Source organism: Vicia villosa, linkage group LG2 (assembly GCF_029867415.1).
Source record: "Vicia villosa cultivar HV-30 ecotype Madison, WI linkage group LG2, Vvil1.0, whole genome shotgun sequence".
Lineage (NCBI taxonomy): Eukaryota > Viridiplantae > Streptophyta > Magnoliopsida > Fabales > Fabaceae > Vicia > Vicia villosa.
This window is the reverse complement of record NC_081181.1, coordinates 179347486-179419574: the sequence shown is the minus strand read 5'-3', so window position 1 is coordinate 179419574 and position 72089 is coordinate 179347486. Positions and strand designations below refer to the sequence as shown.

The following is a 72089-nucleotide window of genomic DNA, read 5'->3' as shown; positions in this document are numbered from 1 at the left end:
AATCAGTGAGATGAACTTACTTCGGAAGTAACTTTTGTTAAGTTAATAGGCTTAATAACTTTTTTGTAAACATTAAAGTTCATCAATCCAACTGTTGAATATGGTAATATTTTCTTAAAGATCATGCACTCCAAATTTTAAATTAATTGAATGCTCATGCCTATGTAATCTTACCACCACCTTTTGTATTTTAAAAAATAAATTCTATGTTAAGTTAAAATTATATGATGAAAGATCAAATAATTTTTAAACTTCATAAAAAATTGTAGACTTAATCTACTCAATAGAATTATTAGTTTGGTAGTAAAAATGCTGAAATTTTGTCTACAAAGCATTATTCAATTTATCTATGAAAATAGTTGCTCTACTTATAATAAATTATAAGATTTGTTAATTTTTGGAGAAATTGCACCTACTCTGCATGAAATATACTTAAGTGACATATATATAATGATGTTACGATGTTACGCAATTAGTTTATACACTAATAATAGATAATTATTAATTGCTTGCATGCTCTGAAAAGTCCAACACCATAGGGTACACCCCTCCCTGAAATACTGCTAGGGGGCAAACAATAATATAGATATATTTTTATTATTTTATAAATATATTACCTGCGGATTTACCTGCAGATATTTTCTGCAGAATTTCCTGCAGATTTTTCCTGCGGATTTAGCTGCGGAATTATAGGAAAATCCGCAGGTAACGTGTTTCCTGCAGAAATTTAGCTAAAATCCGCAGGTAAATTCGAGTATTTCTAGTAGTGAATAATGAGGTATCATTTTTGATATCAGAGCACTAAGATTCAATTTAATTAAATTTTTAAAAACAAAAATTTATTTTAAAACTAGAAAATGAGTATAGTTAATGAAAGATTACGAATTATAGAATTTAATAGTTTAATTAAAAGAACAAGAGGTAACATAAAAATATTATATGATAGACTAGATTATTATTTAATAATAGGAGTTGATTTTGAAATTGAAAGAATTACAAAACACCTTTTAGAATATGAAAATAAATTAGATTTTTATAAATCAAGGTTAAAAGAATTAAATGAATATAAAAATATCCGTCACTGAGATTTACGACTAAAGAATTAGAGACCAAAGTTAAAATTTGGTCGGTAAAAACTGTCACTATCATGACTTATTTTAGCTGTGAAATAAGTCTTGAATGAATTAGATTAACTCATATAATTTTTTGTTTGAAGAATCGCGATCCACAAAATTTATTAAGTCAATATTTAAGAGACTTTTATACATCTATAAATAACGACGTTTATTTTCTTTACTATTTGTGGTATTTCTTGCATGTATTAATTCTACAAGAATCAAGTCACACTGATTGTGGCTAAATGAAGAACATTTCAAAATTAATTAAAGAATATCAAAATAATTATCTTTTTCACTGTAAATAAAAATTAAAAATTTATCTTTTGATACTATAAAAAACTATGGTGCTCCATTTTAATACCATGTTATCGTCGTCATAAACGACCATCATAATTAAATGAATAATAAAGACAGACATATTTTCTTTAAAAAATTCATTCCAACAAATATATATTTCGTATATAATTTTTATAATATTATAATTATTTTTTATTGAAAAAAATAGAAAAAAATTAAAGTTAACTAATTAAATTTGTGACAAATAGTTTCCACATATATAAATTATACTCTTTATTACTCATCTTAGCGATACATTTAAAAATAATAATGTTTAAACAATAAAGTAGAGTAAAATATAATTGATTTATTATAATTATTATTTTTATGTTGACAATAATATAAAATATAAAATTTTATTAGTTTTTACTTACATATATTTGCCCTATAATTTTAATAATAATTAATTATTATTTTCAGTGGTGGATTCAGAAATTTTTGTTGGTGGGGGCAAAAAATAGTGCAAGTATTTTGACTAAAAAAATATTACAAATTTTAAAAATAATTATAATAACATATAAATTCAAATTATATAAAAATTTATATAAATTATATTTATCTCTTATGAATTTCATTGTTCCAAAATTTTTTAATGATTTTTTACTATTAATATTATCAAATATGATACTATAAATATGACACTTTATTATACATAAAATTATATAACCGTTCAATCGCTTATCCTTCATATATGAGTGCATATTTTATTCTCTTTAAAATTTATGGTCGAATTTTTTTTTATTATCTAACAAAACTAACTACACATCTAACACTTTTTAAATAAAATGTCAAATTAAAGACAAACTATTTTTATAAAGAGTGGAAGAATTTATAATAAGAATTTAAAAAACAACAATTGAAATAGTTGAAGTTAAAAGATAAAATTATGAGGTCTAGCTAAGTGTAAATTAATGTGATGACACTACTAAAATTTTATGGCACTAATAGAAATACTCGAGTTTCTTGCGGATTTTAGATAAATTTCCGCAGGAAACACTTTACCTGCGGATTTTCCTGCGGTTTTATGTCCCCAGCTAAAACCTTTGTGGGTAATATTTTCGGCAGGAAGTTCCGCAGGTAATTCCGCAGCTAAATCCGCATGAAATATTCGCAAGTAAATCCTCAGGTAAATTATTTAAAAATTAAAAAAAAATTATACTGTCTCTAGATATGTATTGCTTCTACTAAATACTAAACAAGGCCAGTATAAAACATATCGTTACGAACTTCATTAGTTTATAAAAAACTTCATACCATTCAGTCATTCACCCTTTGGTGAAAATTCTTCTTCTATAACTTATCTTTTGAGGCAAGATATTGCAATTCTGAGCTGAAACAATACAATTTGGCCAAATACCCAGGAAGATACTTAAATATCAAGAACTTAAGTTCCATGTGAAAACGCATAAAACAAAGTGGAAGATTTAATCCTGCTTTATCACAAATATAACAAAATGGCAAAGCTTATCTTTCAATATCTTCCCCAATTCAAAAATTTAATCTCATCATCATTAGCACTAACACTACCATTTGATTCAGAGTTTGTCGGTATCAACTCTAAAGGCCTAAAAATCTACATTTTTCTAAAAAGACCCTATGCACCTTAGAGCCAACATCATTTGACAACGAATCATAAGCATTCAAAAAATGCTCTAATATATGAATTTTCAAATCAACATTATAAAATTAACCATTAATAAGAATCTAAAAAGGGTATACCTCAAATATAGCATGTAAAAACTGTTTTTTCATCAGAGAGGAACTATTGATGTTGAAACAGTTGAGATTCCAACGATTAGTGACAAAACGTTTGAGATTCAATCGATTGATGCTGAACCATTTGAGGAGTTTCTTGCGATTGATGCTAAAATTGTTGTGCTTCGAACAATTCATGATGAAATGTTTGAGTCATTCAACGATTTATGATGAAACCACTGAGATTGAACGATTTAGGGATTTAGTGAAGAAAAGATTTTGAAACAATTAACCATAACAAAATATAAACATCAACAAACATTTCAATTGAAATTGATAATTATTTTGATATACTACTACATCCACTTTAGGCTTGCAGTTGCAATTATTAAGACATGGAAAAAGCTGACCTGATGTTCGCTTCAAAGGTAAAGCTGTCATGACCCATGAAATATTCTTTAGTTTGACCTTTCGATCTTGAAAATTTTGACAAAGTATTAAGTTATAGAGTTTTGACAATCATGTGACGTTTGAGGAAACACTTTAAAAATACTGGAAATACTGGAATTTCCCGCGGACTTACCTGTGGAATTTAGCTAAATTTCCGCAGGAAACACTTTACCTGCGGATTTTCCTGCGGTTTATTGTCCCCAGCTAAAACCTTCGTGGGTAATATTTTCAGCAGGAAGTTCCGCAGGTAATTTCGCAGGTAAATCCGCAGGAAAATTCCGCAGGTAAATCCGCAGGAAAATTATTTAAAAAATTAAAAAAAAGATTATACCGTCTCGTCTCTAGATATGTATTGCTTCTACTAAATACTAAACAATATATACAATCACTAAAGTTATGCAACAACGGTTTTCTCCAAAAACACAAATCTACCATGGAACCATCCTTATGACTATCTTGATTGGTGCCTATTCTTTTCGGAACAGCTTTTTGGTTTTTCGAGCTCTTCTTCAGAGTAGAAGATGGAACTGCTTCAATAAACTGGTTTTTCTGTAGCACATTGTCAACCCTAAGCACTTTGTCCCTGTGCTTTTCAATCTTCTTCTTTACCGCAAGATCTAGCCATGAAAAATTCATATCAATCAACATTCAATGTCATCAAGAATACAAGTTCAGGTTAAAAAAAATGAATGTTATATCAAAACAGCACACACCAACCAGCAAAACAATTAGATTCTAGAAACACGAATAATTATAGTTTTCCATCTTCCACATAAACTAAAATTTAACACCTTTTCTTCTACATTCAAGGATCATTAAGAATACAAATTCGGGTTAAAAAAAGACCAAACATTCCAGTTACCTTCAACAATTAGTACTCTTTCGTTGGCAGCCATATGTGCGATGATCTTGTAAATTACTTCAATCTGCAGAAAAATTAAATGTTACCAAAAATCTATCTAACTAATTAACACTTTTTATTAATTTGATTCAATAACATAGTTGAAAAAATTAATATTGGAGAGTATTTAGCAGTGAGGTAAATGGTGTACATCTTCGGGAGCATGGCAACATTCAGCTACTTCTTCAATTGTCAATATGGCTCAATAGGCTCATTGCAGCTGAAAATACAAAACAAGCAAATTGCAATTAGTAGCGAACCGGACAGTATCTTTAAAAAGAATACCTAACTACAGCGGATTAGTTCAATCTCTTCTCTCAAACTAATATTCTCTTCGATTTGTCATTTACAAGTAGATCCCTTTTTCTTAACTAACGGGATCCAAAAACCTACCATCTCCCTGCGAAGTTGACTTAATCCTGCCCCCTAGAGAGAGACAGAGAGAAACTCAAAACAGACCCTAAGTTCATTAGGAATAACTACCTACTACCTCAACCACTAAAAACTATATACCGCACAAACAAAGGTAACTGACAAGTAACAAAGATATGAGAAATGAACTCGGAGCCAAAGGCCACCTCGAACCCTCTAAGAATAGTCTTAACTCCACATCTAACTAAACCCAAATCTAATAAGCATATAATGCAGAAAATTAGAAAATTCCAACTAACTGAACCATACACTTTGTCAAAATCCACCTTAAGAATGAGACAAGCTCTCTTAGTTCTCTTTGCCATGTCGACCACCTCAGTGACACCCATCACTCCCTCAACCAGCAACCTTCCCATAAGAAAAGCTGGTTGATTTAGGGATATAAACTTATCCATCACTGTCTAATGACCAACATTGTATCTATATATTTATAACCTAAGTATAACACAATCATCAATAAGCTTAGAAATTTAAAATTTGAAAGAATCTAGCATCAATTAATTACATAAAAGTGAATATTAAATATCTAAATGAGTCAAAGTGAAACAATGGCAATGTCTTTAAAACAAAATATAACAAGTGTATAGACACATATGAGAACTATACCTTTGAATTCCTCTGAAGCTAATATCATTAACATTTGGTGCTTGACATTTTCATTTATGAATGAAGCACTCTTGATTGACATTGTGTCCTAACCTTTGAATTCCTCAAAATATATTCAGCAAATTGAAGACCACATTCTGTGTATGTAAATTGTTTAATCAAACATGTTCTAAGCTGTGTTGAAAGACATTCCGGAGTAGATGTTTGTTCCCTCCAATTATACACAATTTCGTCTCCATTCCCATTGTCTTGTGATTCACATACTTTTTATAAGATAAAACAGATAAACAAAAAATGAAGTAAAAACAAAAGGAGATTGGTAGACAGTACAAAACCTCGATAATGGTAAGATTTCGAAGGTTGGGAAAATAATCCAGCCTTTCTAGCAACCACACCCACTCCTCCTTAAGATCTCTATGCTTAAGGATTACCTCCATGTATATTACATTGTAAAGAATAGGATAGCTGCAGCAATGCGAGTCCTGTTGTGATTCACCAAAGTTAGATATCAACCTTAATTTCTTTTATCATAGAAAAACATAATAAATGAAGAAATCTAGGAAGCATCGACACTGACACGGCAACATAAACTTAATAGCGTAATCTCAAGTGTCAGTAAAGATGTCCGTGCTAAGTAGAAAGAAATAATCTCTAATGACACCAACAATGTTCTTACTAGTTCTCCACTCAGAACCTGGCCGTTTGGCCAATGAATCAAATTCCTAGTGTCAGGATTAAGTATATTGAGTCGTTAACATCAACTAAATCAAATTCCTCTCTCACCGCTAACTTCGCCACATAAGCTGAAACAAGAGAAACAATATTTCAATTTTCAACAAATAAAAAAATTAATCCAAGAAACGAAAATGTTGAGAGCGGAAGAAGAAGACTGACGAATTCGGTTGGGACATTTCATCGAATACCTTGCGAGCGAGGACAAATTCTGCATTTTTCTTCCAAAAGCTAAACTAAACATTCAGATTTAAAACATAATCAAAAGAAAAACTTGCAACTATTCTCAATTTCAAAACATCATGTATCAGTATATTTCAACTACAACCAACTCCATTCAACAGAAAATCCCAAACGTTATTCGAAATTACGAAAAGAGAAGTAACAGTAGAAAACTAACCTTCCCAAGGCAGTAGCAAGAGTTTGAAGGTGAGTGCCAATGGTTGTAGTCACAACCGGGAAGCATAATCGTTTCCTTCTTCTCATTGCTTCCGCTTTTGTTGGAAGAGAAATCTTCCTTGGCTGCCGCGCGAATTTGGATAGGGTTCCGGGTACGGATTTGGGTACGGATGGAGAGGTTGTTGAAATTGAGAGATGAGGTTTTGGAGGAGATGGTGAAGGAAGAGAGTGTTGCCATTGGAAATGGGTTACCGAATTTGAGAGAAGAACGAAATTGTGACAATGCCATTGAAAATAACGATAAGGCTCAACGTTCAATTGGTTTGTGGAGATGAAGAGTGAACAATTGATGTATCATATTATACGATGTAACAATTGAAATTTTTTTTATACTTATTAAAATTTGTATACCATTTATTTTGTAACATATCTATTAATCTCTAAAATAAATATATATCAAAATTTGTATACCATTTATTTTGTTAAAAACTAAGATTAAAATTAAAAATTAATTAAAATAAATTATAAAAATAATTAATAACATAGATAAAATAAGGATTAAAAATTAAAATTAAACTAAACAAAAAACACCATAAAAATAACTACTAAAATAGAAGAAATATATTATTATAATACAAATTGAAGAATTATATTAATTTAAAAAAATTATTATTATTTTTAGAAAATATTTAAATCAATTTTCACATATATATAGTTGGCCGGATATATAGTTTTCATTGGTTGACAGTGTAAAAATAATTGACAGTGTCAACCATGTTTGGGTTATTGAGATAATATTTTTGAAATATGAGTTACTTATGTAATTTTTTTAAAAAATTGATTATTATAAAAAAAATATTTGATACCCATTCTCAAAAATTTTAATACCTTTTATTAATTTTATTTTTAAAATTTTTTATACCTTTTATTTCGTCAAAAATTAAGATAAAAAATTTAAAAATGACACAATTCACATTAAAACATTAATTAATATAATAATATTAAATAACTAACCATTAAATATAATGATTCATTTTTTTAAAAAAATAGACAAAAATTACTATTACTTTAAGAAAATAGTTAATTTTGCAGCAAAATCCACAGGAAAGTTTTCTGCGGAATTACCTGCGGATTCTGTGTAATAGTTTGGTTTTTATAAAATAGATATTCGCAGCAAAATCCGCAGGAAATATTCCTGCGGATTTTGCATTATAGTTTCGTTTTTAGTTTGAAATATATGAACCGCAGAAAAATCCGCAGGTATTCCTGCGGAATTTTCTGCCAATTCTAGATCGACAGTAAAATTTAGTTTGTTTAAGAAAGTCCCAGGAAATTCCGCAGGTAAACCTGCAGAAATTTTTCCGCAGCAAATTCCGCAGGTAATACGTGTATTTCTAGTAGTAGTCTTCGTATTGTGCATTGCAGCATAGTTAATCACGTTAATAGATGATATTATAATTCTTATTTTGCAAGATAAATATTAGAAAGAAAACAATATGAATGTTTATGTCATTTATTAGACATGTGATTTGATACACATTTTTATACAACCATATCTTAGAAGAAATTGCATTATTTATGATAAATAAGTTCCTCTTTTGTTTGTTGGAAATTACATCAAACTTATGAAGAATTTCAAATATATTTTGATAAACAAGGTTCAATTAACTCGATCGAATTCTTCTTGTTCTTCATTTTTCACTCGAGTGATTCAACAAACCTTAGTTGTAAAATAATTCTACGCAGTAATTTAATAGAAGAAGAAAAGAAAGATGAATTGGAAAGAGAAAGATTAAGGTTTTAACAAAATAGAGGAAGAAGATGAATATCTGCATAGTTTCTCTCTGCTCAGATACTATGAATATTCTCTACAATTGCAATGTTCAAATGATGCAATGTTGAACTTGGCTGCTCCCCAAGTAAAACCCAATTATACAAAAGTCTAAAATACAGAATTATGTTAATTACAAAATTAGGCCTAAATCAAAATTCTATCGAGACAACTCTTTCGACAATTCGACACAAACACAATAAACTATTTTGATACGACCTTATTTTTTTTCAAGCAACATGCTTCAAACACAAAAAAATTACAATCTCGCAATTGTTTTCCTAACACTGCCAAGAATAATACTTGATTTTGAGCCACCCTGGTTTGTAGATCAAAATGTGGCTATAACATAAAGTCGTAAACATCTTAAAACTTTGAACCCTCTCCATACATTATTGACTCAATAGAGAGTAGCATATATTTTGATTTCTCTCCATTGATAGCGGTAATTACGTTGAATATTGATTCATATTCACATGAGCACAAAAGCTAACAAGCGATTATTCTTCAATAAATAAAGAAAATTTCTTTACCAACCTCCTAACCTTCTTACCCACCTCTGGCAAAATTACCAAAATACTCCTTATTTCGGAAATACATTTCCGAAAACGTACTTTTATTGGAAAAAAAGATGTTTTCGGAAATACACTTCCGAAAACACGAAAAAAAGTGTTTTCGGAGATGCATTTCCGAAAACACCCATTTTTGGGAGAGGGAGGTGTTTCGGAGATGCATATCCGAAATATTCCAAGACCAAATTGGTCTTGGAATGTTTCGGATATACACTTCCGAAATAATTTAATAATTATTAAAAAATTAAAATCAAGGTGAATCAATACAATTAATAGGTATAAAATGAAAGTGAATCAATAAAATGAAGGTAAATCGATAAAATTAAGGTGAATCAAAATTTCCTAAACAATTTTAAAGTTAAAAATTATTTTATTAAAATTATTTTAATTATGAATCAAAATATATAAATATATAATCATAATTATTAATTTTGTAAGTGAAATATATAAATATATAATATATAGTTGTATTTTATTGTGAAAAAAAATATATAATTGTAACATTTATGTGCTTATTATTCATTATTTATGCACATTTTGAGCATTAGTTTTTATTCTATTTAAAATTGAAACAATTTTATTATTTACTTTAATTAATTGTTCATTATTTATGCACGTATTTTTTATAAAAATAAAATTTATTTATGTGTTAGAAAAAGTTGGAGAGATTTATTTAATTTTATAAAAATTAATTATGATTTGATAAGATAAAAATTATATATTATCAAAAGTAGAAAAAACTATTTTAAGTAAGAATCATGAATCACTAACTTGTTGTTTCTAACCAGTGAATTAAAATAATATCAAAGGTTATAAATGAGTGTAATTATAAGTGTAATATATTGGTGTAATTTGAGCCCTCCTCTATATAAATATATAAATATATAAATATATAAATATATAATAATTATTATAAATTAAAACACTCATTTCTTTAATTTTTATAATTATTATATAAATATATAATATATGATAAATTTTATAAATATATGATAATTATTATAATTATTATATAAATATATAAATTAAAACACTCATTTTTTTTAATTTTTTTTATAAATATATAACAATTATTATAAATATATAAATAAAAAATTATAACTTATTTTGTAAGTGAAATTATTTTAATTTTTTTAATTAAAATTATTTTAAATTTTAAAATATGAATTAGGATAGAAATATATAATAACTATTATTCATAACTCATAAATTATATCAAAATATATAATTATTATTATTCATTATTCATAAATTATATCAAATTTATGATATGTGAATTAATTAATATCCTAAAATTAATTTTTGGGATTTTTTTAGATTTTTTTTGTTGTTTCGGAGATGCATCTCTGAATTAGTCAAAATCCCAATTTTTGGGATTTTTTTGGAAATGCACTTCCGAAGTCTGGAAAAATTTTGAAAAAAAAAAATATTTCGGAAATACATTTCCGAAGCGGGGTAAAATGGGTTTTTCGCTGGAGGTGACCCCATAGGGAGGTGGGTAAAGAAAAAATCTAAATAAATCATTTATTCACAGTAAAATTTTGACACTCCAACTATTAAAAAAAATAAATACCAATCATTTAAAAATAGGTGTGTACATGTCACGAGACTCTAACAAAATTTACCGTATTTAAAAATAATGATATTATTTTTTGAAAAAAATATATAACATATATATAAAAAAGGGGACATAAAAATATAAAGAATAACGAAATACTGATGATAAACAAAAGGAATACTGAGACATCAACAAACAGAAAAATCATACCAAAAAAAAGAAACAAAAAGAAACACCTAGGGATGTCAATGGGGCGGGGCGGGGACGGGGGATACATTCCCATCACAATCCCCGCCTTCAAATTTATTCCCCATCCCCGCTTCGGGTCCCCGCTACGGGGAAATTTTGTCCCCCATCCCCGTCCCCGCGGGTCCCCACGGATCCCCAAAGTTTATAAACATAATTTTTTATTTTTTATTTTAAAACAAATTAATAGAAAAAGCTTCAAAAATTAACCACAAAAAATTTTGAAATTATTCCTTTATGAAAAATATATTATTTTAACAATATTTAATCTATAATATTGAGTGCCATGACCATCAAAATTTCAACTAAAAAAATTGAAATAATCATTTAGATCTTACTCTTTTACTAACAATACATATATATATTTTAAATTTGTGTATAAGATTAATTATATGAAATGACAAATAAACTTACATACAAAATTAAAATTGTATATTAATTAAGTACATTATGCTATTTTAGGCGGGGCGGGGATTGCACGGGACGGGGAATATTTACGCCACCCCCGTCTCCGAAGTGCCTTCGGGGAGATTTTGTTCCCCATCCCCGTCCCCGCGAGGGGAAAATTCCCCGTCTTTGGGGCCCCAAACGGAGAATCCCCACGGGGATCCCCGCTAACGGAGGCAAGTTGACACCCCTAGAAACACCCAACTATAAAACAAAAAGAAACAATAACGTTGCTAGAACTCCCTTATGCAAGAGCAGAGAAGTCGAACATCTACTTCCATCAAAGCACCAAGAACATCCTAGAGGGGGAGGATGCTGATACTCAAATTGTTATTGGTTCAAATACAAGATATGATTATCAAGTAAGACCGAAAAAACACATGAGTTATCCACGAACCTTAAGTTAAGAGAATGCTCCAGTTTTTGACATCCTTCAAATTCATCAATGTGCCTGAGAACATAAATACATAATATCATTTCGAGATTTCTAAATCGACCAAATCACAGCATATCAAATCAAAAGATAACCTTCTCTAATCCTAAACATACTATCACTAGCAAAGAACAACTGAAAAAGGGTCAACAAATTCTTAAATAACACCATAATCCAATTCAACCACCATGCATTTCTAAAAATAATTTATGTTTTTCAATGGTACTTCAAATAGAATAGAAGTATAATAATAAATAAATTATAAATGTAATACTTGTTAAATTTTGAAAATAATTTTATTAAAATATAAAAGAAGATAAAAAAAACTGATGTTATAATTAAGGAGAAAGTAAGATGACATAATTAAACAACTTAAATAACCCATGATGCATTTTACTTTATTATTGAGTCTAAATGGTGATGAAGCATTCTTTTTTCCTGCCTTATTATTATGACTAACATTAAAGTCTCAACAAACTAATAAATATTAGTATTTATTTTCTTTCAAGAGAACGTGTCAAGTTCCCCATTAGAAAAAAAGGTCTATAAATACACTTGGAAAGTGGCTATAATCCATATTCCAACAATATTATTCCTCCTTCCTAGTAGTACCATATTTCCAATTGTCTTGTTGTGCTTCATCCATCATCACTCATGGCCTTTAACATTAGCTTGAGATGTTTGGTAACAATTGGCCTTGTATTTTTTGTTGCTGTTCAAGGAACTCTTGGTAAGTAAATTCATTTCTCAACTTTATATATTTTTAAGAAAATGAATTCTGATATTAATTAATTAATTAATAATATTGCAGGAGTCATAGAATGTGAGAATTTGAATGAAGACAAATGTGCATTTGCAGTATCATATGCTGGAAAACGTTGTGTGCTTGAGAAGCATGTGAAGAGAAATGGTTTAGAAAAATATACATGTAAGACATCAGAGATTGAAGCTGATAAATTGAAAGATCATATTGAAAGTGATGAATGTATTAAATCTTGTGGTTTGGAGAGAAAATCATTTGGAATTTCATCTGATTCTCTTGTTGAATCAAGTTTCACACAGAATCTTTGTTCTCCTGAGTGTTACAAAACTTGTCCGAATATTGTTGATCTATACTTCAACCTTGCTGCTGGTGAAGGTGTGTTTCTTCCAAACTTATGTCAAGCTCAAGCTGGTCGTAGACAAATGGCTGAGATCAAAAGCTCTGGCATTGTTGCACCTCCACCTTTTCATTCTCTTCAATTGTTTGCCACTTCTCCACAATCTTCTCCTCAAGACAATAAACTCACGGCTTCTGCACCAGCACTCTCACCATTCTAATAAATATGATATATCTATTTGGATGCTTCTTAATATTAATGAATTAAATCATGTCTTGTTTGTAATAAGGAAGTTGCTCACCAACAATAAATCTAGCTATATACAATAAAGTGTGTATAATGTATTTGAGCTTATACAATAAGGATGATATTGATATTTTTGTTATGGAATATATTATTAATATATTTTGTTGTGTTCAAAATAATTTATGTCACTTTCTATCTAAAATAATGTTCGATTGTTATATAATCAAAGTCAAAGAATGATTTAAATATAATATCAACTTTATTAGTTTTATATAAAAGTTGTATTTATAATATCTATTTTGTGCGTATAAAATTATATGAATATTTAATGTGTCTTCTAAATTTTTATTTTTATTTTGGTCATGTGAAAAATAATTTTTAAATCAAACGCAAGATAAATGAGTTGTATTTTCAAGAAACACCACTCATGTCATTACATATTTTTTGTTTAGTCAAATAATAGAATGTGACAATTATTTTTTGGTGAATAAAAGAAATGTTATGATTTTATTAAAAACATGTTAAGACTAATGTAGTGGTAGTCTTACTTTTGACTAATGGAACTTACTTAACACATAGGCAATGTACTTGTTTAAAATATTTCGCTTTTACAGATAACATGTTTAAGGACAAGGTATATGGTAAATTGGATTGAGTTCTCACCCATATTTGATAAAGTCCGCCCCAATTCTCAATTTGTCCATAAGAACAAGATTGAGCTAAGACAGTAAACAGGTTAAATCAATTAAATCAAGATTAAATCGATCTGGAACCAACACAGAGGGATATTTCAATTAGGAAGTATTAGACAATGCGTTCAAAATGGATTAATAATCATAATGAATCAAGACCAAACAAGAGAGAAATGGTTTTGATAGTTGATAAGTGGTCTTTATGGATCTTAAATATGGAGTAGGTCAGGATTGCTATATATATATATATATATCAGGGATACCATCACATAAGAAAAAGTAGACACATTTCATTTCATATGAGTGTTGTTGAGCAATCAAAAATAAGTATTTGTTTTTATCGTATTCACAGGGATTGGTGCGATATCAATGTCGTTCAATAGTTACTATGATTTTAAGCGGAAGTTTGCAAGATGCTTGATTATGAAAACTTACAAAATGTAAAACAGATTAATGATAGATAATGTTTAAGAGAGATGAGAGCTTGTCATGATTGAATTTCATCCACCGATAGAATTTTTAATTTATCAATCAATTATACACAATCTAAACATTCATCAATATCATCACATATTGCTCACAACAGAGTTTATGTCTAAACTTCTGATGAGGTTTCGACCTTATTGTTTAATCGACAATCTCTCATTAAGCAATAAGGAAGCATTAAGAATCGATACTTTCTGTGAATGTTAAACTAAATTTATGTCTAAAATTGAGAATCTAACAGATGTTCATCTTAGATCAAAATTTGAATTGTATTTCTCAATATCAATTTAAATCTGTAAATTATCAGTAAAACAAAGATAACATCGATATAGATTCATAAATAGATTGTATGCAATGCAATGGTCAATAAAAATACACACTTTTACGATGAACTTATATCCAATACCAACAAGAAAGGGACTTAACTACTCATGGTAGTTTGATACAAAGAGCATAATGAAGATAAACATGCATCAATCGTGATTTCCCACGATTAATGTCAACCCAACTACTGATCTTCAAGATGCACCCTCTCCTATTGTTTTCTAATTTTCTCTCTCTCTCCAAAATGTAATGTCTTGGTGTGTTGGGTCTCTCTTGGATGGGTTTTTGGGGTCTATGACACAAAATGATAGCTGAAATCTATTTATAGAAAAGCAAAAAATAGCAGACCACGCTAAACACAAATTTTTGCGCTAAGCGCGCTCGTCCCTGCCAACAGCATCTCTAAGTGTGGTTTGAGCGGGCTTAACCCAACCTGCAACACAACTTTTTTTCCAAAATTGCATGTTGAAGCTTTTCTTTGCTTGTCTATGCCCAAAACTCCTCCAATGCATACAAACCTAAAAATGAGGTGTAAATGATTAAACTACATAATATGTAAACATAAGTTGAGGTTTTTACTTGTGAATCCAATAAATCAAGCTAATAAGTGCCATTTTATCATGCATAAATTCACCACAATTTGGCCTTTATCATCTTTACAATTAATCGCTACAAGATAGAAGTTAAACAACATCTGCGATGATTCCTCGAGCAGTGCTTCCCCCACAATGTTTTTCTCTTTTTCTATCTTGTTCTGATGTGTAGTCTTAAACTAACTTTCTTTGAGAACCAACTCAAATCTAGCGACGAGATCCCTTTGAACTAAATGGCACACATATTTATAGGTTATGCTTAGTGCGTCTACTTTCTTCTCTATTAAGTAAAGTCAACTCATATGTAACTTAGCACGTATACTTTTTTCTCTATTAAGAAAAGCCACTCATTTGTAACCTGTCTTTGTCACCTTAGTTCGCTAAGCGCATAGCCCATGCTCTCATAACACAAACTCTTCCTTCACCTTGAAGTAAGTTAGCTCTGAAGTCATGAAACTCCTTACCTCGTTAAGCGGGTTTTGGAAACACGCTAAGTCAAGCTAGTTAACTAACCTTGAAGTTACTTTGCCATGAAGTCTTCTTTGTCGCCTTTGCACGTTAAGCGAGACTCTATTTTTAATTTAGCAAGTCTTGCTTGTGGGAAGGTTCTTTGGCAAGGTTTTTTGCGGTGATTTAGTTTTTTTAGTCCTTTTGTCTATTTTTAGTCAATGTGCAGTTAAAATATCTAAATTGGTGTTTTATTACTTTTCCATGAATTAATCAGTATTTTCATTGATAACTTGTAAAATAAGTAATAAATGCCTATGTATTTAACTTAATTTTGGCATTTACCACTTTATCTTAATAACTTTGACATATAAAGCAATCATCATTTTTTGTTACTCTGCATTCACATGAGTTGTCTTACACCTTGAGAGAAACACACAACACACAAGATTGAAGCCTCAACCGCTAAGCAAGTCTATGGGGGTTATCACTTTTTGTTACTTATAAGTTATAACCAAATCACCACCCGTAACATGTAAAAACATTATAAATGAAATAATAGTTTAAGTTAGGTTGAAATTTCAAAGGAGGATTCTAAAACAATCAAAGGAGAGAACTCATACTTTTATAAAGCCATCCATTTTCCTCCCTGCCTAACTAATTAATAATGGTCATGAAAGGTTTGCAAATGCTCAATCACAATCCGTTAATAGCGGAAGGTCAACAAAATTTATAAAATTTTCTTAGTATTTCACTCTTTTTTCGTTAATTCGTTTGGAAATAAAAGGAATCTAATTGCTCAAACTATTAACTATATATGTCCCATGTGTCGACAACCTAACTTATTTTAAATCGGGTGTTTTATTTTGACAAATAAAAAAGTTTATTCATATCATTAAAGACAAAACTTATGTCATGTTTTATAAAACCTGTCTAACTTATTAACACTTTAAGAATACAAGTGTAAATAAAACATTTAAATTTAAAATAATTGAATTTTTATTTTGATTGAATAAAAATCAGACCAAAGCAAAACGCCTGGATACGAGATTGTAAAATATTTCTTAATTTATTATTTTTTTTAATACAATCTTTCTTAATTTCTTAATGTACATAGTTTCGCATTAAACTAGTGATGATTTTTGTTCATGTAAGTTTATTTTGTCTGAGTCCCTATATTTTACTTTCGCGTTCGTTTTAGTTCTTAAAATTAAAATTGGCAGGAAACCTGCAAATTTTCCTGCAGATTTTGGATTTAGCAATTAAACCGCAAGTAAAAAATAAGATATTGGGACTTAGACAAAAAAAATTACATGACGAAAAATCAAAAATTCGCTAATTTACCGGTTTAATTAAATTCGTCAATTAAATATATGGATATGAATAGGAAAAGGGGACAACTTCTCTACTCATCACAAAAAGTTGGGTAATGTACCTTCAACCAATCACATGATTCCATATAATTCAACATATTTAATTATTTATTAAAATACTACAAATTGTTGTTTTCAAAACTTTTTACAAAGGAGACAACCTTACCCAACTTTTTGAGTTGAATAAATAAGAATTCACCTTATGAAAAACATATTTGTTTGATGTTTCATGAAAGTATCAGATTTTACATACCATGCGATTTCCATTGCAGTAATTTTGCCGTAATTCATTTTGTTTGGTGAATGTTAATTCAATTGTTTTTTCATAGTAATCACTGATTTTGACTTAAAAATATATGAATTATCTATCCTTCATTTATATTGCATAAAAATAGTATTTTTTATTAAGATTCTAGTCATTTTTTGGTATCAATTTTGGAATGTTTTGACACCTAAATATACTTTAGAGGTGTTATTTAATACGATATTTTTCATTAACGAAGAAAGAAAGAAAAAAATGAGACCTGCCATTCAACATGGCCAAGAGGACTGCTTTGTGAATCTATCAATTTTGACTTGTTATGCTATGTTAGTGTATTTAGCTCTTACATGTATTGTTCTGACCATTTCATCTCAGTTTAATTTATTGATTGCTTACCAAACATGTTAGGATTATAGAATAAATGGAAATTAAAATATTTAAAGTAGTTATAGGTTGTTATAGTAATTAGTTATTTGTCTAGTTTTTAGGTGGTTGTTTATGTGGTTAGTTTGTTCTGTGGTTGTTAAGTTTGATTGTTAAATATTTACTATTCACTTACTTCTTTTTCATTGTTATATAGGATGGATCTACGTAGATAATCTATCTTTTAATTTTTAGTTTTCATAAGATAGATATTTTATGTGACTTTTGTGTTTTTACATACAAGTATAAAAAATTATTGGCAATTAATAGTCATTTGTTCAAGAGACAATATTGTGGTCGTCTTTTGTTCACTTCATCGGAAAATTGATCAAATTATGAAGAAAATTGTAACTTACTCCAGGAGTAAGTTATTATAACTTACTCCAAATCTAGACCATTGATTCTTTTCAATCTAGTGGTTAAAAATAATAAGTAATTAAATGTGGAGAGAGAAAACTAGATTTGGAGTGGAGTAAATATAACTCTCCTTTTATATATATATATATATATATATATATATATATATATATATATATATATATATATATATATATATATATATATAAATTGTTACAAAAGTAATTTCATATTTTAGGTGGTTTTATATGGATTTTTTTTCCTTCTGAATTAGTGCTTTTGGGCTTCATCGAATGGCAAATGGCAATAGAAAAAGGGCTACATGGATTATCTCAATGTAAGTGTGATGTAAGTTATAATTCTATATTTAATTTTATGATAAATACTCACTAATTATGTCATTCATTTGTAGACAAGTCAACAACATAACTCTAATAATTGTAGATACTATGTAATGAAAAATGTGTTGGATATAATATATATATATATATATATATATATATATATATATATATATATATATATATATATATATATATATATATATATATATATATATATATATATATATATATATATATATGAGTTTCTTGACTTTGGTGTTGTCTGCTGATGTTAATTGGTTTTATAATTTATTGTCAACAAATATGATTTTGGTGTTGTCTACTGATGCTACAACTCATCTTCTTGTGGATTGCATTTTGATATTTCAAGTGTGGGAAAGGACTTATAAATGATTGGATATTTTTGTATGTTTTCACTTGTTTTGTTGTTGTAGTAGTCCACCATGTGTAAACTTTCTTATAATTTTGTACACTTGTGTGTATCTTAGATTAGTACTTTTGTAACTCAATGGTTCATTTTGAAGAATATATATATATATATATATATATATATATATATATATATATATATATATATATATATATATATATATATATATATATTTATATATATATATGTGTGTGTGTGTGTGTGTGTCATGTTGAAAAAATATGAAAAATAGCGACCTAAAAGTGGTCTGTGTGATGTTGGAAAAATATGGAAAATTAGGTACCAAAAAAAAATTACAGGAAATCCACCTCGATTTCGCTAAAAATAGTCTAATTTTTTAAGAAAGATAGCAAATATTTTACATCAGACGCGCCTTGCAACCGGTGTAAAAACCTATATTTTACATCGGGCCATTCAGGCAACTGATGTTAAAACCTATATTTTACATCGGGTCATTAAGGCAACCGATGTTAAATATTGCAATTATTTTTAAAAAAATAGAATTAACCTCCTATTTCACATTAGATATAACAGTCAATCGATGTGGTAGGTGTATTTTTCACATCGGGCTGCTGCCTGATGTAAAATGTCTTTGATTTACTACATCACTTGACTTTACATCGAACGCAAATCCGATGTAAAATGTGTTTTTCGCCCTAGGTAAAAAGACTTTCCTACACTAATGGAGGTAGTGAAGAGAATGGCAAAGGAAAAAGTGATACAATTAAGAAGGATGGTGTAATAAGTAATGTGTAGAGTGTGTTTTGGTTTCTTAACCTATATCCAATTTGGAACCTATATACTTGGAGAAATTAACATGCCACCCCCCAAATTAAACATGTCATCCCCCCCCCCCCCCCCAAATTTTATTTTATTTTTACCCCTGATGGTATCAAAAACTATCATTACATCACACCTAGTTCAACAACTACATTTCATAACAAAATACACATTGATCATAAAGGATACAACAAGACAAAACATCTTCAATATTTCATGAAAGTTCTCTGTTTTCAACTTGATCTTCAAGTTCTTATTCTTCTTCCTTGAATCTTCATATAAGGACTTCATATATCCCATAGATGCCATGGCTTCCAACTCTGTGTTCGTAATGGCTACATCTTCAGTTCCGGACTTTTCTACAACATCTTCATCCCATATGAACAGATCACGCGTATAAGCACTTCTTCAATAAGGACATCTCCAAAACAACCTACCTTTATTTGGTTCATTCTTGCATTGATACAAGACCATACAAACCTGGCACCCACAAAACTTCCTAACTCACGATTTTACCTAAGCAAAAGATATGATGTTATCAAGCCGCATGATGAGGAAGATGAACTACCTATATGAACGAGGGAAAAAAACGAACAAACTGCCATGTACCTTGAAGATAGGATTTTCACGATGGAGGAAGAAGATGAATAAAGGGGAAAGAAATTAGATCAAATGAAGTAAGCTTCCTCTTTAAATTAGGGCAGTGTACACATTATAATTCATGGAAATATAATGAAGAAATGTTTTAATCCACATGTCTTGCCACATAAGAAGCCGTTAGTGGTATTTGATGTTAAGTATCAAATATTCAGACGGAAAAATTTGAAAGAACGATTTCTTGAAGGAAAAATATTAGAGAGACTAAAAACTAATTCTGAAATATTTAGAGGGGCCAAAAAATTCGTTAACCCAAAAATAAATATTGAAAAAGATAATAATATTTTTATTAATATATTTTTTATTACATATAATATGTGTTTAATGAAACTCCATTAAATATATTTTTCTGTATTTTCAAAATTTATTAATATAAAAAACATTATGTAATTTTTTATTACATGTAAATTTTAGAGATATTTTATGTATTTAATGAGGTATATTAGAGTATATTTTTATTGTTAAATAAGTCTATGGTTCCTGTAAATATGTCAAACTTCGTTCTTAGTCCCTCTAAAATTTTCCTTGAAAAAGTGGTCCTTCTAATATTTTATGTCCACACTTTTGGTCCCTCGTGTCAGTTTCCTTTAACAGCACCTGACGTGGCAATGCCATGTGGCAGTGCCAGCGTGGCCAAATGCTGAAGTGTCATGTCACATGGCTAAGGTCAACCTCATACTTGAACCTAGAAAATTCGTAGCTAATCAGTAGCTAAAATTCTAGCTAATTTGTAGCAAATTCATTGCAAGAATTCTAAATCTGAAAAAAATACAGTATGTTCATGTTGACGCGGAAGACTTATTTGTAAATTTTAGATAGATTCGTTTACGTACATAAATAAGGAAACTCAATTTTGGTTTGTTAACTCAAGGCATATGCATCAAATGAGCATTTCAGCATTTTCTTATTTCTTGAAGGGCACATAATCTTTAAGTCATACATTTCTGGGCAATGATTAGTTATTTTTTATTCTTCAAGTTGCTAAGGAGTTTACTAGAGAATCATTTGAGATCTGACCACATACCGATGACAAAGTTGGTTAAAAAGCAACATGAAGCTGCCATTCCAGAGGCCAATTCCAAAAAACACGTGAAAACCTTCGTTCAAGTGAAAAAATCGAAGGCTAAGGCTAGGTGAAGCAAAGGATTTTGTTCCATTTTTCTTACCTGAATTTTGTATATGTCATACATGACTTAATTAAGAGAGAACATTCTAGAGCCCAGGGTGGAAGTTGAAAGAGCAAAAATAATATGATTTCACTTTTGAAAGTCAAAATCTAGAAATCTGATGCCACCGACAAATCAATTTTGAAGGCCATAAGTATTTTGTTGTAAAGAACTACGCTTTCTACAAAGTGAATAACAATCACATGTTCATTTGAGTTCATGTCAAAGGTAATAATACCAAAAAAAACAATGGCAATGGAAGGATAAAAAAGTTAATAGCAATCACATGTTCATTTGAGTTCATGTCAAAGGTAATAATACCAAAAAAACAATGTCAATGGAAGGATAAAAAAGTGAATAGCAATCACATGTTCATTTGAGTTCATGTCAAAGGTAATAATACCAAAAAAACAATGGCAATGGAAGGATAAAAAAGTGAAAAGATTTTTATTACAATAAGAATCTACCAACAATGATAGAATGATTGTTTTTCTGTCTGAGATGGAAAAAGGGTACTTTTTAGAGTAATGCTAAAATCACAATATAAATAACAATAACATTGACTTTGAGTTTTTGTATCATTTATGCATCTGATTAAGGAGTGCTACTCTATGAATGATATTTGCATGTTACTTTCTTGATAGTATATCATTTATAACTTCAAATATTTTGTTGGCTACTTGTACTTTTCCCCTTTATAATATTGTTGATTTAACTAATTATGCTTACGATACCACTCTTCAAATCAGAAACATTGTTACTTGTTGATTTTTAACCTTGCAATTTTCTTGCATTCACGCATTCAAAATACATGTGTTTGTTGGATTGAATTAACATGAGAAACTCAATCAAGTGCCAAAAGTAACATAGTTAACTCCTCAAACATGTACCAACCGAATATCTATGATGGTAGCATAGAAAATTATAGTGAATTGGAGTGAAGAGAAAGAAGAGGAAACAAGGTATGAAAAATAAAGTCAACAAAATAGTTTTGTTTAAACCAATAATAAGATGCTTGAGATTTAAGCATAACACAAATTTCATTCAAGACCTTCACGATTTCTAAGGTGAGAATTATCTTACAGTACAAAACTAAATGTGTTAGTTCATAAAATAGTACTTTGCATTAAGAAGAGGAAACAAGTTATGAAAAATAAAGTCAACAAAACAATTTTGTTTAAGCCAATAATAGAATGCACGAGATTTGCTAGAAATTAGCTACGACTTTAACTACTAATTAGCTACAAAGTGTTATGGGCTCAAATATGCATTGACTTTAGCCACGTGACATGCTACATCAGCGGCTGTTAACGGACGTTGACATGAGGGACCAAAAAATATTATAAAGACCATTATTTGAAGAAAATTTTTTAGGAACTAAAAATAAAGTTTGACATATTTAGAGAGACTATAAACTTATATAATAAGATAATACAATTGATACACCTTGAGTCTAATTTTCTTAACGCTCCATTAATTTGGATATGCGTATCTAAAAATCCCCTAAAAACGAAATATTAGGTTATTTCGAATATAAATATCCAAAAATCCCTGAAAATGAAATATTGTGTGCATTCGTAGATGCATCTCCGAATTAAGGGGGTATTATGGAAATTTCGCCAAGGACCTCTTGAGGCGACATAAAGGTGCATTAAAAAATAGTTTATTCCTATGCTAGTCTACACCAGCCCACCTTGTAGTATTATACCACAAATAACTATAAATATTGGGATTTCATTATGTGCAAGTATAAAACTAGTTTACTCTAACATTGCATACCTTATTTTCTCTAATTCTAAAATTTATAAATAAAAAACATCACAGTAAACTGATGTAACAGCATACTAAAAATATTGAATTTAAAAAAAAAAAAAATGGGAACAACAATTAAAAAAACGATAACAGCAACTATCTTTATTTTGAAGTTACCAAATAAATGTAAAAGATATTGACGATCTCTTGATGTGGCAGCCACAAGAAAAAGGACAGTTGAATTGCATAGTTGCCACTTGCCACACATCATGACACATAGCTAGCTCAAGATTGTGCAGAAAAGAGAAAGGATAGATAGAACTTAAGTATAAAAGATCTAATAATAATGCTACATGTTTGTACGTAGAGGACATGGTTCCATAGTCTCAACACTGCTATCCAACTTATTTTCCAATAAGCAGCAGCCCCTAGAAAAGGGGTAAGGTTGGAGGGAAACGCACAAGCATCCACTGTCTCTCATATGCTGCTACATGTTTCCACCCAATCTCATCAAGCAACGAGAGCTTTAGTTCATAGAACTTCTTCTTGGCAGTCTCAGCATCATTTTGAATTATGTCATACAGTACCTGAAACAAGGTAGGCCAAAGTTCATATAAGATTGGTAGTTCATCTAACCAAGTTAATATAAGATCAATCAAAATAGAAATACACTTGCATGTTAAACACAGAAGAGTTGCTTCATGATTTTAGCCTCGCTTGAATATAAAGATCCATGTCACTACTAGTAGTGTACATTAATCACACAAGTTATGGTATGTAAAATGATGAAAACTGGATCAAACAACTAAAGTATGAGATGAACTGGTCGGGAATTTGGTTTCTTACAATCCATAATACTGGCTGATCAAACTCAAAGAACATCATTATCTAAAATATTATATTTGTTTAAACCTATTTTAAATAGCTATTCGAAACAATACAAAATTAAGAATGATATGTCTACTGAACTTTGGATGTATTATCATGTGACTTTATAATTAATCCACATTACCTTCAATATATTGGTTTATTAGTTTGTCTCAACAATTGATGTGTTTGGTTTTAAAAACATTGATTATATGAAAACACCTACAAATAATCTCACTAAGGAGCAATCAAAACTACGAGTCTGTACCTGGTGGATACCAGAGTCATATGATACAGTTAGTAATTCAAATTGGTGGATTATCATCCATGCAGCAACCGACATTAAAAAAAAGAAATACCTTTAATGCTGTCCCAAGCCTCTGAGAACGCCTCTCACGTGTTACCGTGAGGATTCCATATTTTGATGACTTCACATCAACCCATTTCTTCAGTTCTAGAAAATTCTCTTCAAACAAGTCTGGATGACTGCCATCATCTGTAGATTGCTCACTGCCCACACCTTTTTTTGCACCTTCTGTTGCATCCAAATCCTTTGACAATATACACCAAGTCAAGTCTGCCAACTTTTATTTGATAAAAAAATAATTAAATGTTACAATTATCATAAAGGAGTGACTAACTTACAGAGGATCACCTACTCCTCTGATGTTTTTCTTACAAGCAAAATGCATATGACTCAATTCAAATTAACCACAGGAGACTATGTGAAAATCTGTTGACTTTTATTTCTATGTAGTACATGCAGACAACAATCTTGAAAAAGATAGTCATAACAATGTTAGATTTAAGATGTTATTTACTAAATATAGGTATGGGTGTGTCTGTGTGAAATTAACAATTGATGAAGTCAGTGACTAGTTTAATTTCCTAGGAAATATTTTCAGCTGACTAATTACTTCTTTTAATAGTGAAAAGTAAGTATTCTCTCACATGCAGGCAACAGGGCCATACTGCTATCGCTACAGTAAGCACCCAGTCACTGGCATCAGCATCACTAGACTTTTCTAGAAAACCATCATCATAGAAGCCTTTAACATGATCGACCTCTAAATCACAGACGCCTCTAGGATTACGTGAGTCCTGGAGTCCATCGTGTGTCCAAAGAAAAAACTTTGTATATTATACAGAAAATGGGGAAGAATCCCCTTTGATTATGTTAAAGAGTCCCAAATCGAATAATATATCGCCAGAACATATGTTTATAAGTGGAGACAATCCTCACCATGCAAGCCCGTTTTGTAAAGTTGAATTAGGCTCAACCACAATTCTAAAGATGGTATATCAAAGTCTCATTTAAGATCCGTTGGGTCACCTGCTATTAGATTTCTGCTATCGGACCACCCACAATTTATATTCACGCTTCAGATGTCCAGTCCTAGGCGTGAGGGGAGTGTTAAAGAATCTCGCATCGGATAATATATCGCCTAAACATGTGTTTATAAGCGAGGACAATCCTCACCTTACAAACTGGTTTTGTAAGGTTGAGTTAGGCCCAACCACAATTCTTAAGAGATTACAACAATGGCAGCACTAGGGTCCTCCTTCCTCTCAATTTACAAGATGCTGCCCTCTCTAATCCTCCTATCTATTTATAGGCAGCATGCCTTATTTATTTAGCCTAACTACCTCTCAAAGAAACTATAACTAGCCTCATTAACTAATTAACCAACTAACCAACTACTTAACTAACAACAACTTCTTAACTAACAATAGGAGACCCAACAGAATAAACCAAATTTTAAGGTATATTCAGCCCTGTCATGGAAACAATCTAGTTTATGGAAACAATGGTCATACAGATATGGTTACTTATGTTGATGCTTCGCTAGTAACTAGACTGGATCTACTATTAGTAGATCAACTTTTGGACATTGAGTTCTTCTAGTGATAAACTTTACTAAATGGAAAAACAAAACAGTATGTTGTTACTAGAACAAGGACTAAAGACTTTTGACTTTCATTATATGTTAACTTATATGATTAAAATCAATCAGGTGGATATGATGTTTCGTGAAATATGATCTATGGTGCTAATCTATGGTAATCATATTGCACTTCATAGTTTCCCAAATCCGATATTCCACAAATAAACAAAACATATTGAAATATATTGGCAGTTTTCTAGGAGAAGGTTTATTTTTGGCAGATTTACAAGCTCTTTTGTCAAACCAAATGACCAGTTGGAAGATCATTACCAACACACTCCAAGGTCTGGCAATAACTTTAACTTGCAACAAACTCGGTGTTTGTCATATCAGTGTTTTCCATATCTATGCTCTAGCTTGGAGAGAAGCAATGGAAATTAATATTTTAATATTTATATAAGAAATTAGTTCCAAGAAACATTCAAATCTTAGCTTTCTATAAAATGTTTTCAGTTTAATTACTATAAAACCAAGTTATATACCCCATCATGTAAGGTTGGTTGCCCTTATGGATCAGATTCATTTCACCATAATATTCTATGATGTATTTTACTTATTATAATTTGAGTTGGGCATAACTCAGTGCCTACAACACCAACTCATAAGGTGATAAATGTCTTTCAGTAATAATTACTTTTTTTAGGTTTATATCACATATAATGTGAGACTCTCAACACTTCTTTATAGTACAAAGTAATTATTATTCCTTTATATCAAACTAACATGCGGATTGTTAACTCAAGCAACTCATCATAAAAGCACAAGTCTTCATTTGAGCAGAAGATAAAAGTAATTACATTTTTATTTTAGTTTGCAGATACATTTCATATTCTAGGAGATACTATTAATTAATGTTAGATGATAAAGTACTACTTTAAAAAGCTAATAGGATAAATATGTTCACTACCAACCCAACATGACATTACAAATAAACAAACTTTTGCAATATTAATAGAAATAGAGAATAGTTGAACTTTCATTCAGTTGTAACTGATTTTCAATTGTGAAAAGTTAGTTACATCAAGGTATCACAACTTGTTTATATACTACAAGTTGTGACCTGTAGTAGCCTGTAACTACAGAAACTAACTGCCAGCTGTCAGTAACATACTGACTGGCTCTAATGCTTAAGCAACTCATCATAAAAGCACAAGTCTTCATTTGAGCAGAAGATAAAAGTAATTACATTTTTATTTTAGTTTGCAGATACATTTCATATTCTAGGAGATACTATTAATTAATGTTAGATGATAAAGTACTACTTTAAAAAGCTAATAGGATAAATATGTTCACTACCAACCCAACATGACATTACAAATAAACAAACTTTTGCAATATTAATAGAAATAGAGAATAGTTGAACTTTCATTCAGTTGTAACTGATTTTCAATTGTGAAAAGTTAGTTACATCAAGGTATCACAACTTGTTTATATACTACAAGTTGTGACCTGTAGTAGCCTGTAACTACAGAAACTAACTGCCAGCTGTCAGTAACATACTGACTGGCTCTAATGCTTAAGCTAATACCCCCCCCCCCCCCCCCCCCCCCCCACAAACTCATGGGGAGCTAGCAACCCTGAGTTTGTGTCTGAATTCCAGAAATCTAGTGGAAGGAAGAGGTTTGGTGAGAGCATCAGCCACTTGATCAACACCAGGAATGTGAGCAACAGCAATGGTCTTGGCAATGACTTTCTCTCTAACAAAGAAGAGGTCAATCTCCATATGCTTGGTACGAGAGTGCAGAATAGGATTGTGAGCAAGCAGAACAGCAGACTGATTGTCACAAAGTACAAGAGGCTGCTGAATAGCAATGCCAAGCTCAGTGAACAATGTTTGAAGCCAGAGTAGGTCTGCAGTGGCCTGAGCCAAACTCCTATACTCTGCTTCTGTGCTGGACCTTGCCACTACAGGCTGTCTCTTGGACCACCAAGAGATCAAGTTAGCACCAAAGTAGATAGCAGCACCAGATGTACTCCTTCTGTCATCGGGATCAGATGCCCAGTCAGCATCACAAAACACCCTGACAGGAGGTAGGTGACTGGAGGACAGAGGAGACAGATGAAGGCCATGAGACTGTGTGCCCTTGAGATAACGAAAAATTCTCTTGACTGCAACCCAATGAGTCTCAAGGGGGTGAGACATGAACTGGCACACTTTATTCACAGAAAAAGCAATGTCAGGCCTAGTAATGGTGGCATATTGTAAAGCCCCAACTACAGACCTGTACATGAAAGGGTCAGAAAGGGCAGCAGAACCAGTCTTGGTCAGTTTGCAAGAGGATTGCATAGGAGAGCTGACAGGACTGCAGTCAGACATGTTGGTCCTGTGCAAAAGATCCCTAATGTACTTAGACTGTGTGAGTAGCATGGAACCATTGGAGATAGCCTTAACTTCAATGCCCAAGAAATAGTCAAGATCACCAAGATGCTTGAGAGAGAAGGCAGTGTTGAGTTTGGTGATAACCTGTTGCAACAGCCCTGAGTCACTTCCAGTGATGATTATATCATCAACATACACCAAGAGATAAATGACATGTCCATTGGATGAGTAGATAAAAAGTGAGGGATCACATTTGCTAGGAGTGAAATGGAGAAGAACAAGAGCCTGTTGTAATCTCTCAAACCATTGCCTAGGGGCCTGCTTCAAACCATAAAGGGCCTTTTGAAGCTTGCAAACCAGTGTGGAATCAGAGGATACAAAACCAGGGGGCTGCTCCATGTATACCTCCTCAGTGAGCAGTCCATTAAGGAAAGCATTGTTGACATCCAACTGTTGGATGGACCAGTGTCTTGAAAGGGCTATAGTGAGAATGATTCTGATGGTAATAGGCTTAACCACAGGGGAAAAAGTCTCATTGTAATCAAACCCCTGCTGTTGATGAAAGCCCTTGGCAACAAGCCTGGCCTTGTACCTATTCACAGAGCCATCAGGGTTTTCCTTGACACGAAAAACCCACTTGCAGCCAATAGACTGTCTGTTAGGAGGAAGAGGAACAAGGGACCAGGTTTGATTCTTGCACAAAGCATCAAACTCAGCTTGCATAGCAGCTTTCCACTTGTCATCTGCAAGAGCTTGCTTGACAGATTTTGGCTCAGAGTGAGTGAGTAGTAAAGATGGGTGTAGTCTAGGTTGAGTGAAGCCAGCTTTGGCTCTAGTAGTCATAGAATGATTGTTGGTAGGAACCTGAGCAACAGGGATGGCATTGGGAGGTACACTGGGAGAGGAGACAGTAGTGCTAGGAGAAGAAGAAGAGGTGGATGAAGGAGAAGCAGTTTGAGATAGGGGAAGATCTGAACTGACAGCAATAGGAGTAGAAGCTGAGACAGGACTTGGAAAAGGTACAGCTGTAAGAGGAGTGGGCATAGGTAGAGAATCAGATTGAGTAGAAGATGAAATAGGTAAGAGAGAGTGTAGGGAAGAGACACTAGAAGATTTCAGGGAGGAAGAGGAAGGAGGAGTGGCTGGTTTTGAAAACAGTTCTAGAAAGGGAAACCTAGACTCATTGAAGAGAACATCCTTGGAGATGTACATCCTTCCAGAAGGGGAAAGACACTTGTAACCCTTGTGGGAAGTGGAATAACCCAAGAACAAACATTCATGGGACCTAAACTCAAGTTTGTGAGCATTATAAGGTCTCAACAGAGGGAAGCAAGCACAGCCAAAAGTTCTTAAAAATTTGTAGTCAGGGGCAGTTTTAAACAAAAGAGTATAGGGTACTTGAAACTGCACTGAAGATGAGGGAAGTCTATTAATAAGATAGACAGCTGTGGTAAAGGCAAAGTCCCAGTATGTTAAGGGTAAGGCAGCCTGACTCAATAGGGTAAGACCCAAGTCAACTATGTGCCTATGTTTCCTCTCTACCACACCATTTTGGTGATGTGTGTGGGGACAAATAACTCTATGCTGAATGCCCAGATCTGCCAGAAATTTGGAAAAGGGCCTAAACTCTCCACCCCAATCAGATTGAATAGCCTTAATAGGATGTCCAAGTTGCAATTCAACTAGGGCTTTAAACTGTTTAAAGACATGGAGAGCTTCAGCTTTAGATTTTAGCAAATAAAGCCAAGTGAACTTGGAGAAAGCATCAACAAAGGAGATATAATAATGAAAACCTTGAGTAGAGGATTGAGGGGAAGGACCCCAAAGATCACAATACACAAGTTCAAGAGGAGAGTGATAGGTAGTGTGAGACAAAGGAGAGTGTAATCTATGGGCTTTACCAACACAACAAGCAGAACAAAAGGCATCAAGATTTTTATTAGAATAAGACAGATTACAACTTTGTAGTACAAGTTTCAACACATGAGAATTAGGGTGGCCTAGCCTTAGGTGCCATACATTGGATAGGGAAGGGGAAATAGTAGTGGCCTGAACACTAGGCACTACTTTATTAGTACTAACTAAGGAAGAAGGAGGTCTGGAACTGACAGGAAACTGAGCAGGCTTGGAGACAGCAAAGGGAGGAAACTCATAGAGGCCATCAGAGCCAACTCTACCAACCAGAAGAACAGCATTAGACACCTGTGATTTAACAAGACATGTGTCAGCAGTAAACAGAAAATAGACTTGATTATCCTTACAAAATTGACTAACACTGATGAGATTTTTGGTTATTGAGGGAACATGAAGAAGATTTTTAAGTGTGAGAGGTGTGTGAGGTTGACAAGTAGAGAGAAACTGACTAGAGCCAGCTGAATTGATATGCAGACCTTGACCATTTCCTATAAAGATTTGGTCATGGCCTTCAAAGGGAGTGTGTTGTTGGAGATTGTTGGCATCATTAGTGACATGAAAAGAGGCACCTGAGTCAGGATACCAGGTGGCAGCAGCCTGAGGTTGAGCAGCATTGGCAATAAATGCACTAGGAGTCAATGTAATAGCAGGTCTGGCTTGTGGTGTAGCACTGGCAGTAGGCCTGGTCCAAACATTTGCAGGAATTTGAGCATAAGCAACCTGAGGAGGAGTCCACTGCACTGGTGCAAAAGGAGTGCTAGCATAGGCAACTTGAGGCTGAAATTGTTGATTATACCTATGCCAACAGTTCAAGGCTGTGTGACCAACTTTGGAACAGACTTGACACTGAACACCAGAACTTCTGCCTCCTCTACCTCTACCACCTCTGCCACCTCTATAGGACCTTCCACCTCTGAAGGAAGCATAATCAGGCTCAGGAGAAGGAGAAGCAGGGACAGAGGGAGTGGATTCTACAGCACTAACCGGAGGAGTTTCAGAAGCTGGAGGTTGAGATGCAGCTTGAGTGAGATTCAATGATGCCAGATCTGGAACAGAGGTTTTCTTGAACTTGTTCAACCTCAATTCATGAGCAATGAGAAGGATCTCAACTTCATCTAGATCCATATCTCCAAACTTGCTCTCTACAACAGACACAACTGAAGCATACTCACTCGGTAATCCTTCAAGGATAACATCAATGTGATGCGTAGACGGAACAGGATCACCAATAGAAGCTAAAGCATCAACAGTTTGACGGATCTGAAGCAGATAATCAGAAATTGACTGCGAATCCAGAGAAGCAGAGCGAAGTTCAATGCGAAGTTGTCTTGCTCGTGCACGAGTCTGCTTTTGGAAGTAGTTGAACAACCGATCCCAAAGTTGATGAGAATGAACACATCCAATGACGCGAGACATGATTTCGCTAGAGAGTGTCGATTGCAACCACGACAAGAGTAGCTGATCTTTCTGAAGCCACGAAGAGTAGAGAGGATTGACGATACCTTGGAGACGATCGGCATCGGAGAGAAATTTGGGAGGAACACGCGCACAAACCACAAGATCTGTGAGATTATGTGCGTTGATGTAAGGCTCCACTTGCTGACGCCATAGGTGGAAGTTTTTGTCATCGAGTTTGTATGCGATCTTCAGCGCAAACTGAAGACGGCGCGATTCGTCCATCACCGCCGCAGACGGCGTCGCCGGAGACGTAACTTGAGCGGAAGAGGGAGATCCTGGCTGTGAGTCCATGGATCGGAGAAGCTAAACTGATACCATAATAGAAATAGAGAATAGTTGAACTTTCATTCAGTTGTAACTGATTTTCAATTGTGAAAAGTTAGTTACATCAAGGTATCACAACTTGTTTATATACTACAAGTTGTGACCTGTAGTAGCCTGTAACTACATAAACTAACTGCCAGCTGTCAGTAACATACTGACTGGCTCTAATGCTTAAGCTAATACTCTAATAAATATGAACAGCCTGGTTCTTCATATTGTTTAGCCTGTAATCATATTATAAGGGAAATATACAAAAATTGCTAAAATGATGATCAGAATAAGAATAAAAGCTCTAACCTTTAAAGATTCAATCTCTGCTAAGGCGAGCCCCTTTTCGTACAGTGCCTGTGCTAACTGGTCTCGGGTAGACTCAAACTTTTTCCTGGTATTCTGCAGTGAAATTAAAAGATTATTAATACCAGCATATTTCAAATATCTAAGTTGGTAGTGATAATAGCGATTGTTAATTGTTATAGCTTTGGGAAACAATAAAACTTTATGAAGCATAGGGAACCACAGGATCTTGGAGACAAACAAGAATTCCAGATTTCCAGGGGAATTAATTTTAGAAGTACTTAGCTAATGGCATCATGTGTCTTACAGAGAAAGAGTCTCGCAAGAAATATTACCAATCCCGAGAGTGATGAATTCCTCAACAGGAATTCCAAGGGAATTAATTTGAGCATGTTAATGGCACCATGTGTCTTATAGAGAAAGAGTCTCGCAAGAAATATTATCACTCCCAAGAGTGATGACTCCCTCCCTTTTATTATATAGGATATGTACAATAAGACTTGAAAGTTATGAAGAAATAATGAAGAGAAATTATGTGAATAAGGATACACCCTCACAGATGCCCACTGACTGGATATAGTATGTCAAAATTAAAATTAGTAACTCCAAATTCATACTTAATGAATGTTGACATTGATAACCAGAAATGTTGTAATAGAATTAACTCAAGCAATAACAAAAGCGTATCGGGACAAGAATGAGAACCTCTGCTTCATCATCTTCTGGATCATTTTTTAGTGCAAAAAATTTAGCTAACTCTTCCCTGTCAATACTGTCAATCACATCATTTGCTGCATCAATCACCTACACAGTGTAATCACATCATCCAGAGTTATACACACACCAATACAAACTTCTACAAGAAAATCTTTTAGGCCTCGTATGATTGATTACTAATTATAAGATTACTGAGGTAGCAAGGATTAGCTCTAAAGGTGACGCGAGAGGGAAATTTATGCTGTCTTACTCCAATAATGATTATAATTTAGCTGATACTCATATATATTCCATAAGATGGGATTATACTAAATTATAGGAAACTATTGAATACATGATTTTCAACTTCTGGGTGATAAAAAAGCAGAATCTAAAAGTGGAACCCGAGAACTCCAGAGACCGCATTCAAGTTTTCAAGACATGGGATAAATACAAAATATAGTGTAAGGGGGGAGGGGGGGGAGGTGAATCAGAAAGATGAGGGAAGAAAGGGGGTGGGGGAACAATTCATGTTAATTGTTTGGTACAGAAAATTTGTACCTCCTCATCATGATGGATTTTATCTTTGATATTATTCCTAGAAACTAAACCTTCCAAAATCTTTGCAAGCAACAGAGTGTACTTTGGATATTCCAACTGCAAGGAAACATAGCATTAGAATAGACAACAGATTGCACTTATCAAAATTTAGAAAAACATCAAAACCAAAAGGCAATAGTCTTGTAAAAGAAAAAATATTAAATAGCGAAGAAGATAGTACAGACCTAATGAAACAAATTTTCCCTTATCTCCTTTCCTATTACTATGATATTTGCAATTTATACTAGGATCAATATTTTATTTTCTTTATTTCCCTCTTTATTTTTTATCTTACCAATCCTTAATCTAAGGAATAGATATTATGTGTAATTCACCTATTTAAGAAGTGCTTTCTCTGCTGAAATTATATGATAGCTTTTGCAATATTAATTTGAACACAAAATTTAAAAGAGAGACAAATGAAGGCAAAGGCAATTAATTATCTACAACTACAGATAAGCTCTCTTTACTGACTTTTAAGGATGCAGCTAGCTCTTCCCAGTCCAAGCGCTCTTGATCACTTTCCTGTTTTAGGCTTCCTAGAACTTTTATTTTTGCATCCCTTACCTGATGGACAATTCAAGATAAAATTGAAGAGCTAAGATAACTGAAGTTCATCATCCTAAAATGTGAGTTATAGAATAAAACTACATTATGATGACAAACTCAAGGCATAATTAAAATATACAAGATATTTACAATCATTTCATTCATAAATCTAATACTATACATGCATGTTCAGCTTAACTATACACAACTTTTTTTTTCTTGATTGGTAAAGTGATGTGTATTTTTTATGCCTTTAATAGTCAGTCTTTTTTTATACTCATCAAAAATAGCTTAACTGTTAAAGACAAAAATCCACTCATCACTTTATCAATAAAGGAAATAAAAATACCATCCACTTAAAACAATCAATATTTGTTCATTAATAGAATTACTCAACAAATTAAACTTTTCAGAAAATAACCTATATAATATATAAATTAATATAAGACAATGGAAGATACAAGTTGCCAGTTTTAAATAACAGAACCAACAAATAGAAAATGGTATATATACTGGCATTGAGTTGAACTAAGAGATACTTCAATGAAAACACAAATTCAGTATAAGTATTCCTGGCATATTTTATATCTAAACTACATAATAATCTTGAGTTATCCTAGTTCACGGTCATTCAATCAATATTCATGCAACACAGTTTTTTAGTATAAAACATTTCAAAATATGGATAACAATGTAATTTTTAAGAAGAAAATACAGAAAGAGTTTATATTTAACCACACGTGAAGCAGACACTAGGATACAAAACACCAGGGGAGCTCTTTTACTTAAGTAAGATGACTAATATACCTCTTCTTTTATACGTTCAGAAACAGTCTTTTTGGTAGATAAGGAAGAACCTTTTCCTTTGTCATCCTCATCAACCTTTCAACAGAAGAAAAACTTAAATTAGACAATAATCAAGGTCACATGTTAGAATTATACAAACTGCGCAGATTTCATAAATCTTGCTCACAAATTTTTTGTATAGATTTTATGTTACTTAGTACAGAGAACAATCTATTTATAGACTGTTCTAGTAGGTTAGTAGGTGATATCTGAATGACAGTCAGTTACAAGGGATCTTATATGCTACGGTAGAGTCTATGCAAGCTCTCATGAGCTTGAGTTAGCTACAAAGGACCTTATGTGTTATGGTAGAGTCTATACAAGCTCTCATGAGCTTGATTTAGGCAATTCCTTTAATAGACATTAATCAAGGTCAACATGAAAGTAGATTCAACCACAGCCCGATGCATGTTGAAACTAACCACACAATTATTACAAAGTATAAGAGTTATACAAAGGGAGATATCTTTATAAGACAGAAGGTGACCTTATTTGGAGGAACTACATATGAAATTCGATATGAAGCAGGGTGCTTTTCGGGATTTTTTTTCTCCCCCTGATCAGCAAATGATAGTTTCCCATATGAAATGGCCCCAACCAATACAGATCCTTGTTGAGAATTCTGCAGAAATATTATAAATACCATTATGTACTAACAGCGGTTATATCTAAAAAGTTAACAACAGAAAACAATATACCTTGGGAAGTTTTTCTTTTTGCGGAGGACCAAGATATAATCCTTCTTTTATACTATGAATAAATACCAAAAAAAGTCAATACCGCATCATAAGAAAACATTTAATACTTAATAAATTGGGACTATAAACCTACTAACGTACCCTGGAATTAATAATGAGGACTTAAAGGAACCATTTCCCAACAGTGGGCCATCAGGTTGAGAGAAAAAATTTAACCGAATAACATCCTGGAAACAAAATTTTAATATGTAGTAAATAATTAAAGTATTAATAGAAGAATGTATATAATCCAAATTTTACTAACATAAATGCAACCGTTACAGTTTACTGAAGTACTATTGGATGGAGGCATGTCTAACTCAAGAGTACAAATTATTTTAAATAGGAGAATAAATTGATGGCAGAATTACAATACTTCAGAACTACTGGAAAAGATTCACCAATTTTGACACATCTAACCGAACAGCATCATTGAATCTTTGTAGACAATACAGATCCTGGGAAAGGTTCACCTTTTTCTTTAAAAAATTGTGTGGGGTGGCAGATCAAATGAAAGGAGTGTCTTATATATGTTTTATTATGTATCAGGTGATCCCAACTTTATCAAGAGTAATATAACTTGCATAATCTCATCTCAAAAACTTTAAACAGCAGTAGAGATCAGCAGCAATTGACCATTTGAGAGAGACGTCAAATTGAACAATAAATTACCTTCTCCTCCAAATTTTTCTCAAGGAACAACACCAAATGCCTCATCTTTTCCAAAACTTGCACATTGTCATGCCTGAGACAAATAAATTATTGTAAATGTAAATAAGTTGAATGCACGCCTTCCTTTATGTGTAAGTTTTTTATAAACCTACAAATATTCCACTTGCAATATATATGCCAACTTCTTATTGCAGGTATTGATAAATAAAACAAGCTTTTGAGTCCTCTAAACCAAACTAGGAGTTAACCACTACCCCCATGGAATTCAAACAATTTTTCAAAATATACAAAAAAATTTATAAACCTACAAATATTCCCCTTGCAATACATATGCCAACTTCTTATTGCAGGTATTGATAAACAAAACAAGCTTTCGAGTCCTCTAAACCAAACTAGGAGTTAACCACTACCCTATGGAATTCAAACAATTTTTCAAAATATACAAGTTTGAAGTTAATAACTGTCATTAGGTCTACAGAAAGCTCCAGTAGGAACAAACAAGTATGTGCACTCATAAATGATATATACCTCAAATAGAGCTGCAAATTATATTCTCCCTTGGGAAGATTTGAAGAGCTTGGATAGGCATCTCCACTTGAATACACGCGCTATTATCAGAATAGTGAAAAAATAAAAGAGATATCAACGTATGAAGCAAACAAGGCCACCAAAATACAAAACATGTTGGAATCATAGAAAGAAATTCATTGTCAAAAAGAGTCTTATGTTGGACATAGATATGGTCTAAATATGGTTATTGTTGAAGTTGGTAACTTGGTATTTGTGTTGTTGGAGTTTGTTTGAAGTCCCACATTGCTTAGGTTCCCGGCCTGTTGAATGTATAAATATGTGAGGACAACCTCGCCCTTTGAGCTAGCTTTTGGGGTTGAGATTCAAGCATATCTAGGATGGTATCAGAGCCATTGATCACACCATGGGTCGTCCGCCGTTATTATCCACGCACCAAGCCCAAAAGAGAGTTGGGCGTGAGAGAGTTTATATAGTGCAGCACCACTCACCTTACAAGCCGGTAGAGTTTATATAGAGTGATACCCCTCACCTTACGAGTCAGTTTTGTAAGGATGAGTTAGGTCAAACTCTAAGATGGTATCAGAACCGGGTTAAGACCCACCCTAGGCGTGAGGGTGGGTGTTGAAGTTGATATTTGTGTTGTTCGAGTTTGTTTGAAGTCTCACATTGCTTAAGTTCTCGGGCTGTTGAATGTATAAATATGTAAGGACAACCTCACCCTTTGAGTTAGCTTTTGGGGTTAAGATCCAAGCATATTGAACAGTTATTAATGGGAGGCTCCCCTCACCCCGTGAGCTAGCTTTTGGGATTGAGTCAGACTCGATGCTAAACTCTCAGATGGTATTGGAGTCTATTCTAGATTTGATATTGGGCCATCCATGTTATCTGCACACCAGCCCTATATCCCTTGATGTGTTGAAAAAATTTAGGTCTCACAATTTCACAAATGAATTTACCAAAATACAAAACATGATGGAATAAAGAAAACCTGCATGTAAAAATAATATTATTGAGCAAATAAAAACAAAGTCATATCTATTATTGATTGCCACACACACTATGACCCAATAGGTAGGTTGTATATTCCACTAGTAAATTTGTAATTCCTGCCTTTCCACAGCATTAGCAGATCTTTAGTTAGTCAACTAGAAATATGGCATACTAAGAAATATAAAAATCGGCATGCCTAAGTATGAGCATGACTTGCATGCAATTTATTATTCATCTAATTATAAAAATTTCTAAAATGGAAACCATCCCATACATTTTCAGAATAGAAGGAAATTAAATATGAACATACCTTGTTGGAGTCAGAAATCATATAAAATTGAGACTCAAATTTTGTGTCATATATCCGGTCATTTAGCAATGGTATGTGAGGTTTTACTTCAGCTCCGTCTTCCAATTTGACCTTGTAGCTGTAATATCAGATTAATGAGAAAAGACCGTCTAAATGATCCACAGACACGACATAGTAAATACAAAACTCACGTTAAAGTCAGCGCCAGTATCTGTTTTCCAGATGGAAGTTTATCACGTTCTGCTGAGAGTGCACAAATCTTAGAGTCTATTGGTCGATAAGGAACCCTAATCTGCATGTTTTGTACATATAAAAGGAACATGTTAAACTCATTGATATCCCATGTCACCAGCATAATGGAATAGCACAGAATGAAAAGTATTCAAGCTTTCAAAATATAACCTTGTTTAGAATAGCCACTGGAGCAAGTTCCTCGGATACCACTAATGTTTCAGCATCAATTCTGACCGGTGCTTCACTTCCATCAAGTATAAGTTCTTCATGATTAATTTTTATCCCATGAAAAACAACCTGAAATTCCATAATAACACCAAAGTATCTTCAGTGAGGAATGAAAATAACACAAATCACATCTCTGCTTTTTAACAGAGATCATACATGCAAGAGACTGAGAATCCCTCCACGGAAGACTATCCTATGATTCCATATTCAGAAGCCACAAACATCTATATGGACTAAGGGAAGGACAAAAGCCTGTAAATGGCCTTAAAAGTCTATTCATGTCAACATGTCATTTCCTTGAAGTGTAATATAGTTGAAATATAACAAATTATTAACCATAATCATATCATTCAAGCAAACTAGGGTAATGTAGGGAATTAAGATAATCATCGGGATAAACTACTGAAAGTTATAAGAACAATCATCATAGACCTATCAATTCAAAATCAAAATTTAGGAACATTTTTCAGTTTATATAAGAAACACCAAAGTCTATCCAATATCAGGCGAGGAAATAAGTTTATCTTAAATAGTAATTCTGTTACCTCAAAATTCATACTGGCAGCTTCATGACTCCCTATGCCACTTGACCAAAACTGAGCAATGACTAGTTCCAATGTCTGACCACTTACTACCTTAAAGGTAAAGTTTTTGGCACCCGAAGAAGCAAAAGTTATCACCTTTTCCCATTTCAGAGGTCTTTGCAATGGGCACATCTGGACATAGAAAGCATGTGAAAAAGAACCCTACACAATCAAACAAAACTTTCAAGCTGCAAATTTTACCTGAACAGCATCCACAAAAAACTTTCGAGGTATGTCACACCCTGACGTTTTCATTGTTACATCAGCCCAAGATGCACCATGTGGCACTTCTATATATCTCCTTTCTATATGCCCTAATAAAACAAAAAATATAAAGAATTAACTTAAAGTGTTGGTCTCTGTATCGTGCACTTGCCTGATTGGACTTGGATAACTATGACTGGCCGTATGTATAGGAACACTTGTAAATATTTGCACTCACTCTAACATGAATAGTGTTTTTATAATAGACAGACTAGCTAATAAATTGGAAGCATCCACACACACAAATATAGAGTAAGCATTGGGTTGTAGTTATATCTAAGGAAATATGAAAGCTAACCTTAAGAGATTATCTAAAATAATTTATGATGTAAAAATGTGAACGAATATTATATTCATATATTCTAACAGGACTGGATAACAGAGGTACTATACCTGCATTGTGAATGTAATTTCATAAATAATTTAAGACAAATTTCAAACATTAGCTGTATGGGAGAAACGAAAAGGTCCCCTACGAAGCAGCTCAAGTGTTTTGGCTGGAATGCATTTAAAGTAGGCCCAGTTTAAATTTAAGCAGTAGGACAGCAGAAAGTAGGAGATCAACTTCATAGACAAATGCAAACCTGGCTGGAATAACATATTTGAAAATGAAATTTGTAGAGACTGGTTAGTTACAGCCTTGGCCTTTGTTATGGTAATAGGAATTCTGAAAATAGGACCACGCCATGGCGCTTTGCAGTCAATACCATAGACTTCATAGTAGTGAAGACCATCACTTAGATTGGAAGGATCCACAACTACACTGAGAGAATAAGAAAACAATTTGTAGGTCATTAAAAAACCAAACTACAAAGAAAATCATCTAACATAAACTCAATAGCAATAGACACACTTATTTTGTTTTATTTCTGTCAAGTGAACTCACCCTCATGGATGATGTCATAATGAATATATTTCGTTTTTAGAATTGCGGAAATTAGTTCCCCTTGAGTGATTTAGCAATGATTTTGATTGGACTTCTGATGGGTTAATTTGGTCTGTTTTCCTAAAAGAATTAATTACTCATGTGATATTAACTTTGTGCGGTAAATGTGTGTATATACTTTACATAGCTTCTGCAGCAGTACTTTGTTTTACCCTATTATGTGCATAAAGCTGTCAACGGTTGTAAACATCCCATAACTAATCTCTTATGTAACTACCTTGTACTAAAAATACCTGAGTTCTATATCTCAGTCTCGTAATTAGAACAGAACCATAATTTCAATCTACAAAACCTAGACCAGATACTTTCATGGTATCTAGAGCCAATGAAGCTTAATTATGGCTTCCAATCTTATTCCTCCTTATTCTCCAGTACCCTTCTTATTCTCCAGTACCAGATGAATTGCACAAATTTCAGCCACCGCAATCGGAGAATCCATCTTCTCACTAATAGTGTAAATGCTTACACATCAATTTGTATTATAGATTAGAATAGATATAGATAAGCTGAGCTGGCAGTTGTGTAGTGACAGGTGTCAATCACTACCAATGCTATATATACATCACATTGTAATCTCTTACAGCTTAATGAAAACAGTTACAATTAATAACAAACTCTCTCATCTCTATGCTTAGCTTCTACTTTTCTAATATGGTATCAGAGCCTGGTTGGTAGCTAAGGGTTTTCACCAGGTTCATGGCTTTGACTTTCAGGAAACCTTTTCTCCTGTAGTTAAGCCTGTAACTGTAAGAGTCATACTCACTCTTGCCATCTCCAAAAAGTGGCCCCTCATTCAACTAGATGTCAATAATGCTTTCTTGAATGGCATTCTGACAGAAGAAGTGTACATGCAGCAACCTCCTGGGTTCACTTCTTCAGATGGCTCTCTAGTGTGCAAGTTGAACAAAGCCATTTATGGCTTGAAGCAGGCACCTAGGGCTTGGTTTGATAGGCTAACAGCAGCTCTGCATAACTTTGGCTTTACCACCAGCAAGTGTGATCCCTCTTTATTCACACTTATCACTCCAGCCTATACTATTTTTATGTTGGTCTATGTTGATGACATAATAGTCACAGGCACTTCTTCCACTCACATTCAACAGCTAGTTGATAAATTACATGCTCAATTCTCACTCAAACAACTAGGCACTCTGCATTACTTCCTTGGCATTGAAGTGTCTCATTTAGCCAATGGAACTCTCTTCCTTTCTCAGGCTAAGTACATTAAGGACTTACTGGTCAAGACTAACATGAGTGAAGCTAAAAGTCTTCCTACTCCCATGGTTTCTAATCTAAAACTTACCAAAGTTGGCTCAGATTTTCTTCCAGATCCCACTTACTACAGGTCTGTAGTAGGGGCTCTGCAGTATGCTACTATTACTAGGCCAGAAATCAGTTTTTCAGTAAACAAAGCTTGCCAGTTTCTGTCCCAGCCTATGCAGAGTCATTGGATAGCAGTTAAGCGCATTTTAAGGTATCTCAGGGGTACCTTGCATCATGGCTTGCACTTCTTACCTGCTAACCCTCTCAAACCTCTTCCCATTACAGCTTTTTCTGATGCTGACTGGGGTTCTGACCCTGATGACAGAAAATCTACTTCGGGGTCCTGCATATATCTGGGTCCCAATCTCATTTCCTGGTGGTCAAAGAAACAGACTCTAGTGGCCAGATCTAGTACAGAGGCAGAGTACAGGAGCCTTGCTAGTACAGCCTCTGAAGTTCTCTGGGTGCAGTCCCTCCTCACTGAATTAAGAGTTCCTACTACTAGTCCTGTTCTATACTGTGATAATCTTAGTACAGTGGCTCTCTCTCACAATCCTGTGCTTCATGCCAAGACAAAACACATGGAGCTGGATATCTTTTTTCTTAGGGAAAAAGTCCTTAATAAAACTTTCTCTGTTAAACACATCTCTGCTGAATTCCAGAGTGCAGACATTCTAACCAAACCTCTTAGTGCTCTCAGGTTTCTTGATCTCAAAAGTCACTTAAGAGTTGTTGATAAGAGCTCCATTCCAACAGGGCTGCCTGGAACAGGAGGCTCGGTTTGAAGGGAAGATAATAGTGTAAATGCTTACACATCAATTTGTATTATAGATTAGAATAGATATAGATAAGCTGAGCTGGCAGTTGTGTAGTGACAGGTGTCAATCACTACCAATGCTATATATACATCACATTGTAATCTCTTACAGCTTAATGAAAACAGTTACAATTAATAACAAACTCTCTCATCTCTATGCTTAGCTTCTACTTTTCTAATACTCACATCATTGCTCTGCAATCGCTATCACTCCTACTGCAAAACTCAAGATCTGGACAGTGCAGCACCAGTACCGTGTCAATATACAATGCCTCCTTTGCTTGCAAATTCTGTTTCGACAAGCACTGCTACGTTGCAGTTCTCCTATAGTATCAATGATAGAAACTCTCATTAGGAAACAGAAGGTTGGTCTTGTGCTGATCATACCGCTGGTATTGAGAATTCAGTACATGAAGCTCGAGAGCCTCAAGATCAATTGTTGTCAACAGTAACTGATTGTGGGATACAAATAATCAATCGACACTCAACAGTTACGGATAGCTCATATTTTTTACCTTCCGGAATACAAATTTTGCTTGTTTATGATTTGAGAACAGACCTGTTGTCTGGCCTATTCTCTTGAAGAGAAAAAATATTTTTTCATAATCACTAATAAAATAAGTATCTATATTTTTACTTGAATTAATATTTTAGGTTTAAATAAGTTTTTCGCCCCTAAAAATATATTAGCTTCTTTTGTCCCAACAAAAATTCCATTCAAACTTTCATTCATAGCATATTTTCTATTTCTAATTTTAGTTCTCACTTTTAACTATAGTAACACCTATCTATCGGAAGTCTATGTGACTTTTTGTATGGAGGTGACAATTTTGAGACCTTAAAATATCATTAACATAATCATTTAATCTTTAATTTATATTTAATGTTTATTAATTTTTTCATTAGTCCAAATTAAGGTTTAATGATTAAAATGTTAAATTATAGTATTTCAAGGTCTTAGAAATGCCGCATCATCCAAAAATGCCATGTGGCACTTTCCCTATGAACCACCGTTAGACATGCGTCACATTTAAATGCGAGAACTAAAATTGATAACATAATACGTGGAGGACGAAAGTGGTAAGGAAAAATTTGTAGAGACTAGGCAAAAATTAATATATTTATAGGGACGAAAAAACATATTTAAGCATTATGTGATACAAAGTCTTGATTCCCCTTCCTGATCTCAAGTAAAATATTAATTTTTACTATCTTGTTTATGGCAATATTTATATGGATAAAAAGCATATTTAACCATTATGTGATACAAGATCTTGACTCCCTTTCCCGATCCTAGGAAAGATATTGATTATTACTATTTTGTTTATGGCAATATATAAGCATGAAAATAAAGTGGTAAAGAAACGTAAACTAACTTGAAGTTACGACCATTATGAGTGAGCAAGAGATAGTCTGGGGTCTTCACAACAGTCTTTTCAGTAGAATATAACTCAATGCATTCCTCAAAAGGAATCTTTTCCTCAAAGTTGCTGGCATCTTCATGAAACTTTGGATTAACTTTCACTATCCACTATGAATAAGTACAAGCACAATTTAGAAAGCTAGTGGCTGTGAGTAATATAGATAAAACAGAAGCAGCCAGAAAAGGCATTTAAAGTGAATATAATTACATAAGGTTGTAAAGCAGAAGTATAATACAACAATCCACTATTTTCTACTCTTTTGTTTAAATTAGATGGAAGTGAGCACCAGATTCAATGTGTTTCACACTACAACCCTTCCCATTTTCTCTGACTATTTCCCAACTTCTATATCAAATTTCATCATATAACTCCTCATCAATATTTAACAGCATAACTTTTTGTTGGTGTTCATTCATCAATATCTTAGCAAGGAATGTAAATTAGTTTAGAATTATCTAGTCTTTAATTAGTCATCATTTGATTTGACCCCTGTATGGGTTGGGTTAACCAAGATTGGATACAAGATATTAGTAATTAGCTTTCTCACTTAATTAATCATTTACAAGTTTTAAAACTCCTGACTCAATAATCATCACCACTGTGAGGCACGCCAAATTTATGAATGAGATATCACCTCAGTAGTCTGTCGGCAAGCACTAGGCTCCCTCAGGTAGATGCCTCGTGATGTAGGACCTGCCATCAGCAATCATATAAAGGACGTAAGTTTGCCAATGCCAATTTCAAACGCTTGCTCTTAGAAACATGTAAATTTCAATATTATATTGCTTTCTAGCCTTAGTTGCACAAGTCAGCTGATCATAGATTACTTAGGCAATACAGCAACTATTCAACGATAAAAATAATCATGACTTCCTCGGAAGTATACTAATACTACTACTATTTTGTAAGCCATCCAACCTTCACAAACATACTTGTTTGAACTTGAACCTATATAGAAATACTTAAGGAGGTTTAAAAATTTCTTTCTTAATCCTGTCAAATGGGTTGGAACACGCTTTGCATATAAAGCATGGCTGTCAAACCCTTGAGTTAACACAATTGTACAAGTCCACAGTTCTTGGTATTTTTAAAACAAGTAACCGGACTATCAAAATTGTACTCCATAAATTCAAATAGAATCACATTGACTCACAGACTCTAACATAGAATCGGGATTTTGAGGCACTTGAATGAATCTAAACATAATGTTAATTTATGCCCGAACATTCCCATTACAACAGTGGTTGCAATGTTTCTAAAAAGAACATAAAATGCAACAGTTTAATGGAAAAACTCTGTAGTGCACAAAAGATTAATCTCACAGCTGTAGCACTCGACTCCATAACATCAACCCATCTGCAGAGGAAACCAATAATACTATGTTGAGCCTCACCCAGATAGCTCCCACCATAAACAAAACCCTGAACTATTAAACATTCATTGTTGCAAGTTTGCGATGGACCAACTATGAAGAGATGAAACCTAGCTCTCCAGACCTGAATTCAACTCCAAAAAGGGGTTGCCCAGTCCGACCATCCATCACTTCTTTTATGGGAAATAACAAAGTTGATTATAAACTACTAAGAATGATTGTCCCTTTAATTTTGTGTATTTTTCTATTTTTGAGTATCTATAAATTTCGTTGGAATTTATTTTTACTCAAAAATAGCGTTTCCGCTAGGTCATTTCCGCCTCTCGTGAAAGAGCCTTTTGGGCTAGAAGCATGGGCAATGCACAAAGGACCAACCTACCTTGTGCTGAAATTTGATTTTTTTTATTGGAAGAATGCGAATTAAACTCAAGACCGCGTGAATATAGAGCCTCGGATAACATGTGTCCCAAAATAATTAAGTTATTAGGGGAAGGAGAGTGAATTATTCTGAATCTCGGTATCTCAAATTTATTACTAACATGCACTTTCAAACATTACAAATATAAGGAAAGGTGAAATATCCATGGTAGAATACTAGAATGTAAACTCACTTGTTTTTCCAGATTGATTGACATTTATCTGATACTGAACACATGGAAAGTTTTGACACTTTTGTATATATTCAAAAGCCCTGTCGGAGAGTATATGATTTAAGTCAATACAAATCTTACAAAATTTTCATTTATACTAAATTTCTGTGAATGTAAAGAATGAGTAAATCATCTAACTTGTCAACTTGCATAAGCCCTTGTCCAGTGGATAATTTATCTTCAGGCAAATCACCTATGGGAACTGAGGTATTCTCAAGAGCCTTCCTCACACTATATGGACTCACAGAAATTCCCTCAGCCTGCATGGGGATCATACACATCAGAAAATCATGCATATGCGAGTACAGTAGTACCAATCAAATAAAACAAACTACAAAAGAAATGCAACTGAAAACCTTCATTGCACTTATAAGCAATGCAGTTCCTCCACAGGCTGATGGTGATGCCATTGATGTCCCGTTCATGAGCATGCGCCGTTGAAGAGTCCACTTAGGAACAGGAGCAACAGCACCACCAGGAGCACTTATACAGACACCAAGGTCTCCATCAGCCGTTGGCCCACGGCTAGACCTGTAATAATCCAATCAATCATGCAATAATAACAATGCAAAATCAGAATTAAAAAAATTCAGGATAGGTTGTTTAAAACAAATATACCAAGTGTATTCAAGCCCTTCTGAAGGAGGTTCAACAACACAATGAGCACCAGCAGCCATAGCAGGAGAAACATATGCACCGACACCGATGATACTCGAAGATGTACCACCAGGTGCACCAACTGTGCTCAATCCTGGACCACTATTACCAGCACTGCTCACAAATATCAGACGATGCTTGTTCACCGCCTAGATGTAAAACAACCAAAGCCTTTATAATTAGAAAATAGAAAATGGAAAAGAAAAGATATAAGTTCAGTTAAAATCAAAACTCAAGAAAATACCTCATTCACAAGGTCAACAAAGCGTCCATAGTTGGGCAGTAAAGTTGCTTCACCATAACTCATATTAATGAGATCGCATTTATGCTGAAAAAAAAAAACGTGGAATAACTCATATTAATGAGATCGCAGTTATGCCGAAAAAGAATCGTGGAATGGTCATTCCTATAAGTCTTACTTACTCATACCATACATTAACGAAGTTCGACAAACATGGATATAAAAGGAAAAATAATATATCACCAATGGGAATATCCAGTATAATCAGCTGAAGAGAAAAAAGAAACATTTTATGCACCTCCACGGCAGCTATCAGTGCCCGAATCAAACCAGTTCCTGTCTCCATTGAACCTAAGCGGGCATCCCCAATTTTACAAGATATTAATTGTGCGCCAGGTGCAACTCCATTCAACAAAGGCTCCTAAAAACAAAATCATGTATCTATAGGTATACTATCCCTCATAAGAATTTCAATATACAGATCAAATTACATATCAGTACCTTTGGGTGGAAAGCAGCAGATATACCAGCAACATGGGTGGCATGGGGAGAACAGTCTGTTACAACACTTAAAACATTCCCATTATCATAGACATTAACAACAAATGTGCAAGCATCTAATTTGCTGAAGACACCATATTTCCTCTCAATCCTGAAATAAAAGGCTGTCATAGTTAGCATTAAATGTATATGATTATACTATACTCTAAGAAATAAAATGGCGATTGATCCAATAGCTAGACCACACAGTTTCTTCAATGGCAAATTATATAAATTCAGGAACATCTCAATTAGGAAAAATATGGGTAATAACTGAGCTCTTTGTGCTAAATAGTTAGGTGTTCCTTTCCAAGGAAATTACATCATCTGTGATTTAATTCAGTTATAAACAGCGGTATAGAAATCTAAACACGCAGAGTAGAGAAACCAAATATATTGAGAAGTACGGTTTGTGAAATGTCATATAAACTGTTTGATATGATTGTACAGCCATAAAATAAATAAACAAATTTGTTCAATATATATTATGTACACACTATAAAAAGGTTAGTGTTGAATTGTTTCAAGAGAAATAAATATTTCAAGAAACACAACAGCTCACTCAGGTGCCAATTCAATGCAATTGATTTACATTCGATGCAATAGAAATAAATCAAGAAAGCATGCTATGAATCAGTAGGATGATATGGTTTTCAAATCAGGGTCTGTATGTAGTAACAGGCGAAGTAAAATTTTGTTAGGTTGTAGAGATGAGATATGCCCAAACCATAATTCTTTAGATGATATGCCTATCCTAGATCACTTGTTAGGCTTCCCGCCTTGTCCACGCTTCTGCCTCACTGAGGCCCAAGCGTGATGGGGTGTTGGAATTTCCGCCTTCATTACGGTCCGTCCCTAGTCGCCTAAATTGCGGAATTTGGCTAGCCTTCATTGCAGCCTCCAACACCTTCATTGTGTTGGGTTTGAAAGGGTGGATTTAGTCTCACATTGCCTAGAGATACGATATGTGTTATGTTTATAAGGGATAGTTAGGCTCAATCCACACATTCTAAGAGGATAGAAAATATGTTGCCGATTTCACGAGATATCTCTCTGCAAAAGATATAATAAAAATAGATATTCATAAAAACTAAACTAAAACAAGAAAGTAAGTGTACCTATAATTAGTTAAAGGCACAAAATTAGCAAGCATTCCACAATCCGGATCATCTTCAAGACTCTGTGTGTCAAGGGCAGCCCTCCAGACCTCCCCATCATGCCATGCAACAGCATCTATAATGGGTCCTTTATCATCATAACTCTGGAACACACAGCATTCCCTTTTCAAAGTTCGGAATTTCAATTGATAAAATTTGAGAAAAAAGCACAAACACAAGCATAAATGCCTTAGTTTGAGTGTTCAACATAAGAGTCAGAGAGACAAAAAAACATGAATTTCATTGTTTCTGCAGGGAAATTAAAATGGTGTTTCCAACATTATTTCCTAGCAAGGACCATTCTATCAATGTCATCATTCCAATCCTTAGAGTTCTATAATGAGAAATAATTTGAAATAAACTACTCATTTCCTATTTCAAGGACCGGAAAGGCGGCAATAACCAAAGAGCAACAAAGTCATGCGACGTGATCAACACCAACCTCAGACTGCCTCCTCAGAAGATCAAGCCTATGTTGCAGATCTTCACGAACCCTCTTAAGTTTTCCATCTTCAACCTTGATGTGTTCCTAGAAAAGGCATGATGCTTTGAGTTACATGGAATAAGAAGATGCAAATACAATAAAATGCAAATAAAACAACTAGTCAAATATAGAAGGCGTGATGGTATTTAAAATTAGGAATAATACACGCAACTTAATCTGCCATTCAATTTTAAAAAGTGATAAAGTAAAAACAATCCATGCATTTATGACTCTTTCTATGTATTCTCTTCGGGTGTGTAACTCAAATGCAATAGATTCCATCATATGTCTCTCATATTTTTCCCTTTTCAACAACATTCATATTCATAGGCTCCATTTGATTTTTTATTCTTTCTTCTTTTCCTCTCTTCTGCTCATAAGAGAGTATAAAATACTACTTCCGATGAGTACTTCCGAAATGAATGTCTGAAAAATACAACAAATACAGCATGCAGGAATACGAAATGAGGATTTTCTTTCTTTCTCAAAAACAAAATTTATTAATGCATGCAAATACAATAGGACATGAGTTAATATACTACAATAAGAAAAACTTTTTTCTGAAAAAGATAGCATGTGAACAGCCTGCCCCTGTGTTATCTGGTGCTTACTACATATAAAATATGAAAAAGATGATGAGTGCATAATATGCAATTTGAGATTCAAATATTCTGGAATACTTAAGAATCAATCAAATTTTACAACGAAACCTGATCAAAATCATCAAGTTGTTTTACAGCCCTTGCAATTTCCTCCTGGTTTTTCTCATCCCATTTTTTCTTTCTTTCTTTCTGCCAATAAAAAATTAAGAGAGAAAAACGGAAATTAAATCTATTAGCCAGAGATAAGAGTCCTTGAGAGAACTAAAATATTTCATAGAAATGTAATGCTACCTTCAAACGAGAGGTCAATTCTTCTGTGAAGAGCTCGTAAACCAATTTATAACCCACGTGCCATTCACCAGAAGGATTTTTCCATGAAGTATTGATAACCAAAGATGCCCCTGTAAATAATTTTTCATGAGCAACAAGGGAAAAAGGAAGAAACAAACTCTAAAGTAAGGAGATATGTGCAAGCTAAGAAACAAAAATACACTCAAAGGGAAAATAGAAAGAAAAAATAAATAATACAAGTACTAAATTGAAAGAAGAAAACTTTAGAGCTTATTTGTTTGGTTGTTGTCTCCGAAAGAAAACAATTTTTCTTTTAAAAAATAACTAAACAGTCTGGAAAGAAACTTTTCTTTTAGATTATTGTATTCTGATTCTGTAAAATAAAAATGGAACACTGGTTCATTGTTATTGAGTTTAGAGGACAGTTATAAATTTTCTTCTATGTCTTCTCTGGTTGGTATGTCATACACAATTGTTGATTATTTCCACTCATTGTTCAGAGTTTTAATATAATTCTACTGAAATGTATAATCATTCTTATTTGGGCTATTTGAGTAACAATATTTGTCTAGACTCAGCCCAAAACAAGGAGCTAGGTCATCGATAGCTGCACATGTTTCCTTACAAGCAATTTACAATATATTTGTTTTTTTTACTGAACTACTATATATTTGTTAAAAGTCCCACAATGAATCATGTGATAGACCAATAGGCCTGAAAAGGTATTTATAAGTTGGAGGCATTTCACACCTTACAAACCGGCTTTGTGAGTTGAATAAGGCTCAAACATAATTTTAAGAATATTAAAGAATGTGTCACTAAAATGATTTTTATTTACAGTCTACTTGATATTTCCTAGAACTAACCTGATGCCCCGCGAATACGACCATCTGCATCAGCCTTCACAACCTTTGAGGTATCAATATCACCACTCCCAGTACTGAAGAAAATGTATAGTATTATTATTAGAAATCAAGTACAACTCAAAAGGATTATCAGCTAAAAATTCAACATGAGTTGAAGTAGCTTTCTGATTACCAATCAATGACATCAAGAATTTTTGGTTTCCCATCTGATGTAACCTGTAATCCATCAACAGCCGGGTCTATGCCAGAATCTGTATACATGCAGATGCCAGATTTGATGATTGAACAAATATGTAATGTAAGCCACTTAACATATACGACTGCGGAAAAACACTTCAGGATACAAGCAGTATCTTTATTACACCAAAAAGCACTTTAGTAGCAGTAAATTAAATGGACACCCATCCAATAAAAGAACAGATCAAAAGTGCAACTAAACTAATTTTACACAATTATCCATATGCAAAATTAACGTTAATAAATGATTCCACAATCTACAGAGGACAATGAACAGAAATGAAGAAACTTGCCTAGAAAAATAACAGTTAAGAAAAACGATCCAGACTAAGAAAAGAAGTAAAAAATGCGGACTTATTACAGATTTGCAGTACTCGGCATGCACAAGCACACACATATATTCATCTCTGAAACTGGACAAATCCAAATAAAGACTCAGAGGCAACAAATCCCTAATATGTGAATCTCAACACTGCACAAAATAACTAACATTCCTCATAAACAACTTTCCGAAGCACTAAAATCACTTCACTTTAGCACAACCAATCCATTTTCAGCCAATTATCGAACTCAATACAATTGGTCTCACTCAATACAATTGGTCTCACTCTTCAAACCCATTACTACTCTTTGGACTACTCTCTATCCTAACATCTAAACCCAAACCACATAAAATTACAAAAGAACATAACATTTCTTCAGCTCTTCGATTCTAACAACACAAATCTCCAATAAACTAGTCCAGCACATCTTCAAATATATTTTTAAAATTCACAAAAACATTTCCACATAGTCCATCAACTTTACTCAGGCAAAACAAACATGCAACTAATTTTCAAACAAAGACCAAATTCGTATTTCGTTTAGATTAATTTTAAATAAACCAAAACATCGTTCTCTAAAACTCAATTATATAACATAATACAAAGTAAATACTCAATTTGATCCCTGAATCTGTAGGACCATATCAACCAAGTCCCCTAAATAGTTAATATTCCAAAATGATCCTTCGAATCGTAAACTGTTAATCAAGTTATGTCTAAGGGTCTGTTTGGATTACTTCCATAAGTTTCGTGACACTGTTTGATAGATTTAATCAAAACAGCTTATGACACTTTTCATACATTTTTTGAACTAATTTTGTAAATTCTTCAAAATAGCTAATGAAAACAACTTATAACATATATAAAAACAATTTAAATTTATTTTATCTTTTGCTATAAAAATAGCTTATGTGAGCTTACTCATAAGCACTTATTTATGCTATAAGTTGGGAATAAGTTGTTTATCCAAACATGTCCTAAATCAATTATAATCAAATGCACTTTTGACATTGTTCACTTAATTAAAAATGCATGCACACCGACACTACCAACTTAATGTCATCACAGTCACAACAAAGGAACTTACGAGATTAACATTTTACAATTTCAGAGATCATTTTGGAATATTATAGTACATTCCTACAGCTTCAATTTCAAACTACGAATTTACACACACTAAACCTTGCATGATTGATATCAATTTTAGTTCTCAAAATTCATCACGAGACACTTAGCAACCGAAAATTAAAATCGAGAAAGAAAGTCAACTGAGTAGTAAAAGTACCGAAAATCGCGATGAGAGCACCACGACCATCGTAATTAGGGTGAGAATCAAGGAACCGATCTACTCCGATTTCTTTCTTCGGCATGAGTGAAGCTAAAAAGGTAGATTCGTTCAGTTTGAAATCGCGGAGAGAGGAGCCATCGCTTTTTGAATTCTTCTTCTCGTTGTTGAATTTGTTGTTGTTGTTGCTGCTATCGGTACCGGTTGTAGTTGGAGTCGATGAAGAGCAAGGCATTGCCTTGAGAAAAATTCAGTAGTGTAGTTTGTGGTGGTGGTTATTGAAGTTGATTAAGATTTTTGCTCTTCGTTATTGTTTTTAATTGTAAGAGAGGAGGGTAATGCGGGGAATTTGATGGTTTTGGAAATGTGTTGGGAAAGAAGTGAGGTTATTTTGGTAATTTAAATTGACGTGGCGATGCATTAACTGTGACAGTACCAGTGGTGTTGACATGGGTGAGGTGGAATTACATGTTTGTCCTTTTATAGAGTTGGAACTTAGAATCACAAATAAGAGTATGACGTGGTAATGAAAAAATTTCTAAAAAACAAAGATACAGTATTTTCGTCCGTCCCGTGATCAATTTGCAATAATTTAGTAGGGGTGCTCGCGGTGCGGTTTGGGCGGTTTTGACGAAAAAAATCATCCGAACCGCAAGAGAAAAAATAGTGCGGTTTGGTTTGGTTCGGTTGGCTTTTAAAAAAAATCCAAACCAAACCAAACCAAACTAATGCGGTTTGGTTCGGTGCGGTTGGTTCGGTTTTTTTACAAATATTTTATTGAACCATACATACACATATAGATGATAACATAATTTTGTATTTATACATTCATACACTATCAAATAACAACAAAACTCGTCATATTTTGACAACAATTTTTCATTTAATATGTAAAAATTAAATTAGACAAAAGTGGAATATTAAACATAAAATAATAGCATAAAACAATATAAAAATTATTATAACGAAAAAAAATAGAATAGACGAAAGATTAGTGAAAGTGAAAAAGAAAAAAAGTGTTGAGAGATTAGAGAAGAAGATATGCGATAAAAACGAAACTGAAATACAGGAACATTTACATAGAAATGAGAAGGTGAAAAAGAAAGAATATAAGAGAGTAGAGATTATAGAAGAAGAGGGAAGATGTATGTAGCAAAGAAGGTGCGATAATGTTATTAGAGATTTTAGAAGATCGGGACTGAAATTATATGTGTAAGGATGATAAAATTGTTTGTAATCATAATGCTAATGTATAATAAGTTTAAGTTTGAGTTGGATTTGAGTTAGTAAAATTTAGGTTGTAACATAGTGCGGTTTGATTCGGTTTGGTTCGGTTTACAAAATACAAACCGCAAACCGAACCGAACCGTGCGGTTTTGAAAAAACTGACCCAAACTAATCTGAACCAAATGCGGTTTTTTGCGGTTTCGGTTTGGTTTGATTTGGTTTGCGGTTTTCTATTGGGTTGGTTTGGTTTTGATCACCCCTATAATTTAGTATCCTAAAATAAATGATTTATTTTATTTTTTAATAAATTTTTTTTATTTTATTTTTTAATTAATTAAATTTTTACAATTTACAATACATGATTAAGAATTTACAATACATGATTTATTATTCTCTTTAAGAATTTACAATACATGATTTATTATTCTCTCTTATTTTTTATATTTTTTTTAATATGTGACTGGATCACTAATTATGGGAGAAAGAGAGTATTAGAGTAGTGCTATTAATAGCTTGCAGATTATCACACGAAGGTATTGCAGATTATCACACGAAGGTAATGATTTGTCGTACCACCCACATATCAATATTATTTTAATACGCATGCCGCACATATCTATGAGTTATCCATACTTCAATTTATAGCTTATTACTATCCTACACTACACGATATGTTATCTTTATATATGATAAGTTGATAACGGTCGTTACCATTATTTATTAATCAAAATATTATATATGCAAAAGTTTTATTTTGATGTCATTCCAAGAAAGAGACACATTAATTATTATAAATAATTATCTTTATGTTATTTGTAATTTAAGTTTTAATTTTTAGTAAGACTCGTGTTGAAACTACTGTTTTTAGCACTTCAGTTGGCGTAATCGGTTACGCCTGTTACCGTAACCGGTTACGAACCCATGAAACAGAGTCATTGTAGGTGTTGCGTTTGCGTAAACGGTTACGCTGTTTGCCGTAACCGGTTACACTGAAGCCCAACTGTTTTTCTGTTTTGTTTTTGGGTGCTTTAATTCATTCCAATTGTTTTGTAACATGTACTATATAAGGAGCTCACTGCTCCTATTTTGGGGTTAATGTCAATTCACCATCTCACCCTCAATTACTCTCTCTCTCTCTATTATTTTCTTTTCATTCTCTAATCTTCATCTTCTTCAAATCATCATTTTCTCCATTAAAGAAACCTTAATTTGATTTGTATGTTCCAACATTTGGCATCAAGAGCACTGGTTCTGATCCGATTCCGTTGCAACAATGAGTACTAATGATCGAATCCCATCCAATTTACCGATTCTTGATTCGAAGAATTACGACAAGTGGTCTAAACAAATGAAGGTCTTGTTTGAATATCAAGAAGTTCTCGATATCGTCAACAATGGTGTCACACCTCTTGGGGCTGAACCTACAGCTGCACATCAAGCCACTTTCAGGGAAGAGAAGAAGAAAGATTACAAAGCTCTCTTCTTGATACACTCTTGTGTCGATGGTGATAATTTCGAAAAGGTCGGTGATTGCGAGTCCGCGAAGCAAGCTTGGTTAATTCTTGAGAAAGCATATGTTGGGGCTGCGAAGGCGAAGGTTGTGAGGTTACAAACTCACAAGAGGCAATTCGAGTTAACGCAAATGGAAGAGAAGGAAACGATCAACGATTATGTGACGCGCATTACGCGCTTAGTGAATCAAATCAAGTCGTGTGGGGAAACTATCTTAGAGCAGAATGTTGTGTCAAAAATCTTACGTTCGTTGACGTCAAGATTCGACAACATTGTGGTTGCTATTGAAGAGTCGAAGGATCTTACGTCGCTGAGCAAGGATGAGCTTCAAAGTTCCCTAGAAGCACATGAACAAAGAATGGACGAGAGAGGAAGCGATAAGGCAAAGGCGGAGTTAGCTTTGCAAGTTCGTTTCAATGAAAGGAGTAAAGGTTCGAAAGGGAAACAAGGCGATGGTGAATCTAAACATTCGAAGGGACAAAAGGGTGAGAGCAGCAACTCAAATGGTTATGGTGATCGAAGCAACGCGAGAGGTGGAAAACCAAGAGATATGAGCAAAGTACAATGCTGGAAATGTAAGAAACTTGGGCATTTTCAATCAAAGTGTGGTGCTAAACAGCTTGAAACTAAAGGGGATGAAGCCAAGGTTGTTAGGCAAGAGGTGGATGATGAAGCCACACTCTTAATGATGATTACCGATGAGTGTGACGGCATGACAGAGGTGCTGGACATCACCTGCAAGTCACGGGACAGCAGCTGCAGCAGTGCAGAAAAAGCGACAGTTTTAAGTTCGGAACAAAATGTGATGATTTTGGTTCGTGATGGAACTCAAGGCAAAGAGGAGTGGTACTTAGACTCCGGATGTTCAACGCATATGACGGGAAGAAGAGATTGGTTTGTGCAAATCAATCAAGTGGCGAAAAACAAAGTGAAGTTTGCGGACGATTCCACTCTCATGGCCGAAGGTGTCGGTGATGTGTTGATCGAGAAAAAGGATGGTGGACACTCTATGATCAAGGATGTGCTATATATTCCAGGTATTAAGTGTAATCTTTTGAGTATTGGTCAATTGCTCGAAAAAGGTTACAACATACGGTTGGAAGATAAGATCTTGCGGGTTGTTGATGCTAGTGGTGTGTTGATCCTAAAGGCTCCCATGGCTACCAATAGGACTTTCAAAGTTGAGCTGAAAGTATTGGAGCATAGGTGCTTAGCTACAGCTGCAAGTAGAGAGGATTGGTTATGGCATTATCGTCTCGGTCACTTGAATTTTTGTGATCTCAAAGCGTTGCAATAAGAAGGTATGGTTACCGGGCTGCCACACATTAACGTTCCAGCTGAGTTGTGTGAATAATGTGTGAAAGGAAAGCAACACAAAGGAAGTTTTAGCAAGGATGCGGGTCATAGGACCAATGCACACCTTGAGGTGGTGTATTCCGATGTTTGTGGACCTATGCAAGTGGACACATTTGGTGGCAATCGATATTTTGTCACGTTCATTGACGACTTTAGTAGAAAGTTGTGGACTTACGTCATCAAGAGAAAGGATGAGGTGTTTGATGTATTCAAGAGGTTTAAGTCCATGGCGGAGAGGAAATGCGGTCGCAAGTTGAAAGTTCTCAAAACGGACGGTGGAGGTGAGTATACCTCAGTTGCGTTTGGGAAGTATTGTGATGATGAGGGTATAGTGCGTGAGGTTGTACCACCCTATACGCCGCAGCAAAATGGTATTGCCGAGAGGAAAAATCGCTCGATTATGAACATGGTTCGAAGCATGTTAAGCGGTAAAAATCTACCGAAGGAACTATGGGGAGAAGCGGTCTCTACAGCCACATACTTATTGAATCGTTGTCCTACGAAGAAGCTTGAGAAGCTTACACCGGAAGAGGCTTGGTGTGGATTCAAACCGAATCTAAGTCATTTGCGTGTATTCGGTTCGTAGCTTATAGACATGTGCCGGGACAATTGAGAAAGAAGTTGGACGACAAAGGAGAAGAAATTATATTCGTTGGATATCACTCTACAGGCGGTTACAAACTGTTCGATGCGAGAAATCAGAAGATTCAAATTAGTCGAGATGTTATTTTTGAAGAAAATAACAGCAGCAGTCTCAGCGTAACCGGTTACGGCCAGCCAGTACAAACTGCCGTAACCGGTTACAGACAGGAAAAACAAAATAAGAATTTTGCAGAGAACAGCGTAACCGGTTACGGCCAGCCAGTACATACAGGCGTAACCGGTTACGAGCAGAACAGAACTCCAACTGCTGTATTTTTTGATGATCCAGTCAGTCCCGAAACAGTTCCGTAACCTCCGAATGATGTTCAAACTGAAGAACACCGTAGAAGATCAACAAGGCAAAGGGTGTTGCCATCTAGACTCCAAGAATGCAAGAGATTCCAAGATAATGAAGTTAATAATGAAGGTGATTTCGTTCATTTTATGCTTATGGCCGAATCCAAACCGGTGAATACGGAGGAGGCTCTAAGGGATCCAAAATGGATTTGTGCAATGAAAGAGGAGCTGGAATAACTCGAGAAAAATGGTACTTGGGAGTTAGTTGATCTACCTCATGGTAAAAAGCCAATTGGTGTCCGTTGGGTCTATAAAGTGAAAGCAAATCCGAAGGGCGAGATAATCAAGTATAAGGCTCGATTAGTAGCGAAAGGGTTTTTGCAACGTGAAGGAATAGACTTTGAGGAGGTGTTTGCTCCTGTGGCTAGGCTTGAGACCATCCGATTGGTTGTTGGTATTGCAAACAACAACAATTGGAGCGTTTATCAAATGGATGTCAAATCTGCGTTTTTGAACGGTCCACTTGATGAGGAGGTTTATGTTGGACAGCCCCCCGGTTTTGTAGTGAAGAATCAAGAGATGAGATACTACAAGTTGCATAAAGCCTTGTATGGTTTGAAACAAGCTCCAAGAGCTTGGAACAAACGCATAGATGGCTTCCTTGTTGACATTGATTTCAAGCGGTGTGTGTCCGAACATGGTGTATATGTGAGATCGAATGCTAAGGATGGAGTGATAATTCTTTGCCTATATGTGGACGATCTTTTGATTACTGGCAGCTGTGAGGAGAGTATTTCAAGGTTCAAGAAGGAACTCATGAGTGAGTTTGAGATGACGGACCTTGGAATCATGAAATACTTCCTTGGCATAGAGTTCCAAAGGTCAAAAACGGGACTGCTCATGCACCAAAGGAGGTATGCACTTGAGATCTTGAAGAGGTGTGAAATGGAACATTGTAATGTTGCCATTACACCATGTGAGGCAAGGCTACAGCTGTCCAAGAGTGAGGATGAGCAAGATGTTGATCCAACTCAATATCAAAGATTGATTGGATCATTGCGGTACTTGTGCAATACGCGACCGGACTTGGCATTTAGTGTCGGTATTGCGAGTAGATTCATGGAGAGACCAAAGGTATCTCATATGGAAGTTGTCAAGAGGATCCTTAGATACATTAAAGGGACTCTTGGTTGTGGAATTCTCTTTCCGGCATCGGATACGGGCCGAAAGTGTGATTTACTTGGTTTCACCGATTCCAATTGGTGTGGTGATAAGGATGATAGAAAGCCAACGGCTGGATGCATCTTTATGCTAGGTAGAACCCCAATATCTTGGTGTTTGAAAAAGGAACCGGTGGTAGCACTCTCATCTTGTGAGGCCGAGTATATTGCGGCATCGTTGTGTGCTTGCCAAGCCATGTGGCTTATGAATCTATTGAAGGAGCTTAATAGTAGTGAGGGTGAGGCTATTACTCTCCTTGTTGATAATGTTTCTGCGATTAACCTTGCGAAGAATCCGATTGCACATGGAAGAAGCAAGCATATAGAGATGCGGTTTCATTATTTGAGGGAGTTAGTGAGCGATGGAAAGTTACAATTGGGATATTGTCGAAGCGAAGATCAAGTAGCTGATTTGTTGACCAAGGGTGTGACAAATGAGGTGTTCAAGAGGCTGAGAATGAAGCTGAGCATGCTTGACTTGGACCAACTGAAGTGAGGTGGTGTGTTGAAACTACTGTTTTTAGCACTTCAGTTGGCGTAACCGGTTACGCCTGTTACCGTAACCGGTTACGAACCCGTGAAACAGAGTCACTGTAGGTGTTGCGTTTGCGTAACCGGTTACGCTGTTTGCCGTAACCGGTTACACTGAAGCCCAACTGTTTTTCTGTTTTGTTTTTGGGTGCTTTAATTCATTCCAATTGTTTTGTAACATGTACTATATAAGGAGCTCACTACTCCTATTTTGAGGTTAATGCCAATTCACCATCTCACCCTCAATTACTCTCTCTCTCTCTCTATTATTTTCTTTTCATTCTCTAATCTTCATCTTCTTCAAATCATCATTTTCTCCATTAAAGAAACCTTAATTTGATTTGTATGTTCCAACAACTCGTTAGGTCAAAACTATCTATCTCTATTTAAAGATATTAGTATTTGTATATTTAAAATAATATTATTGAATAATTTCGTTCTTATATGGTATCACGAACTTTTGTTCAATAGGGTTTTGTTTTTGCATAAAAAACTATAGCCGTCTTAATTGTGGTTCTTTATAAAAAAAATCCTAGCCACCTTCATTGTGGTCATCATCTTCATTGCAACACCCTTCATTCACATTGTTCACAAAACTATTTATCAGCATGTTCGTAAGTACTATTCATCATCACTTTTCACGAGTACTGTTCACAAGTGTCGTTCATCGAAATTGTTCACAAGTACTATTCGTGAGTATTATTCACCGATATTGTTCTCTATTATTGTTTGAACATCCACGCGTATCTCTGTCAACTTCTCAACCTTGCACTCCCTTGTGGTTTTTTACTTGCATTTATTTCTGAATTTCTTCAATGGCTAACAGTAAAAATGAAACAGATGTGCACAAGTCTGAGGCATAATTACCTATTATTCCTCAGGTTTACAAGTTGAATTGAAATAATTATTTGAAGTGGTCTCAACTCATTAAAATGACCTTGAAAGGTAAAGGAAAAGCAAAACACCTTTAAACAATACTAGATATTAGATTCTGGAGCCACTGATTATATAATATCCTTACAAACACACTTCTCCACGTATTCACTTTTCCCCGGTAAAAAAAATATATCCATTGTAGATGGCACCCTTGTAACTGTAGCAGGTCAACTTAGTTCATCCTTGACTTTTAACAACATCCTTCACATCACAAAATTGACTTCTAACCTAACTTACATACATAAACGCACAAAACACATATCATATAATGTTATTTTCTATAATAACTCTTGTGTTTTTCAGGACAAGGATTCAGGGAGGACGATTAGAAGTGCTAGAGAATGGGATGGTCTTTACTACTTGGACAACAAAGATTCAAGCCTAGATTTTCTCAACAACAAATCCTTTTTTCAGAATCAATAAAAACCAACCGGGAAAAGGTTCTATTATACCATTACCGTTTGGGTCATCCTTTGTTTGGAGTTATTAAGCAGTTATTTCCCGTTTCATTTAAAACATTAGATGTTGAGAGTTTTCATTGTGAGGTGTGTAAGCTTGCTAAACACAAGCGTGTACCTTTCTCTGTTAGTAATAAAATGACTACTTTTTTGTTTTATCTAGTTCATATAGATGTGTGGGGTCTATTTAATATTTCAGGTGCCCATTGGTTTATCACCTTTATTGATGATTGTACTCGGGTTACTTGGGTCTACTTACCTAAACAAAAATCTGAAGTTAGTCATGTGGTTCCTCAATTTCTCTCTATGGTTAAAAATCAATTTGGTATGAGTATTAAGAGAATTCGGCCTGGTAATTCCAAGGATTATTTTAATCATAATCTTATCTCTTTGTGCCAAAACGAATGTACCATTCATTAGTCTTCATGTGTTAAAACATCCCAACAAAATAGTGTTGTTGGAAGAAAAATGGACATTTGTTAGACCAAACACGTGCTATGATATTTCAAAATAAAGTTCCTGAGAAATATTGGGGCGAGGCAGTTTTAACTACATTGTATCTTATAAATCGTTTGCCTTTATTGTCCTTACTTCCAAAACTCCTATGGAAGTATTATCCTCGTTCTATCCTAATGTGTTTATCTCTGGTAACCTCACTCCTAGAATATTTGGGTGTACATCATTCATCCATGTTCATAGTGATGGTAGAGGGGAACTTGATCCTAAAGTCTTAAAGTGTGTCTTTATAGGATATTCTTCCACCCAAAAAGGTTACAAAAGTTATCATTCACCATCTCACAAGTTCTTTGTCTATCGAGACGTCACTTTCCATTAATAAGAAAGTTACTTTCTTCAAACTCATCTTTAAGGCGAGAATGTAAATATGGAAGATGGGTCCCTTATACTTCTTGGCCTTACTCTTGAACTTGGACGTGATTCTGAAAAAGATGAAACTGATGCAAGATATAGGAAGAATTTAGTATATACAAGAAGGAAAACCATTCATGAATCTACTCATATCCAAAAGCTTGACCCGACATTACATGAAGTAAATTCTAACCCTTGTGCTTCAATTTTTGAATTTTCTCATGAACAGGAACCATAATCCAATTCAAATCCACCACCATTACCATCACACTATAAAGATTTACATCTTCCAATTTTCCTTAGGAAATATACCAGAAATTGTACCAAACAACCATTTTACCCTCTATCCAACTACCTAAGTTTTGAACATGTTTCACCTACCCATTAAATCTTCCTTACAAATCTGAACACTATAAAACTACCTACCTCTCTATCTGAGGCGTTATCTGAAATAAAATGGAAATAATCAATGGATTTGGAGATGGAGGCACTGGAAAATAACAATATTTGGGAATTGGTTTCTTTACATCTGGGAAAGAAACTTGTAGAGTGCAAGTGGGTATATAGTATTAAATATAAGGTAGGTGAATCGATTGAGAGGTACAAGGCAAGATTGGTAGCCAAAGGATTCACTCAAACCTATGGAGTAGATTATTCATATATATTTGCTCCACTCGCAAAAATGAATACAGTTAGGGTGATATTATCTTTAATAGCAAATTTTAATCAGAATGTAAACCAATTTTATGTGAAGAATGCATTCCTTCATGGAGAACTCGAAGAAGAAATGTACAAGGATGTACCTCCTGGGTTCCGTGAACATACTACCACCAACACGTGTGTAAGATAAAAAAATCTTTACATGAGTTAAAGTAATTGCCACAAACATGGTTTGGAAGATTCATTAAAGTTATGATAAGTTTGGGCTTCAAACAAAGGCAAGAAGATCATATCTTATTTATCAGACATTCTGAAACAGGGGGAGTAACTGTGTTATTGGTATATATGGTTGATATTATAGTCACAGGTAATGATGAGGAAGGACGAAAATTTTTAGATATACACTTAACCAGGGAATTAGAGATTAAATCATCGAGAAAATTTAAATACTTTATGGGAATTGAAGTTGCCCACTCTAAGAAAGGAATTTTCATATCTCAACAGCAATACATTACTAATCTTCTGCATAAAACTGGCAAGATAGCATGTCAGCCTGCAAATACACCAGTTAATCCAAGTGTAAATTTGAGAAATGCAGAAAAATATATTCTTGTTGGTAAGGAAATGTATCAGAGATTAGTCAAAAAAACTTATATACCTCTCACATATTAGACTTGATGTTGCTTTTGGTGTTAGCTTAGTCAGCCAATTCAAGCACCAACCAAAAGAGATTCACTTACAAGTTGCACTTTGAATTGTACAATATTTGAAAGGAACACCTGATAAAGGAATTTTGTTTGAAATAAATGGAAGTGTGGGTCTTAAAGCAAATATTGGTGTTGACTTTTTATGGCCAATTATGGATAGGAGATCAACTATAGGTTATTGCACTTTCCTATATGGAAATCTTGTGACTTGGAAAAGTAAGAAATAATATGTAGTATCCAGGTTTAGTGTTGAAGCATAGTTTAGGGCAATGGCACAAGGAACATGTGAATTAATATGGCCGAAATCAATCTTAGAAGATTTGAGGATAAAGTGTGATGAACCGATGAAACTTTATTATGATAAAAAGTGTGCAATAAATATAGCTCATAACCAAGTGCAAAATGACATAACCAAACATATTAAAGCTGATAGACACTTCATTAAAAAAAGTAGACATTGGCCTTATTTGCACTTCATATGTGTCCACCCAAGGAAATCTTGAAGATCTTCTTACGAAAGGGTGTAACACCCCCAAATCTAGACTACTAATTAAAGCATACATTTGCGAAATTCAGAGTAAATAAACATGCATCACATGAGTACATTACACACACTATTTCCAAAAACAATACTTTAACATGCAATGGTCACATACGAGTAACACAGAATTAAAGATTCAAAACAAAACATGCAAAGCTACAATGGAATAATTATCTCCTCAATAAAATGGTAAACTCGGGTGATTCTCATACATCACCCACCATGTCATAATATCTTGGCTCAAAGCCGCACATCAAATATAACATATCCAAAATAAGAAATACATATGAGTAAAATAATATCTCATATCATCAATTCAAAGATAATAAACCCAAAATCCCAAGTGTTACATTAACCAGAGCACAATATGACTACCTAGTCAAGACACACTACAAGAGATCTAAACCAACAAGCTAGACCTCCTCCGAAGCACCACTATCCTCGGTACCTGAGCGATGTCGCAATAGAACATCATTCTAACAAAAGTGTGAAAATTCAAATCATTATAGATAAACATAATAATAGGAAATACATCAATACAACAACAATACATTCCAAAAAATCACCACTCTTCACATAAATATACCTTATATTTATTTTATCATGAACCACATGTTCATCTCATACAACATAGCTCCTCAAATCAAGTAATCACATTTAATCATCAAGATCATCATATGTATACTCAATGTGATATGCATGTGGACCCCTCTTTTACCATTTCTGGCAAGTTGATTGTCCATCTCTAGGACTAGATAACCATCTTTAAAGCTCCATTTGGCGTTAAGCTTTCAAACCCCATCCGGTATTAGGTTTGGGACAAGCAAATAATCTTCGCAAGATTACCTGACATTGCCTCTTTCAAAGACTTGTGCTAGTGTAAGTGTGCAACAAACAAGACTCATTCAAATAAGATGATCTCAACCTCTTAAAATATACAATCAAATCTCTTTCGACATTGCACAACATACCCAACATGACTTCAATCCCAAACAATGTGTGTCAATTAGCACACAACATTTAATCACATGTATTCAAACATAGTATAACATGTATTGCATCATTATCCATCAATTCACATTATAATACATACATATTTCAAGTATCATGTTTTCATGTAAATCCAATCATAAATCACTCACTACATGCCAAACAATTAATCAAAAATCATGATAATTATTCATAAATCAATGGCAAGCAATTTCATAAAATTCACGAAAATAAAATATTTATTTTTCAGCTACAGGCGGCAATACGCGCCCTAATTCCCTCGTGACGCGCTCTACCTTCTGCCAAGAGGATTGCCAGATTTTCAGAAGCGTGTTGCGCGCCCTACACCGCGCGACGCGCCCTCTGCAAAATTTCTATTGCGTTGATAGCAAACCTATTTTTCCCCATTTCACCCAAAATCAGTTCCAGTTCAGATTTCATCACGAATTCCGCGCTTATATCACATATATAACACACATAATCAATGATAAACATCAATACATAACTCACAAATCAAATTCATGGTTTCTATCATAATCTCTAAAGTTAGGATTTCACAAAATCAACATGCATACACCAAACCATATGTTATTTTCATACCCATTCATAGAATCATACATATAATTATTATAACAAGTTAGATTTCACATCATTTATGGATTAACATACCAATTCTAAGACAACACTCATGAAAGTAAACTATCAATCCTAAATTATGCATTTTCTAACCTCACATACATTACCCAATTATATCTACTCATAATCACTTAGATTCACACCCTTACCTTGGCTCAGATGGAATCTCTAGTCCTTCTTCTGCAAAAATTTCCTCTTTTTCTCTTCTATTCTCTTTTCTTCTAGCCTCTTTTCTTTCTATTTCTCTAATTTAGAGTTTTCTAACATAACACCTTTACTAATTCTATTTTGCTATTTGGGCTTAACTCACACAATCTCACATTCTAATTAATTAGGCTCATTAGCTAATTACTAATCTGAACACATCTACTCAACTATTCAAATACCACATACATTCAAATAATCACAAAACACACCAAATAATTAATTATCACATAAATAATAATTAATAAAAATAAACACCTGATAAATATATACTGGAATAAAAATTGGACTGTTACAAAGGTCATAACAATAATAACTTTGAAGAAATTATTTTCAAGCTGTGAATGATAGATATACACTCACTAGCTAGAAGAGGAGTGTTATAAATAATTAGTTATATTATTTTGTTATTTTTTATGTTATTAGTAGTTTAAGTTTGGATCTTTAGTAAGGCCCATTAGGTCATAACTCTTTACCTCTATTAAAAGAGATTGGTATTTGTATATTCAAAATAATATCATTGAATTATTCTGTTCTGATATTAACCAATCATAATCATGTGACCAACTTATACATATTGCAATTTCATCGTGATGAAGTGAATGTTTGGTTCCACTTCTACAAGACCCATAATCAATTATAGAGATGTAGAATTGATTCTAAGTGATTTTAAGGTGTTTGGTTTTTTTTAAAAGTAGAATTGATTATGGCTCCAGAATTTATTCTACTTGAAGTTAAAATTTGTAGCTTCTACCTTCAGAATTGATTATGGGAAATTTTTACACTGAAACATATTGTTTAACCCACATTTGCATAAAATTATCCAAACATAAATCAATTATGTTGAACTCAATTATGTCAAAATCAATTCTACGAAACTCCACTACAAAAAATTGGCAAATTGCGATGGTTAGTTTTGGCAGATTACGACGGTTTTAACCGCCACAAGTTACAAGACGCGACTGTTGTGTAACTGTGTTGCTAAAACCGCCACTCCAACCGTCGTTATCAATCGCGACGTGTAGTAAACTGTCGTAAATTGTAAGTAGCGACTGTTACAAATCATCGCGAATTTTAGTTTGAATTCTTTTTTTAATTTTGATTACGACGGTTTCAAACTGTCGTTATTTATATTAAATTTAATTTAAAACATATTATGGAGGTTTGTATCCCCCACAAAATATATTAATTTTTAAAAAAACTAACCAATTATTAAATGTGAACTAGTACATTAAAAATATATTGAAACATATTTGATCCATAATTCAATTAATAAAGACAAAGACATTTCTCAACATCAAACATAACTTAACTAAGGAATATATCAAAATTCAGAACTAACCTGAAATAATTATAGCTATAAAATTTCTAATGTAGCTTCATAGAAAATAAGTTTCTTCTACCATACTTGTCAACTAAAAATATTGAGATGACATTACCTACAGGGAGAAGCATTTGGGCATGTTGATATTACAAAAATTGAAAAAGAATGTTTGACAAATGAGAGTTGAACATTATTTTATAAAATAACATTACTAAGAAAAGATAAGGGAGTATCATCATATATGCAAGAGAGATCAAAAGCTATAGATATGAGGGTATGTAGGCATTCTTTGGATAACAATGGAAATGAGAAACACTGACCTTTGACAAATTTCTATTAGCTCCATAACAATTCAGACATAAAAGATTAGGAAGTTTATGAAAGAGGTTCACCCTATATATGCACGGGCAAAAGTTTTGGAACATTTATAACACTAGCAACATCCAAAGATTTCGAGGGTCCTTAGGAATCTTTCGTACCAAGACTGTATCAAATTAAACAATGAAATTAATAAGCTAACAATTATCATATTAGTCAAATCATATAAAGTATGAGTTGATACTTGTGACTATGTGCTATATTAAGCTTCGTTAATGATAAAAGAAATTAAAAAAAGGCATATTCAGAACATAGGAAATAGACGATATATATTTTTTTCAAGAGTTTTAAGTAAATATAAAGATAAATTCTACCATTGTATTGAAGAGTACTTCGACATAATATTAACTCTTCTACATGAAATATAATGCTATGACTCGAGCTGTATTTCAATATCAATTTTGACTTAAAAACTTTTTCAACTTCTTACATCGGAGAATCACATATTAGTATTAAATAGTAAATTTACACCTTCCGCCTTGTGCGACCCGTCCAACAAGTAAAACACATCATGCCAGTGAGTATGGTAGCACCAAATAGTCATGTGAACAAAAGCATTATGAAGCCACAAGCCAGCCTGATAAAAAACAAAACAAAAATGTGATGTTGTACTTCTTCTATATCGTACATAAACATTAAGGGTCCGTTTGGTGCGCAGGATAAAAGACATGATAGGATAACTATATCACATCCTATCTCAATTCAGTGTTTGCTGACACAACAGGATGGGATAAGTTAATCCTGAAATTTATCCTATCCTACCTCACTAGTTCAAATTGTTATCCTGAATGTGAGTTGGGTTAGAATCCGGCAGGATAGGATAAGAAAATGATTTACTAATTTACCCCTATAAAATACAATTTAAAATAAAAAATTAAATATGACAAAATATAAATAAAATTAATTTGATATTAAATTAAAAATATTAATAATTATATGTAATAAAAAATTAGAATATTTAAAAATAAAATAATTATTAAAATTTTAAGAATATGAATTTTATTTTTATTTTTTTATCAAATTAAATACATGTTCTTGCAAGGGTAATTTTATCATATATATATATATATATATATATATATATATATATATATATATATATATATATATATATATATATATATATATAGAGAGAGAGAGAGAGAGAGAGAGAAAGAGAGAGAGAGAGAGAGAGAGAGAGAGAGAGAGACAAATGACACCAAGGTGTCAAAGTTTGATTTGACACCAAATCTCAACCGTTAAAATAATTGATCAAAATTAAAATTATTTACTCAATAATGTCAATGAATTTTTTTACCAATTTATAAATTTTACAATATTTTACAAAATAATTTTTAAAAAATATATTTTTTTTACAAGTATATATATATATATTGTAAAATATTTTAAAATTAATAAATTGATAAAAATAATAATATTTTAAATAATTAAGAAAAAACTCATTGATATTATTGAGTAAATGATTTCAAATAATATGTATATATATATATATATATATATATATATATATATATATATATATATATATATATATATATATATATATACACACACACACACATTATCTGTTATCTTGTGTCAATCAAACACATGATAGGATAAGTCTTATCATGTATGTATCATATCCTATCGTTATCCGACTTGATATTCTATCACGTCTCTATCATGTCCTGCGCACCAAACGGGCCTAATAGTAATGTAAACAAAATAAATCCTAAAAGTGCACAAAGTGATAAATATAAATCCATCAAAGATAAAGCGAAAAAAATATATTAATGTTCAAATAAAATCAATGCATCTATCTAATTCATTATAGCCAACACATGTCATAATATTGTAGTGTCTTCACCATCAAGCTAAGCATAAGATCAAAATGTCAATCGATTAGCGAAACAAATTGAATAAGCATTTATCATCAACCTAATTTGTGATGTATCGTTGAAATTGGATCCTTTATGGTAACAATATCGTGCTACAACTGTAGAGGATCCAGGTTCCACTACATTAGTAGTAAATTCGTTTTATTCACAATTGTAGCATCACTCGCACGGGAGCATTTGTTGGTAGAAGGGAATGAAAAAACCTCTTCCAAGATAACATCTTTCAAGAAAAGGTTATAAAACACATAATGAAAAAACTTATCACTTAAAACCCTAAATTAATTTAAGAAACAAACCATAAAACAATCACTTAAAACCGTACAAAAATTAAACCCAAATTAATGGAAGGAACAAACCACAAACCAATCACCCAAAACCCTAAAGAAATTGGATAAGTAGAAGAAAGAAGATCCAACAAGTGATGGATTCTAGTTGAGATGTTGAATGTGATGCAAGACATAAACTTAGTGAATGAGGTGACGAGCCAACATTGCATACCTTATTTTCTCTAATTCTAAAATTTATAAATAAAAAACATCACAGTAAATTGATTTAACAGCATACTAAAAATATTGAATTTAAAAAAAAATGTAAACAACAATAAAAAAACGAAAAACTCGATTTTTTCTCGAAAAAAACTTGATATTTTGTTTTTTCGAAAAAAATCAATTTTTTGTATTTCTTAAAAACTTAATTTTTGTATTTCCAAAAAACTTTATTTTTTTGTTTTTGCTGAAAAAACTCTTTTTTTTGTATTTCCAAAAAAACTCGATTTTTTGAAAATTTGAAAAAAAAAAATCAATTTTTCGTTTTTTCGAAAAATTGATTTTTTGTATTTTCAAAAAACTTAATTTTTGTGTTTTTCTAAAAAAACTCGATTTTTTGTTTTTCCGAAAAATATTTTTGTGTGAAAATAAATATTATGAAAATATCGTCTTTTAATATAATTTTTTTATGAAATTAATAAATTAGTTTTAAAAGAGTTCAAAACATAAAACTGATTCTAAACTAACACACCTCATATTTTATTGTGTTATTAATTTGTCTGATATTTAAATATAAAAAAAGAAAAAAGAGATATTGAGAAAATTGACTGAAACACATTTGGGCTCAATGCACTTGCTGATAACACCCCACCTTAAGCTCGTTTCGTGGCAATTAATTGGATATAGTGCATTCCTTGAACACATTATGCACCCATGTTTTGTTAATTGAGAATTATTTTTGCATTTCCTTTTCAATTTTATTTTTGATCTTCTCTTTCTATGTTATTGTCCCATAAAGTTCATGCTAAATTTCTTGAATTTTCGAAAAAAATCCAATTTTTTCCTTTTTTCCAAAAAATTGATTTTTTTTACTTTCCAAAAAACTTATTTTTTTCGTATTTCCAAATAAAAAACTCGATTTTTGTATTTCCGAAAAAATTGTTTTTTTTTTGTATTTTCAAAAAACTCAATTTTTTGTTTTTTCGAAAAATATTTTTTCCTGAAAATAAATATTATGAAAATATCATCTTTTAATATAATTTTTTTATGAAATTAATAAATCTATAATATAAGAAAATTAATGGTTGTGGAAAAGTCCAAAATACCCTTATTTGACTTTTTGCCACCACATTAAAATTATGGTTTTTTTGTCTTTGTACCATAAAGTTCTTAATTTTATTATTAAAATAATATAACTCTTATATTTTATCAAACTTATCAAATCCCTCTCTATTCTCTATTTGTTTTCTCTTTCTCACTTATTTCTTCCAAAAAAAAACTATCAATCTATAATATAAGAAAATTAATGGTTGTGGAAAAGTCCAAAATACCCTTATTTTTATAAATGATACCTAAACAAAAATGAAGTTTGTATACGGAAAAAGATATATTATTGACCTAAATATTTTTATATACAAGAAATTGTATTTATGATCAAATATTTTTGATCAAAAAATGGTATACGGGAAAAAATATATTAATGATCCAAATATTTTAATATATGAAAATTTAATATTGATCCGAATATTTTTCTAAATGATACTTAAACAAAAATAATATTTGTATACGAAAAAAAAATCTATTATCTACGAAAAATGGTATTTATGACCCAAATATTTTTTATTTAAAAATGGTATATGGGAAAAAATTTATCATTGATCTAAATATTAGTATATACGAAATTTACTATTGATCCACATATTTTTGTAAATGATACCTAAACAAAAATGAAGTCTGTATACGAAGAAAAATCTATTATTGATTTAAATATTTTTATATACGAGAAATAGTACTTATGATTAAATATTTTTAATCCAAATATGGTATAAGGGAAAAAATTTATTATTGATCTAAATATTTTTATATATGAAATAATCAATAATTTTCTATTTTTTTTCTTTTTTAACATTTTTATTTAAAATAAATGATGTATCCAAAAAATAAAGGAGAATGAAAACCGAAAAAGGGGTAATTTTAAACTCTATCAACCTCCAAAACTCTGAACAAAACCCTACCTTTTACTTCCATTTCGTCTCTGATGTCTCCTTTACTTCCAAAATGAAATTCCATGAATAATCTCGAAGCTTTCCCATGCATTACGAACCAAGACAAGAACCCTACATGATTTCTCATCCCATCACAATTCCAAACTCAGAATAATGGTTTCTTCCTTAGTATTTTGCTTTGTGATTTTAGTATTTCAATATGTATCTGTGAAAGCCTTTGACAAACTTGTTTTGTCAATGATCTGGGCTCCGACATTCTGTCACCATACTGAACGGCCGTGTTTACATGAACCAAAAGAGGACAACGTAAGTATTCACGGATTATGGCCTTATAATGATCGGGGATTGCAACCACACAACTGTCTTCCAACAAAAAAATGTTGAAAATTATTTGTTCCAAGGAAAAAAGGTAAACATGTAACACTTTTGCTTTCTCTCCTTTTCAAAAATAAGATTGTTCTGTGTTGAGGATAAAAGACCTATTCAAAATAAGATTGTTCTGTGTTGAGGATAAAAGACCTATTC

The 72089-nt window shown here is 33.1% G+C and overlaps 4 protein-coding genes across 5 annotated transcripts in view; 3 read left to right on the top strand and 1 right to left on the bottom strand.

The window, feature by feature from the left end:
- LOC131647561 (serine/threonine-protein kinase RUNKEL-like) overlaps window positions 1–566 on the top strand; it is a 2829-nt gene extending 2263 nt beyond the window's left edge. Inside the window, exon 5 of the mRNA XM_058917449.1 lies at window positions 1–566. This exon is cut by the window's left edge and continues 246 nt beyond it. The gene's annotated coding sequence lies outside the window, so the exon portion shown is untranslated.
- An 11761-nt stretch (window positions 567–12327) lies between these two features.
- Window positions 12328–13261, top strand: LOC131647560 (uncharacterized). The gene is made up of 2 exons (XM_058917448.1): window positions 12328–12486; window positions 12568–13261. The coding sequence occupies exons 1-2, from the start codon at window positions 12411–12413 to the stop codon at window positions 13074–13076; spliced, it is 585 nt and encodes a 194-aa protein (XP_058773431.1). The 5' UTR covers window positions 12328–12410; the 3' UTR covers window positions 13077–13261.
- A 10062-nt stretch (window positions 13262–23323) lies between these two features.
- On the bottom strand, window positions 23324–53033 carry LOC131653130 (tripeptidyl-peptidase 2-like). 2 transcript variants are annotated; one of them, XM_058923198.1, is made up of 34 exons: window positions 52708–53033; window positions 51035–51113; window positions 50863–50936; window positions 49997–50106; window positions 49814–49894; window positions 49062–49148; window positions 48581–48723; window positions 47424–47574; window positions 47221–47343; window positions 46926–47009; window positions 46643–46830; window positions 46381–46555; window positions 46163–46284; window positions 45986–46065; window positions 44637–44695; window positions 43955–44109; window positions 40137–40315; window positions 39490–39602; window positions 39250–39420; window positions 38645–38773; window positions 38434–38534; window positions 38243–38360; window positions 36940–37019; window positions 36412–36484; window positions 35842–35927; window positions 35701–35752; window positions 35490–35624; window positions 34964–35038; window positions 34082–34174; window positions 33569–33664; window positions 33017–33115; window positions 32315–32407; window positions 24415–24639; window positions 23324–23775 (listed from the first exon to the last, which is right to left on the bottom strand). In XM_058923198.1, the coding sequence occupies exons 1-34, from the start codon at window positions 52940–52942 to the stop codon at window positions 23617–23619; spliced, it is 4023 nt and encodes a 1340-aa protein (XP_058779181.1). In that variant the 5' UTR covers window positions 52943–53033; the 3' UTR covers window positions 23324–23616. The 2 variants fall into 2 exon arrangements, with proteins under 2 accessions (XP_058779181.1, XP_058779182.1); XM_058923199.1 differs by having other exon boundaries at window positions 24415–24606.
- A 2174-nt stretch (window positions 53034–55207) lies between these two features.
- On the top strand, window positions 55208–57388 carry LOC131650762 (uncharacterized). Its single transcript, XM_058920468.1, has 4 exons — window positions 55208–55539; window positions 55708–56309; window positions 56529–56705; window positions 56811–57388. Exons 1-4 carry the CDS (start codon window positions 55208–55210, stop codon window positions 57386–57388), a joined length of 1689 nt encoding a protein of 562 aa, XP_058776451.1.
- Window positions 57389–72089: the final 14701 nt, after the last annotated feature.

What these genes read in the sequence shown, in the direction of transcription:
- LOC131647560 (XM_058917448.1), top strand. Translation starts at nt 12,411, where the DNA reads ATGGCCTTTAACATTAGCTTGAGATGTTTGGTAACAATTGGCCTTGTA. An exon ending in TGCTGTTCAAGGAACTCTTG is followed by an intron (nt 12,487 to 12,567) that starts GTAAGTAAATTC and finishes ATAATATTGCAG; the next exon opens with GAGTCATAGAATGTGAGAAT.
- LOC131650762 (XM_058920468.1), top strand. Translation starts at nt 55,208, where the DNA reads ATGAGTACTAATGATCGAATCCCATCCAATTTACCGATTCTTGATTCG. An exon ending in GCGAAGGCGAAGGTTGTGAG is followed by an intron (nt 55,540 to 55,707) that starts GTTACAAACTCA and finishes GTTGACGTCAAG; the next exon opens with ATTCGACAACATTGTGGTTG. An exon ending in GTGGTACTTAGACTCCGGAT is followed by an intron (nt 56,310 to 56,528) that starts GTTCAACGCATA and finishes TGCTCGAAAAAG; the next exon opens with GTTACAACATACGGTTGGAA.
- LOC131653130 (XM_058923198.1), bottom strand. Translation starts at nt 52,942, where the DNA reads ATGCCTTGCTCTTCATCGACTCCAACTACAACCGGTACCGATAGCAGC. An exon ending in TTTTTGTGGATGCTGTTCAG is followed by an intron (nt 39,421 to 39,489) that starts GTAAAATTTGCA and finishes TTCTATGTCCAG; the next exon opens with ATGTGCCCATTGCAAAGACC. An exon ending in AAATCCATCATGATGAGGAG is followed by an intron (nt 33,116 to 33,568) that starts GTACAAATTTTC and finishes TACACTGTGTAG; the next exon opens with GTGATTGATGCAGCAAATGA.